At 37.7% G+C, this 71126-nt stretch overlaps 9 protein-coding genes, 1 long non-coding RNA gene and 1 pseudogene across 15 annotated transcripts in view; 8 read left to right on the top strand and 3 right to left on the bottom strand.

Moving 5' to 3' along the window:
* Positions 1-2432, bottom strand: part of Gnf1 (germ line transcription factor 1) — a 4139-nt gene extending 1707 nt beyond the window's left edge. The window contains exons 1-5 of the mRNA XM_065316401.1: positions 2083-2432; positions 1479-2024; positions 1302-1425; positions 173-1245; positions 1-113 (exon numbers count right to left, since the gene is read on the bottom strand). The exon at positions 1-113 is cut by the window's left edge and continues 222 nt beyond it. Coding sequence (XP_065172473.1) covers positions 1-113; positions 173-1245; positions 1302-1425; positions 1479-2024; positions 2083-2091 — 1865 coding nt within the window. The 5' untranslated portion in view covers positions 2092-2432. The remainder of the gene's footprint in view (positions 114-172; positions 1246-1301; positions 1426-1478; positions 2025-2082) is intronic.
* A 380-nt stretch (positions 2433-2812) lies between these two features.
* Positions 2813-4881, top strand: LOC135802775 (DEAD-box helicase Dbp80-like). Of its 2 annotated transcripts, XM_065316407.1 has the most exons (6): positions 2813-3077; positions 3139-3362; positions 3418-3906; positions 3963-4366; positions 4436-4690; positions 4824-4881. In XM_065316407.1, the coding sequence occupies exons 1-5, from the start codon at positions 3015-3017 to the stop codon at positions 4687-4689; spliced, it is 1434 nt and encodes a 477-aa protein (XP_065172479.1). In that variant the 5' UTR covers positions 2813-3014; the 3' UTR covers position 4690; positions 4824-4881. The 2 variants fall into 2 exon arrangements, with proteins under 2 accessions (XP_065172479.1, XP_065172478.1); XM_065316406.1 differs by lacking the exon at positions 4824-4881 and having other exon boundaries at positions 4436-4822.
* Positions 4882-5002: 121 nt separating this feature from the next.
* Positions 5003-7334, bottom strand: LOC135802776 (protein DDI1 homolog 2-like). Of its 4 annotated transcripts, none has more exons than XM_065316409.1 (6): positions 6804-7323; positions 6467-6682; positions 6156-6410; positions 5870-6102; positions 5621-5813; positions 5003-5376 (listed from the first exon to the last, which is right to left on the bottom strand). In XM_065316409.1, the coding sequence occupies exons 1-6, from the start codon at positions 7054-7056 to the stop codon at positions 5189-5191; spliced, it is 1338 nt and encodes a 445-aa protein (XP_065172481.1). In that variant the 5' UTR covers positions 7057-7323; the 3' UTR covers positions 5003-5188. The 4 variants fall into 4 exon arrangements, with proteins under 4 accessions (XP_065172481.1, XP_065172480.1, XP_065172482.1 ...); XM_065316408.1 differs by having other exon boundaries at positions 5004-5376; positions 6467-6694; positions 6804-7314; XM_065316410.1 differs by lacking the exon at positions 5003-5376 and adding an exon at positions 5432-5576 and having other exon boundaries at positions 5678-5813; positions 6467-6694; positions 6804-7334.
* An 810-nt stretch (positions 7335-8144) lies between these two features.
* LOC135802768 (protein D3-like) lies at positions 8145-9363 on the top strand. The gene is given in 3 exon segments (XM_065316397.1): positions 8145-8250; positions 8670-8786; positions 8789-9363. Coding segments are annotated over 3 exon segments (612 nt in total). The 3' UTR covers positions 9178-9363.
* Positions 9361-10148, top strand: LOC135802778 (protein D2-like). The gene is made up of 2 exons (XM_065316414.1): positions 9361-9985; positions 10035-10148. Exon 1 carries the CDS (start codon positions 9361-9363, stop codon positions 9925-9927), a length of 567 nt encoding a protein of 188 aa, XP_065172486.1. The 3' UTR covers positions 9928-9985; positions 10035-10148.
* Positions 10149-13708: 3560 nt separating this feature from the next.
* LOC135802770 (eukaryotic translation initiation factor 4E-1A-like) lies at positions 13709-15915 on the top strand. Of its 2 annotated transcripts, none has more exons than XM_065316400.1 (5): positions 13709-13858; positions 14435-14607; positions 14675-14852; positions 14934-15021; positions 15095-15915. In XM_065316400.1, the coding sequence occupies exons 1-5, from the start codon at positions 13853-13855 to the stop codon at positions 15256-15258; spliced, it is 609 nt and encodes a 202-aa protein (XP_065172472.1). In that variant the 5' UTR covers positions 13709-13852; the 3' UTR covers positions 15259-15915. The 2 variants fall into 2 exon arrangements, with proteins under 2 accessions (XP_065172472.1, XP_065172471.1); XM_065316399.1 differs by lacking the exon at positions 13709-13858 and adding an exon at positions 13960-14118.
* A 732-nt stretch (positions 15916-16647) lies between these two features.
* LOC135802769 (uncharacterized) lies at positions 16648-17765 on the bottom strand. The gene is made up of 2 exons (XM_065316398.1): positions 17273-17765; positions 16648-17051 (listed from the first exon to the last, which is right to left on the bottom strand). The coding sequence occupies exons 1-2, from the start codon at positions 17643-17645 to the stop codon at positions 16756-16758; spliced, it is 669 nt and encodes a 222-aa protein (XP_065172470.1). The 5' UTR covers positions 17646-17765; the 3' UTR covers positions 16648-16755.
* A 36349-nt stretch (positions 17766-54114) lies between these two features.
* On the top strand, positions 54115-54435 carry LOC135802767 (protein dj-1beta-like). Its single transcript, XM_065316396.1, has one exon. The coding sequence runs from the start codon at positions 54115-54117 to the stop codon at positions 54433-54435; it is 321 nt and encodes a 106-aa protein (XP_065172468.1).
* LOC135802766 (DNA (cytosine-5)-methyltransferase 1-like) lies at positions 54432-58181 on the top strand (annotated as a pseudogene).
* Positions 58182-58744: 563 nt separating this feature from the next.
* LOC135802772 (uncharacterized) lies at positions 58745-59769 on the top strand. Its single transcript, XR_010550620.1, has 2 exons — positions 58745-59413; positions 59480-59769. It is a non-coding gene; the product is annotated as an uncharacterized lncRNA (long non-coding RNA).
* A 4345-nt stretch (positions 59770-64114) lies between these two features.
* Positions 64115-65925, top strand: LOC135802765 (uncharacterized). The gene is made up of 4 exons (XM_065316395.1): positions 64115-64877; positions 64968-65330; positions 65421-65745; positions 65808-65925. The coding sequence occupies exons 1-4, from the start codon at positions 64115-64117 to the stop codon at positions 65923-65925; spliced, it is 1569 nt and encodes a 522-aa protein (XP_065172467.1).
* Positions 65926-71126: the final 5201 nt, after the last annotated feature.

Below are 71126 nucleotides of genomic sequence, written 5' to 3'. Positions count from 1 at the left end.
GATAAATGATTCAAAGTTTGTCGGATGTCGCTTCCGGTGGATACAATCATTTGCAATAATGCATCCGATTTAATTTTTACACCTTCTTTAAAACAAACGCTCATCAAATTTCCCTAACAAATATATTATTAGGTAGATATAGTTATATGTTTTGTTTAATATAATAACTTACTCTAATAACTTCAGGTCTGATTTTGTTAAATCTCAAATCAAAACAGTAATTCGCCAAAGATCGAATTTTTGGATGTTGGCGATCGTTGCAAATGCAAATAATAGGTATATTCGAGTTTTTGATCAATACAATCAGTTCCTGAATGCCTCCTCTATCCTGATTTCCGGACATACCATCAACTTCGTCCATCAATAAAACATGTTTATTGGTTGGTGCACTACCATCTTGAAAATATGTAATCAATGATTTTGTGCTCAGAAGAGCTGTGACTTCCTCCTGCAAAAGTTTCTTGCTCCGTGTGTCCGAAGCGTTAAACTCCACAACATCATAGCCAAGTTCCTTTGCAACAAGGGTCGCGGTTGTAGTTTTTCCTACACCAGGAGCTCCACTCAAAAGAGCGGCTTTGAAATATGAACCGTTATTGTTCTTCTCCCAAGGGGACGGTTTAGTCAGTTTTAACATTTTACCGGCGCCATGACATTGGTTCCAATGCGACAACCAATACATTAATTTATTCATATTGCTATCTTTATCTTGTTGACCAATAATTTCCTTTATATTTGCTGGTTTATACTTCTCAGTCCATGATTTGTTATCTTCTGATATTTTAACCACATTCACACTAGGTGTAGACATAATTTTAGTAACGGTATTAACTGTGGGGGTGATAGGTGCTTGTTTAACTTCAGAATCTAATAGTTTATTAGACTTCCTGGGTGATGTTCGCGGCAATAAAGTTTTTCTTTCGCTTGAATCATGTTCAATTACTATTTTACTTGGCGTTTCTTTTGCCTTCTTTGGTGTGACATTAATCATAGGTAATTCAGCTTTACGTTTTTTAGGTGAATCATCCACAGCTATTTTCCGTTTTTTATTTGGTGCTTCTTGTTCCGGAGAATGTTTCATTCCATTGCCATTATTTGCAGCATTTTTGTATTTAGCTGATTTTCCAGACCTAACAAGAATCATGTCTAATAAATCATCTTCAGATATTTCTGGAATACCGAGGCTACGCGCTTTTTCTAGTTTGGAAGGGCCAGGCTCTTCACCTACCACTAAGTAATTGACTTTCTCTAAAATAAATAATGTTATTGAAAACATGATTGAATAATAATCATTCCAAACATACTAGATACTGCTTTCACAGTTCTTCCACCACATTTCATCACCAGTGTATTTAATTCTTCAGAATCTAGTGAATCTAAAACTCCAGTTTTAAGAAAACATAAACCTGCCAAGCATGTAAATGAACCCTAAAATACATTCAATATAAATATACCTGTATTATTTAAAATTTTATACATACCTCAGGTAATTCTTTTTTCCCTTTATTTGGTGGATCACCCCTATTAATATACCTCATATAGTTGCTTTGCTTGATTTCAAATTTTTCCTGATCACTAAGAATGGAAGATTCATTAAGATCCTCAGCCTTTCGCTTTTTAGCATTTGCCTTAACCTTGGGGGTAATTGGTGTTTTAGTACAATTTGCATTTGGATTCACTTTAAGTGTCTCTTCAACTGTTTTATCCAAGTCATTCCAATCAAAATCCATTTCATCATCCAGATCTTGTACAGTTTTATTAAAATCACTTTTTCTTTTCAATTCTTTGTCACCTTTGACTTTACCTTCCAATTTACTTTGTTTCACAGGAGATTTGCCAAACAAATCCATTGCATTCACAGGCTTCAATTTATCATGGGTTGGTGAAATTGGTACAAGTTTTGATTTGCCTCTGGGGGTTTTGTTTTTCTTGTTATTTGCTGCAGGACTATCTTCTATGATTTCATCATCAGATAAAACTGGTGCTTTCTTTTTATGTTGTAGAGGTTTGAAGAAAGATCTTATATCCTGTATATTACAAAACATTAATTACCTTTAATTCAAATTTATTTAACATCATTCTTACCCTTGACATGTTTGCAAGTAATCAAATTTCCTTGAAATTGCGTAGTATGGAAATTGATATTCGCAACAATTACTTTTAAGAAATCTATTATTATGTATAAAGAAACGATATATGGACAGATAAACGTAGTCTATAAACTTCTCTTCGGACCGCCAGAAAACTAAAGAATGTATAATCGGTGACAAATATTTTACAAGCTTATATTAGGTTATGAACATAGCTAGACCTTGAGGTATGACAATAGTTTAGCGCGCTTCGAAACGACAGTGCGCCACCTGCAGTTTTATTTTGGGTATACGTATTTCGCGGCAAGACGATTCTCCGCGGCACATATTCGTCCCGAGTCGATTCGCTGTCACATAAATTTTAAAAATGACCTATGTTTCTAGCTTACTGCGTCATTGGAGTGCGCAATATTTGTTGAAACAGTTGCTAAAAATTCACAAATGTATGATGTATGTTGTATGATATTAAAGTATTAATATAAATTGAGTTTATTGCATATTGGATTTTAATTGAATGCATGCCTGATGATCACTGGTAAACAATTTTCATGAAACCAAAGGTAAAACAAGAACGATATACTGAATATATTCTAATTTGCGTTTTTAAATTTCGTGTCGTGATACAAATTTAATTTTTAACATGTTTCGTGCAGTCTTATAATCAATTTAACGTTCTTCAAAATTTCCGAGGGACTGTTTTGCAGGGAAACGTCCGTTATTTATTTATTTGTGTGGCGGCGAATCGACTCGCCGGAAAAGACTCGAGAAGAAACGATTCACGACGAATCGACGGGAACGAAACGACGTATACCCATGTAGTGAACATACATACTACATGCAAATTTCGAGATTCGAGCGGTTTTATGCATTTTTTCGTTAATTATCTGTGAGCAGTCCAAAGTTATAATACATACATTAACAAGCATCATGTCAGAGAATGTCGATTGGTCCAAATATGTTTCCGAGCAGGAAAAACTTGTCACAAACAAGGTACAATTCAATATTTAATAAGAATTTACATAAACTAAAAAAGCATAACCTACATCTCTAGTTAGCGACGGTTAACATTGATCAAAATGCTCAACCTAGCACTGGTGCGTCTGGGCATAAACCGAAATTGGGCAATGATGAAGAACAGTTCAGCCCGGCTGAAGTGAGCCTCCTACAAAAAATTATTCGTAATGGACTGGTAGAAAACAAGAATGACTTAGAAGTTCAGAGAAGAGATCCAACATCTCCATTATATTCAGTCAAAAACTTTGAAGCACTTAACTTGTATGTAGTTAAACTAATATAAAATCAGGTATCCTAATTCATTAATTTGTAATAGACGCCAAGAATTATTAAAAGGTGTATATGGTATGGGATTCAATGCTCCGTCCAAAATCCAAGAAGCAGCACTCCCAACACTACTAGCTGAGCCGCCACAAAACTTAATTGCTCAGTCTCAATCTGGCACTGGCAAAACAGCAGCATTTGTCTTGGCAATGTTGAGTAGAGTCAATCCAAATGATAAATATCCTCAAGTGTTATGTCTCTCTCCAACGTATGAGCTTGCAATACAAACTGGGGAAGTTGCAGCCAAGATGGGAAAATTCTGTCCTGATATTGAGCTGCGTTATGCCGTTAGGGGTGAGGAACTCGCTCGAGGTTCACGAGTTGAAGAACAAGTCATCATTGGCACTCCAGGAAAAGTGTTAGATTGGGCAACTAAACTGAAAGTATTTGATTTACGAAAAATACGAGTGTTTGTGCTTGATGAAGCTGATGTCATGATTGCAACACAAGGACATCAGGATCAGTGTATTCGAATTCACAAGTAAATAATTAATTCACGGTTTCAACTCAGTAAAATAATTAATTTTTATTTTATAGAAATATTAATAAGGATATTTGCCAAATGATGTTCTTCTCTGCCACCTACGATCAAGAAGTAATGGAATTCGCGGAAGTCATCGTAACTAACCCGGTCATTATCCGTCTAAAACGCGAGGAAGAAAGCCTGGATAATATTAAGCAATATTATGTTAAGTGTGCAAACGAGCAGCAGAAATATAACGCAGTGATAAATATCTACGGCACGGTGGGTGCTGGTCAGGTGATTATCTTTTGCCACACGCGTAGAACGGCCACCTGGCTTTCCGAGAAGATGTCTAAGGAAGGTCATGCTGTCGCGTTGTTAACTGGTGATCAGACTGTCGAACAACGTATTAGCGTTTTGGATCGTTACAGAAATGGCCAAGAAAAGGTTCTCATAACAACGAATGTTCTCTCTAGAGGTAAAAATTTCGAAACTTGAAAAATTTTTCATACTATATCACTTAATATGTCGTCAATCATTATTACAGGCATTGATGTTGAACAAGTAACAATCGTGGTGAACTTCGACTTACCTGTGGACGTTAGAGGGCAAGCAGATTGTGAAACATATCTACACAGAATCGGTCGCACTGGTCGCTTCGGTAAGCATGGGATTGCTATTAATCTCGTTGATGGCCCTAATACTGAAGCTATATGTCGTGCCATCGAGACACATTTCAATAAGAAAATTCAATTCTTAAACGCCGAGGATGCCGATGAAATCGACAAAATTGGTGCTTAAGGTGCGTTTATACAAATTTTTTTAAATAATGGAATATTTTGTTTTTGTATTTCATGGATTGCTCTTGCGTATATGTGGGTACGCTTTATAGGTTCTTTTATAAAACACATGTTAAAGTAAATATTTATTTTTAGTGTGTGTGTTTTCTGTATTGAGCATTATGCGATAACACAACCTTAATATTACCAAAAATCTGACGAATTAGTTGCAACTAGTGATGAAATTGTCAACAATTCAAGTTTAGACTCCATAATGTTCGTCGTGCGTACAAAACTACATTGTTTATAAAAGTGTATAAAGCTAAGCTCAATCCCTAATTATTAACGAAAGAAGAAAAAACCGCAAAAGAAAGAAAACCTGACAGACATCACGGGCCATACTCCCATCACCTTGAGGAAATCTAAGGTGACAAAATGAAACAGAAAGGCAACATTCGTCCAAATGCAAGAGGTAGTAAGACGATTTGCTTTGCGCAACTAGCGGCTGATTAAATCTCCTGTTAAAACTGCAATGATTTGGCGAAGAGCGCTGCTGTGGCCTTCGTTTTGTCGCCATCGAAACGCCTGAGTTCCTCAACAACCTGTTCGCGAGGAAAACCCATCGTCATAAGGTCGGCAACGTCATTTTCCGAGATTGGTGCGGCAGATGTTACTGGAGTTGCTATCGCGCTTGATCCTGCCCCGTCATCTAAAAATATATCGTTTATACATCACTAAGTAAAAAAAAAAAAGACAAGGCAGAAGACTGCTGAGGAATTGTTATTTTTGTGGAATCATGGAGTAGGATAAGAAGTAGTTCGTCTATGGATTTCAAACGTCAGTGGCGTTTTCTTTCTGATGATCGGTTTCGGGGCGAGCTTTCTTTGCGCTTGGAATTGCGCACCGCTTCTATAAGCAAACCTTGTTTTAACAAAACCCTGAGTGATACGTACTTTCTCTGATACTCTGTTTGATTGCTTTTTGCAGGTCTAATTCTTCCGCAGTCTTACGTGATTCTTTCATAATCTCATCCTCTGAGTTCGAACTGAGTCGAGCGCACTCTGGCAGTTCCGCTTCCGACAAGAACTTTGTTTCTGTACCCGTTGTTCCTATCCTTAGTACATTTGTCTTGAGATCTATTGAACACTAAAAAAAATACGTTCTGATTGGTATATTATTAAAGTAAGAATAACAATCATTACTTGATGTCTTTTAAGCATATCAAGCCCTAATAACATATCCATCGGTTGTTCTTCTAGCACCGAAAAACTAGTGGTCAGATAGTCTTTTTCGATTTGAATTTGCACCATGTGAATACGGCCGATTATACGTTGTACGCCAACGCCTTTTGCAATACCGGCCCATCGGGTGTCAACAAGTCGCATAATGTTGCATCGTTCAGCGCATGAACTAGACATAATCGTAGTCTGTGCACCTATAATACAACGGCTTTGTATAAAGTTTAATTTCCTACTCTTTTTTATATACCTGAATCAATGAATGCTTTGACAGGATGCCCATTCACACGACAATGAATGTACAACATTACAACTGTACCGAATGACTCCGGATTGTACTCCATCGCTGCCTCCATGTTGGCTTCAATATTCTTCTGACGAATTTCTTCTGCAATTAGCCGTTGCGCCTCTGTGTCGAAGGGGTGTGCATTTAGTAAACGTAGACGTTGCCTTTCCCGTTCCTGTCGCGCGGCTACTTGCTCCTTTAGGACGTTTGCAAACAATTCTAACATGAAAATAAGACTAGTGACTTCAGGAACATCTACAATTGGGATAATTTACCAAGATTTCCAGATAGTAAAGCATCTGCAAGCCTGGGATTATTCTGTTTGAGCAAAGCCATCTGATCTGGATTCGCCAAAAACATATCCCTAATCATAACAGGATCATCTTCATTGGCGGTTCTGCCAGCTAGAGAAACCACTGGTGGCGTTGATGGCGCTGGTGGAACTGCACGATTGTTTCTCATAAAGTTGGGCACTTGTATTGCACTGAAGTCTAAATTAGGTGCTGTTTATAAAAACATGTGCATATAAACCAAATGCTACCCAAAAAGATGATATTGCAGTTGTTGTTACAAATTGTAACTGGAATATCTTAAGTTTTCGAATTTGAATACCTTGTAAGTCAGTCTGCGAGGCTGGTTGTTGTAACATGTGTTGTAAGATGACCGCGTCGCCATCCTTGATGCCATGGTCCCTCAGCGTCATCTTATTATCCATCAAGGGACGGCCATTGAAGGCGATGACGATTTCCGACGAAGGAAAACCGCTTTCTACCTCGCAGAAAGCTTTGAAGTTCTCTAGCTCCAAGTCGTCGGCAACGTCCAAGACGAATATGTAATCCGTTAGTGTCGTGACGGTCACTTTCATTGTCGCTTTGTTATGTTGGGCACCAAAACACTCGATAAAGATGCTCTCAAGAACACAATTTTCAAAAGAAACACGGGGAAGGATTCTTTTCGTGTTGGTCTCGCACGGCGCAGACTTACTTCTAATAAAACATTTCCGTTTTTACGTGAAATTTTCGGCTCGAAATAACCTAGAAGCAACAATCACAACACAGCTCAGCAGAAATGTCAAGCGGTGAATGATGACAGGATCTGCCATAAAGCTTGAACCGAAGCAAAAATATAAAACCGACGCGTGTGTAAACACGTATAACGTAAGTACACAGTGTACATAAAGTGGATGCGAATCTTTGGTGAAAACCAATGCGGCATCAATCTACCTAAACGCTTATGTGAGATCCGGATCGAAAAGGGATCTTTGAGATATATTGTATGGATAATAAAGAAGACTGTACCGATGATTGCCATTAATGCAAATATATACTTAGCTTAATTTAATCGTGCATACCCCAACTAAAAATTATGATTATTTTGTATCTAGGTATGCATCATGACTAGCAAAAATCAGTGCTGAAAATAAAAGTTGTTAGTAAACATTGAACGCACGACGTAGCCAAAAAAAGAGACAAAAGTTTTTTTCTTCTATTAATATAACACACCAGGTGCTTGCAGCCATGTGCCACTTTTAAGGAATTGTTTTCAATATTTTGTTCATGTTTTATATTTGTAGTGCAATTCAACACCTTGATCCTCTTATTTGATCATTTAATGCACTGTTGCTTCAAAAGGACGCCAGCTTCAACGATGCAATAAATTAATCGAGATACATTGTTGCTACTGTTTTTTCGTATCTTATTACTCGATCAAATTATTTATCTATTGTAACTAGTATAAATAGCTTGATTACTGATTAATAACAGTTGCAAGCAACAACCAGGTACTTCTTAACGTCACGTAATATTCAAATCATAGTATTTTATTATGCATATTGAATAAGTATAACAAGTTAAACAACTTTTACCTCCCCACACGGCTTCCGTACGCTGAAACCAATTTATTTAAACAACTTGATAGGATTAACATTCATTCTCGAAAATTCTTCCGCCAATGATGGCGGTCAATATATTCAAAGTGCTTGTCATTTCAATTATATTCGGATTTGCAATTGGAAATCCACAAGAGCATCATGGACATCACGATCAGAAAGAAGAAAACAGTGTGCTAAAAGTAAGTATTTATACATTAAAAACAATCGAAAATCGCTCATTCATAACTGGTTATTTAAAGTAGGGAACTGTGCTTTGTTATATGTTACGCTTTTGACATATTCTATGCAGTTTGACGATATATTTTATTAACCGTTAACCTATTCGCAACGATGGCTTTTCAGCATGAAAAATCCAAATTGTTTTCTGCTGTTTTGGTAATTATAACCATTGGGCATAATAATGCATTGTTTGTATCATTTGAAACATGAATGAAAAACATGAAAACGTGAATATGCTTAAATTTTACAAATGATCACGTTTTGCTTCAGTTTTTTATTTGATTTCCTTTTAATATTCCGCTTTATAGACATTAAATAATTTTTTTCATTATTGTGTGCAGAAAATGCAAGCTGAAGGAATAGTTCAGATGTTATTGACCATTTGCCCGCCTCTCAACTATCTGTGACTTTTGGGGAGCACAAAGTCGAGTTGGGTAACGAATTAACACCTACTCAAGTAAAGAATGCACCGACAGTGCAGTGGGAAGGGAGAAAAACACTTATTACACGTTAGCGATGGTTGATCCTGATGCCCCAAGCAGGAAGGAACCAAAATTTAGGGAAGTTAATCATTGGTTGGTTGTGAACATTGAAGGATCTAAACTTGCTGAAGGCGAGGTTATTACAGCTTACTTGGGTTCCGGGCCTCCAAAAGGTACAGAGAAACATCGATATGTCTTTCTACTATTCAAGCAACCCAAGAAGCTGATTTTTGATCATCCAAAGACTGGCCCCCTTTCAAGAGAACATCGTTTGAACTTTAACATTCGAAAATTCGCCGTGAAGTACGAGCTGGGAACGCCAATCGCTGGGAACTTTTATCAGGCTGAATGGGATACCTATGTTGACGAACGTAACAAGAAGATTATAAGTTAAATATAGATTATGATCTCTTTTATAAAAGTTTGGAATTAATCATTTTTATCTAGAGAATACGTTGGCGTAATAGTTCTAAAATGAACCCAAAGTTGGCTTTTTTTTTTTAAATTAATGACAAAAACAATCTACTATTTAACATTTTGTTAATATTCTGACATTTGAAATACAGCTCTTTTAAACATGGATCGAGATTCGATTTCACCAGACGTAATTGATTCTGTTCCCAAAGAAATATTAGAAATTATCTATCCCAGTAAAGCGAAGGTGGACTTGGGTAACATTTTAACACCCACGCAGGTGAAAGATATTCCCACGGTAAATTGGAGTCTACGACGTAGCGTTGGCACTAGTGCACCCAATATAACCCCTTATTATACTCTGGTCATGGTTGATCCGGACGCGCCAAGTCGTCAAGACCCTAAGTTTCGGGAATGGCATCATTGGTTGGTTGTTAATATTCCTGGGAATGACGTCAATGACGGGGAGGTGTTGAGTGCATATATCGGAGCTGGACCACCGGAGGGAACCGATCTGCATCGTTATATCTTTTTATTGTACAAACAACAACAGAAAATAAAGTGCGACGAGCCTATTTTGGGGAATAATTCTGGAAAGAGGCGAGGTAATTTTAAGATACGCAATTTTGCACAGAAGTACTCTCTTGGGGAACCGATTGCAGGGAATTACTTTCGAGCTAAGTTCGATAATTACGTGCCGGAATTATACAAACAATTATCTGGGAAGTGACTATTTTGGTGTCACATATTTGTGTTTGTTTGGTGTACAAATTTATTAAAAATGTTATGTACGTATTGCAAGCGGCTATGAATTCATATTCATGTAATTTTTTTTAGTTTCTCAAATAATCTTAGCGCTAAACTACCGAATTAAAATAATTCCACAGTTGTAAATTAAAGAATACTTTACACGGATTATAAGTGAGTCTAAAATATACTGATTGGCACATGCTTATGCCCAAGAGTTGCCTTAATGTCGTGAATCGTACTGCGTGCAATTTTCACCTGACATGTGGTGCGAATAGAATGACACCTAAGTTTAAATTTCAAATTTATTTGTGTATGTAGTGACGACATCTCAACAACTGACGACATTGGGCAACTTCTGATTTGGCGCAATGCGATGAACGGCGCCGTTTAAGAGGTAAGGTCCGACCGAAACTGATTTTTTCGACCGAAACCGAAATGCGGCCGTGATTTCAGTTTCGGCTTTTACATATGGTTATGTTTTTGTAATGGAAATTAGTGTAAAACAAATTATATAGAAAATTATTATAAATATATTTGTTTGTAATAATAGTGGTGTAGTGCAACATTTAAAAAATACTTTAGAATAGTGAGCAGTTTTGATAACTAAATAAACGAAAGATCACAAACAAACAGTAAATAAATTGAATTCACAATAGTTTTATATTATAATTACATATACATCATTGCACCGCATGACAAGCCCGTTCAAAAGGGCAAAAACTACCGCCCATACCTTCAACTGTTCAAACTCCACTAATAGCCCCTCCCCACCTAACCCAACCATTACACGCATCCTCTTGTATACCATACAGACAGAATGAGTGAAGGTTGCGCCTGGCGTTCGAGGTATGAGCCTCTATCTAGGTAAAAACGTAAAACCGGATGCGATGCAAGAGAAATTCTAGCCCCGTCGAACAAAAACCCCAACATGTTGGCGCGTCGGCAAAAATCACCCTCAATACTGGTTCGAGGGTTGGTGCCAACAACCCGACAAAACTTGCACCTGGCAATGAATTATTCTACTACGCTTTCACACTAATACTAATACTATAAATCCCAATGCAAACGTGTCCGTATGCATGTCCACTGAAATCCCACAATTTACAATTTTACACCGAAAAAAAAAACACCACTCCTACTGCAATAATTCAATCGGAATTAAGATTAAACAATGGCGCGATAAGAATCAACACAGAAATGGCACGTTCGTAATATACCACAGAGAATAAAATAAAAAAAAAACACATCGAGAAGTGCATGGTGTGCAACTTATGCATTGCCATTATTATTTCAAGGCTATCTTTGTTAACCTACTATTGTATATTGTATTAAATAACATTAATGGAGAAACAAACATTATGGCAGCAAAGTTGACCGACAATTCTTGCCGGTTCACCTCGTCTGGCTGATTAATAATGTGAATTTCAATTAGAAAGATGTTTGCAAGGATACAACTTAACTCCAATGACTAATCATTCATTAATGGTAAGAATTAACACAAAATTGCACAATTTTACACTTAAAACACCTGAAATTAACATTAAACAATGGTTTTTTAATGTTTGATGCGACTTTCAATTGTTTTGTTTGTATAACTCAAGAATAACTTAGTTTAAGTAAAGTCAATGGACTGAATGAGAAGAAGTGGTAATGTATGACATGGTTGAAAGTAATTTGCCTTTGCCTACCTTGAGTTGTAGGTGCGACGATGCAGACTGTAACGATGAAAACTCCCAATCCAAAACCAATCCGACGCACGAATGTTTCCATTTTTCCTGCAATGCCCATAGCCACACTAACAACACTCTGTTTGTTCCTCTTGTTCTTGTTCTTCATTGTCGCCGCTGGTGCGCCGAAGGAGTCATCACGAGCACCAAGATGTCCTCCCGTCCTGCCGCGATAACAATTCTCGTGTTTTCTTCACCTATGCCAACATAACTATCACCAACCAACGATTGATAAACAATCAATTCACGCCCGAAACTATCTCGACGAGGACACCTGTGGATGCACCGTAAACCGTTACATTCTCATGTTTTGGATGCGGACTCGTTCGATAGAATTCACACCGCTGAAGAACGGTACACTGTTAAACTGATTTTCAAGTCTGGTAACACTTTATTTATGTGGATCTCTGCGATGTGAGAGGTGAATGCTTACGTATTTTGGGGGATAACATGCACTTGCACCCGAATTTGACGAACACACACAGGAGACGCGCAACAACACAAACACGAGACGAGATGTGCGACCGTGCAACGCGGATTCGCATGTACAAACCGGTAGAAGCGCTAGAAGTTGAGAGCCGATCGGCCGACGGTTCGTAAAGTTGCGGCGCATGCGCATTTCGGCCGCATTCCACGCGTATATTTTATTCTTACCACAATACATATAGCGCCATCTGGTATGAATAAGCTACACTGTGTAATATCACGTAAATAATGCAATAACGTGAATAAATATTAAAAGATTACATATTGTAATAAATAATTTAGATTAAATCTACTGGTTTAATATGCTTTAATTAATTATTAAGTTTTGTAGAACACAGAGAGCGCAATGTTTTAAATATTTGATAAAGGTAATTTTGTAATTAGAAATTTCGAATTAAATTTTAAAGTAAGTGAAATTATAATACAATTTCTGTGCTGTAAATGCTAAGTAAACTTATTATCCTTTGCAAATCAAGAGAATTAAGCGTAATTTGATGTTATTACAATGATTATTCTGCAAATTTGCACAACAAATATAAAAATCTATAAAATCACGCATTGTGCAAAGAAATCAAACATTTTCGCTCGCAAAATGAACGAAAAAACAATTCTACTGCTATTTCTAGTTGCTGCAAGTATTAATGGGGAGTCTTTAATCATTTTTGAAGAAGGTGAACTTGTTTTGAGTCTTTTACGAACAAATCATTATGATTCTGTTTCAATGGTAACGTTTTACTCTTGTCGTTCGGCAGACAAAGGTAATTATTGCAATTTAACTCGTTTTAAACATATTCTAACAAATAAATTTACAGATATTACATCAATGATAAAAAGACTATCATTATATGGTATATCTACATTGATTTTGAAAGATTTTGATGGATTTTACATTGAATATAAAGCAGTTGAACATGCTTTAATCATTGTCGATGTTTCGTGTAATTTTACTGACTTTTTAATTGAGAAAGCGAATGAATATGAAATGTTTGGTGTACCTTATAAATGGCTACTACTTCACGATACAAATTTAACCATTTTTGATGTCGAGGAAACATTTAAACACGCTGAAATTTACGTTGACAGTGATGTGACTTTTGCACAAAAAGTTGGGAATGATGAAAATGTTTTCGAATACAATTTGATGAAAATCTACACGGACGACAGGAGAGGATGGAAACTTGGTACCGGAAGGCGGCGAACGCTATAACACCGGCTTATATATATATATATAAAATACAAAAGTTGAAATACAAAAACTTAAACGTAAAAGTAGAGTGGAAGTATAAAAAATATCGTAAGCATCACGTCGGAAAACGTTGTTAAACACTATTGATTAACATAGCGATCGCTTCTAATCAATCTTATGCAAAAACACCTATTTAGCCCACTTGATACTATTTTATATACTATTATATAAACTTTGCTATATGGAAAAAGTACGGGTATTCTTTGTAATTAAAATGGTAAGTAATAAAAAACCGAAAAGTTTTGTCATATATTTTATAATTTTTTATTTTAGTTGGCAATATCGGAGTTTTGGAAATTAGGAATATTAGGAAAATAATAATATGTAATTATAATAATGAAAAGCAAGCTGTGCAAATATATTAGATATATTTGTTTTCGGGACCGTCCGTCATTCGTGCATGTTAGAATTTCAGTGTTTATGTCTTTTAATCATAAATCATAATTATGTGGGTAAGAATTATTTTTTTCTTGATATATTGTTAATAAATTTTGTTTGTTTTCTGAAGATGAAGTATTAGGAAAATTAAATTTTTAAACTACATAGTTTGTTCCGATACGTACAGTACGCACAAACGATTCAGTAGGGAATTTATTATGTTGGCAATAGTGAACGGAGGACTCTGAAATCTGTACATTTTATAACCTATACGTTCGTTTTTGTGCTGCGATCGGTCTTCATCAAAATGTCTACGAACAATATTGAAACCGAGGTAAAGCAATAGTGTCAAATCTTTGACCATCGTACGCCACGTGTTTACAGATAAGATTGCAAAATTTAACTTTATTCCTATTGTGATTCAAAAGCCTATGTTGTCACCAACGTACAATATAGGGTACCATATTGGGTCTTTTTCTACCGCCACTACGTTCGGGCACGTTTTATCACTGTTTAACACACGTTGGCATTGCACACGGGGTGCAATTGTGCTTCGACTAATTTTGATCTTTCATTCTTGGTCGTGAGCTGACGGCGTTCGGCATAGGTTCAGTAGGGAAAGTGATAAAATGCGTTCTTTGATATTGCAGAATGAAAGAAATGAAGATAAGGAGCAGGACATTGTTGACCCTGTTGACTTTTCCATTAAGCATCCCTTGCAGAACAAGTGGACACTTTGGTATTTTGAAAATGATCGTACCAATACCTGGGAGAAGAACCAGAAAGTGATTGCTTCCTTTGACACAGTGGAAGATTTTTGGAGGTAAATTCTTTAAATTTAAGTCTTTAATAAGCAGGGATTACTAATGTTATTATTTCTTTTTCTATAGTTTATACAATCACATTAAATTGGCAAGTGAGCTGAGGCAGGGATGTGATTACTCCTTATTCAAGCATGGTGTCAGACCAATGTGGGAGGATGAGACTAATAAACGAGGTGGCAGATGGCTTATTAGCCTAGATAGAAAACAGCGCGGAAATGATTTAGACCGATTTTGGTTAGATATTGTGAGTATTTATTACTGGTGTTTGTGTTATGAGTATTATGTGCTTTATATATATACTGTCTTACATTTTTTTTTCAAAAAGATTTTATGCTTAATTGGTGAAGCATTTGAGAATTCTGATGATGTATGTGGTGCTGTAGTCAATATTAGGTCAAAGGGTGATAAAATTGGTAAGTAAAAATGTATATAAATCTATTTAATTCATTATTCTGTTAAACAATATGTTAACGAATAAATGTATAGGGATATGGACTAAGAATGCCACTCGTTCCGAAGCAGTGCTAGAAATCGGGCGTAAGCTGAAGGAGCGCCTCCGTATAAAACCCAAGGATCAAATTGGTTATCAAGCCCACAAGGACACGATCGATAAGGCCAGCTCAATGACCAAAACATCGTACAATATATAAAAAGTGAACTCAGCGACGCCCTCAGATCAACCCAGAGCAATCGTATGCGAGATTATTGAAAAGCACGAAGTTTAATTTGCGGCCCATTATGATTTTTAAGTTACTATCCCGCAACGAATATGTTTCCATCCATAGGTTGATCGATGCGTAGTTACAATTTGCTACTTATATTTTCCGGCACGCCGAGTCCGAAAACTGATGTTGTGTACTTGTTAGGTACCGTATATAGTTCTTGTCTGTCAGCCTGTCTTTAACCACAATAGTAATGTCAACTTGCTAATAACTGTTTTGTCGGTCGGTTGCCTTCGAGATATTATTTTTTTGCCCCAGTATTGATTTTATTTTTCAGTTTTGGCAGTATACATACAGATTTTTTGTTTATTATGCTTGGGAACCGAACTGAGAAAATCACGTTTATGATCATGCAACTTTCCTTGTGGTGTAAATGATTATATTATAAAAAATAACATGTTTTAATTTTTATTTATATAAATATAACTACAAACTTTCACATGACATGAGTATGCACTTACGCATATGAATATAATTAAAAATATTTAAAATGCATTTATTCATGTAATCTTTGGGATTTTATTAAAAGTTGAGATTTCAACTTTCAAATGGGACTGCGGAACAAATATAACTTTCAAACGATAATTTACAGACATTAATTTCGCTTGGGCTCGCTTTATTTGCCAATACAGTGCAGTGCGATATTATTGTGTGATTGGACGCATTAACCTGAACCAATTAATTTAAAAGCTATCCCATCGAATCTGTCTTATCAAGGACAAGAGGTATATTTACATTTATGTTGTTAAACTGCTGGCTGAATTATTACGAAGAAACTCAATATATTTATAATTCATTTTACTGTTAGGTTTTTAAAACAGGTACTACATTTAATTATTTTTTGGTCATCATTGGTGTGGTATTACCTAAGTAAAGTTAAGTAAACACTTACTGTACGCTATACCCTCACAATATCGCTGTAAAACGATATATTACTAAATATTTAGTAATAGTAGTAGTAGTTTAGTAATAGTAGTAGTAAATATTTAGTAATATATCGTTATACAGCGATATTGTGAGGGTATAGCGTACAGTAAGTGTTTACTTAACTTTACTTAGCTTATACTCACCCTCTCATACTACCACCATTGTATTTCATTGGTGTGGTATTATATGATCCCCAGGAGTAGTGTTTGTTAAATAATTAAACACAGTTTACTAAAAAAAGGCCTCTGAAACGCCTCTTGAAGAGTCCAGTAAAAACTAATCTTCCACAATTGCTGCATCAATGTATACAGGCCCAATGAGAATCTAATTGTCTATGTTATTAGCATAGTGGTTTTAAAATATCTCTAATACTTTTAGGATACTCATAGATTGCTCTGAACAAAAAGGTTAATTGTTTCCTTTAACAAAATTACATCATCTTCTTAATGTAAATAGAAATTCTCATTAAATAGTTAATTCTATAATTGCATCATCACATTACAATTTATAAGGCCTTGTTATGTCCAAGTCGTCGAGTTTTCTTTCAACCATTTTTCGAACGTCTTCTCGTTTTGCACCATCTAAGGCATTCAAAAGAGATTGCCTCCATGTTTTTGGGTCACAGTTTTCTTCATGCATCTGTAACACCTTCTTTATACACTCATGTGTGCTGGTAGAACATAAAAACAGTTCATCAATGTGGCATTCCTTAATGCACAATTTCCTTGCCATATCTTTACAATGTTGGGGACTCAATTCACCACAAATAATCCTGTAAATTTTATCCAGATTACCTGCAATAAAAGCCATAACATCAGCTATTTAATAACATGTTAGATTGATTCCATTGTCAAGAGCTCCTCACTTCAAACTAGTTAAATATTTATTAAGTAATAATTTATTTTACTTAACAAAATTTGGTGTACACAATCTTATATTGAAAAATAGAAAGGATTGATTGCATTAAAGAAATAAAAGTAAATACTAATAATTGCATAAAAAGTTATCAACATACCATTCAAATTAATTGAATCTCTTTCCTCTGAAGTAGAACCTATGATATTGGATATATTTGATCTGTGATTATTACTTGACATGTGAGGGTGTATTGTGACTTGATGTGCACCTTTTATTTTACTGTATTCTTGGTATAAATCAGGAGGTAACATGTATGCAATAGAATCCAAACATGATGTTGTTAATAAGTCCCTCTTTTTCAGTAATTTCGCCAATTCTTTGACGTTGGTAATTCGTTGCAATGACCTGATTGAGGCTATTTGACTTTGAAACATATCTTTCACATTGTTTAAGAAAACTGGCTGATTATTGATATGTGAAGTAAGATAGGCCAGTCTCACATGTAAGGTCTCATTTAATTTATCACTCATCGTTGATTATATTCTCGACCATATTGCACATATACAATTTCTATAATGTTATCCATCCCAGATATTCATGTGGTTGTGCCACTGATCAGTGTTGCGACATCTAGTGTGAGCTTTAGCAAGATAAAGCAAATGTCAAGGTACTCGTTTATCATCGTCGATGTTCGCGCATGCAAAAGGTGGGAGCGACAAGCACAAATTTGTATCCTCCCCTGCACGAAGTATTGATACACAGGAGACCGAACGTCATGTTAAAATAATGGTCTCGATCCAGGACAGAACATTCGCCGGTAGAGCGCGCCACTATTCCTTAGTGTACTCGTTTAAATAATTACTATGCTATGGACACCTCCGGAAAAAATTCCAAGAAACATGAAACAATAAATAAATAATCGCGAAATATAGAAACATAGGAACGTCATGTAAATGAATTGTCTCAGTTGCTATGGACACGAACCAACGTACATCGGTTCACTCCATGCGCAGCCAGTGGCAGAAAAGAGAAGTATTAGCTGTGTTTATAATCATGTACCATGACTACTACGGAGAACGCCTATACCGTTCGGACTCCTTATATCTATACTTCATGCTCTCCAGGATTGAGTATATGTCTAATAACCTCTCCAAAATTAGAAACAAGAAGTATAGATGGTATAGATACACATGAGCCCGAACGTCATTCGCCGGTAGAGCGTGCCACTTTTTCAGAATTACTCGTTTAAATCCCAACGTGGCAAGGGACACGAACCAGCGTGTGTTCACGTGTAATATTAATATTAAAAACAATAGTTTTACGAGAGGGTGTGTACATATTATTAACAAGCTAAGTAAAGTAAACACTTACTGTACACTATACCCTCACAATATCAACAATAATACAAAACTATATTCATTTGACATAACAAACCTATACACAAACATACCCACAACAGAAACAATAAACACAATACAACAAAAATGATAGTATCAAACACAGACATAACACACATAAAATACTACACAGACACAATAACACAACTATTAAAACAAAATTACTGCACATTTAATAATACAATATACACCACACACACAGGGGTTGCAATGGGATCCCCAATCTCAGGATTCATTAGCGAAATATTTTTACAAACAATAGAAGAAACAATAATCAGAAACATAAAACAAAAATATACACAAATTTACTGGTACAGATACGTAGAAGACATTTTATTTATAATACATGAACAACACAACATAAAAGAAATATAACACATAATTAACAACACCCACAACAACTTAAAATTCACCACCGAAACAGAAACACATAACAGTATAACTTTCTAGACATAATCATCACAAAAAACAAAACAGAATTCATTTTTAACATTTACCGAAACCCAGCAGACACAAACAACATAATTCACGCCACATCAAATCAACCACAACAACACAAAAACACATATTTCTGATTTAGTTTCAACCGATTAACAAACACACCACTAAACAAAACAAATTACAACAATAAATACAATAAAATAATCAAAATAGGAATAGAAAACGGATACACACAAACATCCATAAACAAAATATACAGTGGAATCCCGGTAATCCGACAATCACTTTGCAGGGCAGTGTCGGATGAGCGAATTTGTCGGATTATAGAAAAGTGCCTAAGACCCCTTACAGTCCGGATTTTTTTACAAAAAAGTACCTTGTAATCCGACAAATTACAAATCCTAAAGTAGGTACAAACATATGACATATGACCATGTCGGATTACATGGTGTGTATATAATTAGGGCCAGGATTATAGCAAAAATATTAGTTTTATGAAAAAACATTTGAAGCAAAAGTTGTAAAAAATTGAATTTTACTACAAAATTACTTTGTCATAATTATATAAAAAAAAGTATACTTACAACAAAAAAGCCGTTGTTGGGGGGAGCTCGTGACACGTGTTGAGTACTTTTAAGGTTATGTAAATCACTTGTTTAACTAAAACTTGATTAACTGAACTAATCGTGCCAAATACACTTAAAATAAATAATTTTATTATTATGAATATGAGAGTTACCCTAAGATAGCATTATAATAATTGAAAACGTTACAACTACACTTGATACGTAAACAATAATGATGGCCGAAAACTGTGTAGGGAGTGAGAGAAGTCTTATTGTGTGAGTGAAACAGGAGATCGGCTTCAGTCTCATCCCTTTGAGCGGGATGAGAAATGAATAAATTACTAAAATGACTATAAAAAAATAGGGGTTGGTGATAAAAAAGTAAAAATTTACGGTTGTAAGTATTTTTTATTGCCACAGTATAAAAAAAATAAAAACAAATAATTTAGACAAAAAAAGGGGTTTGAAAAAGAAATACAGTAGAATCCTTTTATTATGACTCCGCCTATATTGACCAACCGGTTATTATGACGTACCTACACTACGAAGTTTGGTTTGCATATAAAATCTAGATATAATATATGTTGGATTCGAATACGAACAAGGACGCCATCTAGACATAAGAAGTTGAATCAGCTAATGGAGGTGCAGTCTTGCATCGATGTGGTCTGGGTGTGTGTCTCGAGTAAGAGCGACAAGCGCAGAAGGGATTCGAAGGTTTCGAGGGAAAGGCGAATCATGTATGAAGACACTCACTCTGAGAGCACCGTTGAGCGCGCACCCAGAACTCATCCCGTTACGCCGATTCAATTCGTATTGTTTAAGCTAAGACATACTTTGTTTTGTAATAAATGGCGCGTAATTTAAATTGGAATGTTGTTAATGTAGTTGAGTAGGAGGTGTATCCGACATTCGTTTAGTATCTTCCAAAGAAGTTTTCACCTCAAAAAGTATTAAAAAGTATCCTACACTTACTAAGTCTCATTCAAACAAACACTTCAACCGGACAACTTCAACCAACACGTACAAACACACGCACGTCTATGTTTAGGGGAAGTTACGAATCGCACAAAGAGGAGAGGGAGATAATAGAAAACATTAAATTTGTGTGCTCTTTTTTCTCCCGTAGGCTAAACCATATAAGCGAATATGTTTGTTTCCTTTTAGTGTCGTTTAGTGTTCTCTAAAGGAGTTTTCACTTCAAAAGTATCCTAGTAACCTTCTCCAAACAAAAACATTAACCGGTCAACTTCAACACACACGTACACACATACACACGTCTATGCTTAGGGGAAGCTACGGAGCATCGCACAAAGAGGAGACGGGGATAATAGAAAACTTTGTATTTGCGATCTCTTATTCTCCCGCAAGATAATCCATATATGCAAATATGTTTGTCTCTTTTTGTCGTTTAGTGTCGTTTATTACCTTCTCCTGGTCCTGCTACCTTTTTTTAGTGCCGTTCTTCAGTTATAAAGGAGTTAACTAACACGACTTTCTTTTATATATATAGATATATATATATATATATATATATATGTAGAATAGGTGTGGCGCGGTTGCCATGGAAAACAAAAGAAACAAACAAACAATACAAAAGCAACGGATATCATGCCAGCGCCTACTATAGCATAAAACTTAGAAAATATCGAATTCAACTATTACTAAACATAACTTCAACACTTTCCCTTGTTTATCTTAGTTGAATTTACAAGTCCTATCTTCTCCAAAAGAATCTTCAGGGTGTTCTCTGTAAAGGCTTGGTCATGATGTCCGCCAATTGATCTTCAGTGGAGATTTGTTAAACACCAAGTTTTCTTTCTGTCACTTTTTCTCTTATAAAAAGTGTTTGATGGGAATGTGTTTGGTTCTGCGATGAAACTCCGGATTTTGTGCTAGTCTCACCGCTGCAGAGTTGTCAACTTGAATGATAGGAATATTCCAGAGTTTGACAATGCCTTGAAAAGTCTGCTTCACCAAACTGCTTCTTTGGCTCCTTCGTTTGCCGCAATAATCTCTGCTTCGATGGTTGAGGTTGTAACAACTGCCTGTCGTTGACTCATCCAGGAAATTGCACCTCCTGCATACTTTACGAGAACTCCAGATGCGGAGCGCCCTGTTTTACAGCAACCGACCGCCAAAGTCTGCGTCACTGTAAACTTCTAAAATTCCAACTTCTTCATTTCTTCAATAGGTTATTCCAAAGTCTAGAGTATCTGCTATGTACCGAAAAATCCTCTTGGCTCATACAACATTATCTTGAGTTGGATTTTCGAGTGTCCTCGAAATAAATCCTACACTGTGGGCCAAGGCTGGTTTTGTTTCAAGCATCAGGTACATCAGGGCTCCAACTGTCTGTCTATAGGGAAATTTGATTGACTCATCAACTTTCCCAGATGCTAAAGTCTCTGTCTCTTTGGACATAGGAGTTGGCACTGGTTTGCAATCTGAGAAATTGAATCTCTGTAAAATTTTCTTTGCATAAGACTTCTGGCTAATCTTAATGCACTTTTCTTCTTGGGCAATTTCTCGACCCAGGAAAAAATTAGCTCTTCTCGAAACAATCTTGAATTCCGACTTTAATTTTTTATGAAGTTGTCCGAATCTTGCTGATCAGTCGTTGCTAGAAGACCATCATCAACATAGATCACAAGTAGAAGCTTCTTACAATTTCTTTCCCTAATATACAAACACGGATCAGCTTCGCTGGCCTTGAATCCATGTTATTGAAGAAAAACTCCAAAACGCTTGTTCCAACATCTAGGTGCTTGCTTAAGTCCATATAAACTCTTTTTCAGTAAGCAAACCTTGTTGGTTCCATCCTCATATCCTTCTGGTTTCCTCATGTAGACTCTTTCATCAGGGTCTCCGTACAAGAAGGCTGTTGGTACGTCAAATTGGGTCAGACACATTTTCTCACTTGCAGCAATACTGAGAACCGAACGAATGGTTTCCAACTTTGCCACTGGACTAAAAGTCTCACTATAATCAATCCCGTAACGCTGATTGAATTCCTAGATTACAAGTCTTGCTTTGAACTTGTCAATGCTCCCATCTGGATGATTTTTCAGCGGAAGACCCACTTACATGGAATTGCCTTTGCACCTGGTGGAAGGTCTATCAAAATCCAGGTCTTATTTTCTTTTAAAGAAGCGATTTCACAATCCATGGCTCTCTCCCATTGAGCTGAGTTCTCACTCCTCAAGGCATCTTCAAAGGTCTCAGGATCTTCAGTCACTTGATTCACGAACTGATCTATTGTCATGGCGTTAGCATAAAAATGTTTGGGCTTCTTCAGAGTCGAACGATCTCTTAATATTCTCCTGTTATTGGTCTCGATCTTATCTTCAATGTCAACTGATGACTCATAATCCTTTTCTTCTTCTTCGATCACTTTCTCATCACTATCGTCATGTTTTTGATCTCACCTTGACTTTCATACTTGATGTCTCTCAATGGTAAATCAACTTTACGGTCACATTCTTTCAGTCTCTCTTCGAACTAGACATCTCTTGACGTAATGACATGATGATTACTTTGAAGATAAATTCTGTAACGCTCATCACCATCATATCCGACCAGGATTTCTTTCACTGCTTTCTTGTACATTTTCTTCCTCTTCTCAGGCGGTACATGGACATAGCAGAATGAACCAACGATACGCAGATGTTTAATTCTAGGTTTCTTCCTGTACCTCAATTCGTAAGGACTAACTTCCTTCTTTGACGATTAACCTGTCCTATTTAGTACGTAAATCGCCGTAGTTACCAGCTCTGCCCATATTGCATCTGGAAACTCAACTTCCCGATTTGAGTACTTAAACGTTCTTGCCATCTCAACAACCGTGCGATTTTCACGTTCACTCCCACCATTCTGCTCTGGGGTGTATGGCGCTGTCAGTTTCTGCACGATTCCACTCTCTAGAATCCTCCTGACCTCTACACAGTCAAATTCCCGCCCATTGTCCATGAGTAGCTCTCAAATATTGTGTCCAAGTGTCTTCGACTGTGCTAAAAACTGTTTTAACACAACCGTAACATCTGATTTGTGTTTAATCACATATCCGTTGCGAAACTTTATAAAACTGTCTTTAAACATAACTAAAAACCGTTTTTTGCTAAAAGATTCGCAAAAAGGACCTACAACATCAGCTGAAACCAATTCTCCAGGTTTCATTGCTTTTACTCTGGTGCCAAAAGGTAGACGATGTGTTTTGCCAAAATGCAGGGTACACAAATCTCTTTAACTAGTTTCACATTGATGTCCAACTCTCTTTTGAGCATCTCCCTTATGTGTCGCTTATCCTGGTGACCCCATCTTTCGTGATACAATTGCAGTGTAGAACTTTCTGCTTCTGAGATATTTAACCTTTCTTCTCTTCCAAAAACTACAGGTTCAATGGCTGCCTTGAACAGAGTTCTACCCTATTCACGATTTCCGCACAGCACTACTTTGCTATTTACTTCTAACCAGCACTCAGTTGCTGTTGAATGAAATCTGATATTTTCATTTTTATCTTGGTCAGCTAGAACGGAAAATAAGTTTTTAGAAATTCCTGAAACATACCAAACATCAGTCAAGGATAATTTCAAGGTGACAACTTTAGTAAAGGATAAAATTTCAATGGTCCCTTTGCCAATGGCCTTAAGGGTTTCTTTTCCAGCAGCTTTGATGATGCGAGGACCTTCAAACTCTTGGAACTCAACGTACTGATCCGGACAGCTTCGTCGTTCTATTGTCGATCCACCATCCTATATCTGCCGATGAATCACGATCCAGATTTCATAATTGGGGATTGTTCTTACCTGTGTTGGAGAGACACATACACAAAATTTCATCTTTCCTAAAATGACGAAAGTCTGGCCATCACGGGCTCTTGCTCTAATAGAACTATACAAATAAATTAATTTATCATTTTTATATATATAGATATAAATAGCGCCGTGCTACCATTTACCGTACAATTACTTTGTTTATTGCTATTTTAATACTATTTCGTGCCATCCCGTGTTACCCCCCTAGAATCTCCGTTTTACCCCTGCGGGGGTAATTACTCCCAGGTTAGGAACCACTGGTCTAGAGTATCTGCTATATACGCTCTCTTGAGTTGGATTTTCGAGTGTCCTCGAAATAAATCCTACACTGTAGGCCAAGTCTGGTCTTGTTCCAAGCATCAGGTACCTTAGGGATCCAACTGCCTCTTTATAAGGAAATGTGATGGACTCATCAACTTTCCCTGATCCTAAAGTCTCTGTCCCTTTGGACATAGGGGTTGACACTGGTTTGCAATCTGAGAAATTTAATCTCTGTAGAATTTTCTTTGCATAAGCCTTTTGGCTAATCCTAATGCACTTCTCTTCTTGAGCAATTTCTAGACCCAAGAAAAAATTAGCTCTTCTCGAAACAATTTTGAATTCCGACTTTAATTCTTTAATGAAGTCGTCCGAATTTCTTCCCCTAATATACAAACATGGATCAGCTTCGCTGGCCTTGAATCCATGTTGTTGAAGAAAAACACCAATACGCTTGTTCCAACATCTAGGTGCTTGTTTAAGTCCATATAAACTCTTTTTCAGTAAGCAAACCTTGTTGGAACCATCCTCATATCCTTCTGGTTGCTTCATGTAGACTGTTTCCTCAAGGTCTCCGTACAAGAAGGCTGTCGACACGTCAAATTGTGTCAGACACATTTTCTCACTTGCTGCAATACTGAGAACCGAACGAATGGTTTCCAACTTTGCCACTGGACTAAAAGTCTCACTATAATCAATCCCGTAACGCTGACTGAATCCCTTGATTACAAGTCTTGCTTTGAACTTGTCAATGCTCCCGTCTGGATGATTTTTCAGCCGGAAAACCCACTTACCCGGAATTGCCTTTGCACCTGGTGGAAGATCTATCAAAATCCAGGTTTCATTTTCTTTCTAAGAAGCAATTTCACAATCCATGGCTTTCTCCCACTGAGCTGAGTTCTCACTCCTCAAGGCATCTTCAAAGGTCTCATGATCTTTAGTCATTAGATTCACTACTGATCTATTGTCATGGCGTTAGTATCAAAATGCTGGGGCTTCTTCAGAGTCGAACGATCTCTTAGTATTTTCCTGTTACTGGTCTCAATCTTACCTTCAATGTCAACTGATGACTCATAATCCTTTTCTTCTTCTTCTCACCTTGACTTTGATATTCAATGTCTCTCAATGGTAAATCAACTTTACTGTCACATTCTTTTAGTCTCTCTTCGAACTGAACATCTCTTGACGTAATAACATGGTGATTACTTTGAAGATAAATTCTGCAACGCTCATCACCATCATATCCGACCAGGATTCCTTTCACTGCCTTCTTGTCCGTTTTCTTCCTCTTCTCAGTCGGTATATGAACATAGCAGAATGAACCAACAATACGCAGATGTTTAATTCTAGCTTTCTTCCCGAACCACAACTCGTAAGGACTAACTAACTTCTTTGATGATTTACCTGTCCGATTTAGTACGTAAATCGCCGTAGTTACCAGCTCTGCCCATATTGGATCTGGAAACTCAACTTCGCGATTTGAGTACTTAAATGTTCTTGCCATCTCAACAATCGTGTGATTATCACGTTCACTACCACAATTCTGCTCTGGGGTGCAGTTGCGCTGTCAGTTTCTGCACGATTCCACTCTCTGCTAGAATCCTCCTGACTTCTACACAGTCAAATTTTCCTCCATTGTCACTGAGTAGCTCTCGAATATTGTGCCCAAGTGTCTTCGACTGTGCCAAAAACTGTTTTAACACAACCTTAACATCTGATTTGTGTTTAATCACTTATCCGCTGCGAAACTTTGTAAAACTGTCTTTAAACATAACTAAAAAACGTTTTTTGCTAAAAGATTCGCAAAATGGACCTACAATATCATTTTCCAGGTTTCGTTGCTTTCACTCTGGTGCCAAAAGGTAGACGATGTGTTTTGCCAAAAATACAGGGTTCACAAATCTCTTTGACTAGCTTCATATTGATGTCCAACTCTCTTTTGCGCATCTCCTTTATGTGTCGCTTATCCTGGTGACCCCATCTCTCGTGATACAATTGCAGTGTCGAGCTTTCGGCTTTTGAGATATTTACCCTTTCTTCTCTTCCCAAAACTACTGGTTCAATGGCTGCCTTGAACAGAGTTCCACCCTTTTCTCGATTTCCGCACAGCACTACTTTGTTATTTACTTCTAGCCAGCACTCAGTTGCTGTTGAATGAAATCTGCTATTTTCATATTTATCTTGGGCAGCTAGAACGGAAAATAAGTTTCTAGAAATTCCTGGCATATACCAAACATCAGTCAAGGATAATTTCAAGGTGGCAACTTCAGTAAAGGATAAAATTTCTACGGTTCCTTTGCCAACGGCCTTAAGGGTTTCTTTTCCAGCAGCCTTGATGGAGGACCCGAGGACCTACAAACTCTTGGAACTCAACGAACTGATCCGCTCAGCTAGACACGTGCTTCATCGCTCCATTGTCGATCCACCATCCTAAATTTGCCAATGAACTGGGATCCATTTGAAGCATATCTTCATCGGTGACACCCAAGACTACATTGGTACTCACAGTGTTGTTCTGAGGAATACTCTTCTTCGGTCGTCCATCAGAAATCCACTTCTGACACTGGGTCATCCAATGCCCTTTTTGCTTGCAATAGTGACAACTGTCATTTTTCCTGGACTTCCTAATTGTATAAAATGTATTTAGGAAGTTGCTATGAATTTAATTTACAGTGCAAGTTATCAAAAAAATGTAATGGAGCGTTGGCGGCTCTCGTCTGCTTCGTATAAATGGCCTCTCGTCTGCTCGTTCAAAATATATATATATATATGTCGGATACACCTCCTCCTCAACTACATTAACAACATTCCAATTTAAATTACGCGCCATTTATTACAAAACAAAGTATGTCTTAGCTTAAACAATACGAATTGAATCGGCGTAACGGGATGAGTTCTGGGTGCGCGCTCAACGGTGCTCTCAGAGTGAGTGTCTTCATACATGATTCTCCTTTCCCTCGAAACCTTCGAATCCCTTCTGCGCTTGTCGCTCTTACTCACACAGACCACATCGATGCAAGACTGCACCTCCATTAGCTGATTCATCTTCTTATGTCTAGATGGCGTCCTTGTTTGTATTCGAATCCGACATATATATATATATATACCTTGGGAGCGAAATAAACATTGTAGATTATTGGTTGTATGCTTTGTATATGGAATAGTGGCCATATCTGTTAATTATCTCATTGATCACAAGTAGTTGCTTTAACACCAACTTAAACACCAGTTCAGCACTAGGGGCTGAACGTACAAGGAATGTTATCGGCTTAACCCGGGGGCGGTTCAGTACGAGCGTCCGAACGAAAACCTTACCGGACAGTTAAGCCGAAGGAGTTAAAGGAGACCACGGGCAGTTCAACACTAGGGGCTGAACGTACCAAGAATGTTATCGGCTTAACCCGGGGGCGGTTCAGTACGAGCGTCGGAACGAAAACCTTACCGGGCAGTTAAGCCGAAGACCCAAAAAAACACTATGTACCCAGTACGGAGTTTTTGAACCCCAGGGGGCAGCTCAGTACGAGGGGCTGAACTACCCGAACAGTGGAGGCCTAACCTCGGGGGCGGTTTAGAACGAGGGTCTGAACGTTGACCGATTCGGGGTCAGGACTAAGATGGCAGAAACCGAATGAGCTAGGCGTGTACGGTCTGAGTTGGTGCAGGTATCGAGTGAGTATAGCGTGTTCGACCTGAGATGGTGCAGGTATCGAATAAGCATAGCGTGTTCGACCTGAGATGGTGCAGGTATCGAATGAGCATAGCGTGTTCGACCTGAGATGGTGCAGGTATCGAATGAGCGTAGCGTCTCGACCTGAGATGTGCGTATATCGAATGAGCGTAGCGTGTTCGATCAAATGAGCGTAGCGTGTTCGATTAAGGTTAGATATGAGTCGCATGATGGCTGTAAGTATCAAGTGGAGTTCATAATGTAATGTGTTTACTATACCTTGTAGCAATAGTTTTGGGTGAACGATGTAGTTCGTCGTTCCTTGTAGCAGTAATTTTGGGTGAACAATGTAGTTCGTCGTACCTTGTAGCAGTAATTTTGGGTAAAATGGAATACTGTACCGATGTAGTGTTCGTGTGATGCTGGCACAAAACGGAATGAGATGAGTTCGTGAAAAATGTTAGTTGGTACCCCAATCATTCATCCTTGCGAGGGGAGTCCGTATTGTGTCCCTAGTAGTTTGTCGTAGCGAGGGGAGCCCGTGACTCCACCTCTAACGGTGACTTTGTGAGTCATTTAGTGGTCTGATCGCGTCAAAAATTGGCGGAGGGTGATTCTGCTAGGATTTCATACTTATAGTATTTGTTTGCTAAAAGGCTTATATGTATTCAAGAGAGAGAGATGATTATTTTTTAATGTAAAAGTTTTAACATTAATCGGTTTAATTTTTGCACTTCTTGCAAATAACGCATCTCCGGTAGCATCATCTGTGACCGTTTTGAAATTTCGTTCGTACATGCATAGTTGTGCGATTAACTCTTCAACCGTCTTATCGTCGTCTTTTGATAATAGCAACCAGTTAGACTTGAAATTTTCAAAGTTACTTGGTAAAATATGGAAAATTTTACACCCTAGTATTAAATCTGGTAATGCAGCTAAATTCTTGGACTTTAAACCATTATTCAGCTCATTCCACAGACTTTTTAACTTTGCCACCTGAAGTGAAACATCCTCTCCATTGACCCAACAAAATGCAAACAAATCAGTACATTTCTTGTAGAGCTCATCTTTGCATGACGCTTCAAAATTTAGTTTTAATGCCTTCCATGCTTCAAACGCTGTCTCCTTGTCCATAATTTTCTGGTAAACTGCGTCCGTCACCGAACTAGAAATCATTGATTTTGCATAACTATTTGCCTTCCGAAAAAGGTCACACGCTTTCTTATGCGTTTTGACTTCCTCCTCCGAAGCCATAGCTGATATGGGCTCAGGTTTGCTTAACCTCCCCTTAATGACGTCAACGGCACCTTCATGATAGTCCAACATATCACGCAATTTTCTTTTCCAAATGGGCCAATTCACTTCTCCAGCCAGGGGTTTTATGTGTTTCGCCAAATCCATTTTTTTAAATGCTGTGTTGACGACACTTTACACAAAACAGAAAAATTCAGCAACAATTGCACGAGAAAAAAAACTTTTTTTCTTTGCACACTCTTGTCTTTACTATATCCTTGAGCTACTAGCGTTATCTGGGCCCATAACCTATTGAGGTTTTTCTAAACCTATTGAGTTTTTCTAGTTAAAGAAAAACACAAGCTCAAGTTTTAATAACGACGATCTATTGCCACAATGACTGTAAATGAAAATAACCCTGATATCGCTGTTTATATGTGTAAGGTTAGCATCGAATTCAACTTAACTAAATATAACTTTAACAGTTCCAGAGAACACAACTTTTACATTAGAGAATTTAGACACACATATTTCAGCTTGTCAAAAAGCAAAACTCGAAGGCGTGATAAATAGTTTCTCTGAATACTTTGTGATCAAAATGCCATTACCGCGCGTAAACACGGGCACACTTGAGATCAGACTTATAGACTGAACAAAAACAGTACAAAGACGCCCTTATCGTCTCTCATTCGAAGAGAATCAATGCGTGGGAAAGTCAAAGAACTTTTAGACGCAAGTCCAGACGGTAATGGAGGAATTTTAATGCAGATAAAAGAACAGAAGAAACATGTAGTCGCGTTTCAGAGCAAGCGAACAACACCGACAGAATTTAAGTACCATTCGTATGAATTAGAGACACTCGCAATAGTGAACGTCATAAAACATTTTCGTCAATACCTAAGCGGACGCAAATTTACAATTTTTACGGATTGTAATTCCATAAAAAGTGCACAAAAGAAACAAAAGAAAACTAACACCACGAGTGCATCGATGGTGGGCGTATTTGCAAGCGTTTGAATTTAACATTGATTATAGGGAAGGAAAGCGAATGGCACATGTAGATTTTTTATCGCGTAATCACCTAGGCGAAAATAAAAACCCACCGCGAATGGAGAATAGAAAAGAACATAAAATTGTTAACCTAGCAGAAATACAAGACTACTGGCTACTTACAGAACAGTTGAAAGATGAAGACGAAATTAAAATTAGACTTAGCGAATAACACATTAGACGAAAACATAGCGGTGGCATACGAGTTAAGATCGGGCATTCTTCACCGACATGTCCAAAGAAACGGAAAGTCTGTATGCCTACCAATAGTTCCTCACTCGATGAAATGGTCGGTCATAAATAATATCCATGAGTCAATAATGCATTTAGGATCGGATAAGACGCTCGAAAAGATTTACGAACACTATTGGTTTCAAGGAATGGCACGACTTGTCAAGCGTTTTGTAGATAACTGCATCACTTGTAAACTCAGCAAACCACATTCAAGCAAAATTCAGGCAGAATTACACCCTATTCCAAAGACTACTACCCCATGGAATACGATACAAATTGACGCGACAGGCAACCTAAATAGAAAAAATGATACCAAAGAATATGTTTTCGTATTAAAAGACTCTTTCACAAAATTTGTTTTTCTACATCACATCACATCAGCTGTATCGACGCATTAAATAAGGCTGTCTGCTTGTTTGGCGCCCCAACAAGAGTAATAGCCGACCAAGGTAGATGTTTTACCAGTAATGATTTTAAAACTTATTGCAGTTTAAAAAATATTAACCTGTATCTTATTGCAACGGGAGCATCGCGCGCAAACGACCAAGTGGAAAGAGTGATGAGCGTTTTAAAAGCAATGTTAACGGCGATTGAAATTATACCAGATAAGTCATGGCAGAATGAGTTAGGAAATATACAATTAGCAATTAATTGCACGATTAATAAAACTACAAAGATGTCCCCTTTAGAGCTATTAATAGGGAAAGTAGCGAGATCGTTGACAATGATGATAACGCGGAACATGACGTAGATCTTAACTTAATTCGACAAGTGGCAATAGATCGAATTCAAAAATCGGCAAAATACGAGAAGGCAAGATTTCACAAGACAAAAGCAAAAATAAAACGTTTCTCAGTAGAGGAATTGTTAGACAATACTACGTAGGAGTATTGGAAAGGTTGCACGGGGAGTGTAATAGCTAAAGTAACGGTATGTCAGTTTTTCTCGAGCATGAGATGGTTTGTAGTTTGATGTATAATAATGTGTACCATTTATGACTAAATTGTTTTTCTTTTTGTTTAGTTGTGTAATGTGTGACCTAATCATTGGTATGATTAGTTGTGAACTGTCAACCATTGTAGTGGTTGAGGAGGCTGCCAACTATTCATAAGGTTGTGTGACATTAGACCTAATCATTGGTGTGATTAGTTGTAAACTGCCCACCATTGTAGTGGTTGAGTAGGCTGCCAACCATTAGTATGGTTGTGTGACATGAGACCTTATCATTGGTGTGATTAGTTGTATACTGCCCACCATTGTAGTGGTTGAGTAGGCTGCCAACCATTAGTATGGTTCTGTGACATGAAACCTAATCATTTGTGTGATTAGTTGTAAACTGCCAACCATTGTAGTGGTTGAGTAGGCTGCCAACCATTGGTGTGGTTGTGTGACATGAGACCTTATCATTGGTGTGATTAGTTGTATACTGCCCACCATTGTAGTGGTTGAGTAGGCTGCCAACCATTAGTATGGTTGTGTGACATGAAACCTAGTCATTGGTGTGATTAGTTGTAAACTGCCCACCATTGTAGTGGTTGAGTAGGCTGCCAACCATTGGTGTGGTTGTGTGACATGAGACCTAATCATTGGTGTGATTAGTTGTAAACTGCCCACCATTGTAGTGGCTGAGTAGAATTTCCAACCATTGTAGTGGTTGTGAAATTGTTAGAAGTCAATCATTCTAGTGATTGTGCTTGATGCTGCAAATCATTGTAGTGATTGTGCAGGGTTGAAAACCATTGTAGTGGTTTTGTAACATATTATTTCAAGTTTATGATTCAAATCTATTAGTTGCTTCAATTTCAATTCGTTTTGTTTAATCTAAGACATACTTTGTAATAAATGGCGCGTAATTTAAATTGGAATGTTTTTAATGTAGTTGAGGAGGAGGTTTATCCGACATATCGATAAAAAATTAACTTTCCTAATATGACGTATGTACAATTTAAAAATATTATAATTTAAGGGTGTCTGGCTGGGGTTGGAACCATACCAAGTGTCTGGCAATAAGCAGCGCATGTTATTATAATGTTATGAATAAAATATGCAAAAATGGAGTTTGCTAAAATAACGAAACTTAGGTTATCATGTGTACACCTTTGTTGGCTGTTAACTACCAAAGGAACCACGATCCTGGTTTCATAATTGGGGATCGTTCTTACCTGCGTTTGAGACACCCATAGATAAAATTTCATCTTTCCTAAAATGACGAAAGTCTGGCCGTCACGGGCTCGTAGTCTATTACTGTTGTCAAATAAAATAAATTTTTTCGTTTTCAAATATAAAAAAAAATTTTTTCTGCATCTTTTGATCACCAATCGAAATATTACAACAAACAAGGCCATCTGGTGGTGAAACGGAGTTCGCCGGGTTTGCTAGTATAATATAAATGTATTATAGCCCAGTCATTTGCTAGTTTTGCCTAGAAAATAGTGCGGGATTGTTAAAAATTGGTATTCATATAGATTTCGATGTGCTCTTTACGAAATCTATATGAATACCAATTTTCAACAATCCCGCACTATTTTCGAAGCAACCACGTTTTTTAGCACCAAATGACTGTACTATTATGCTTTAAGCTTATTCATACAACGTGCGTCTCGAACTGTCAAATTACGATTTCTTCGATTTTGTACAGATGCCAGGATTCTTCACAGTTTGCACTCGGCGCGTACGAGTAATTTCTCACACCCTATCATCAATCATAACATGACACTTTGTCAATTTATTTGCAAACATCACATGCCGCCTATGAACACAGTCTCTCCTTATCAAGAAGCAAGTGAATCGGACAACCCTATAGTTAACCACACTTTTAACATTTTCGAATCACACATATTTTCGTGCAGTTCGGTGGTGTTTTACAACTCTTTCTACAAATATTTCCATGCGAAAAGCTGCGTCTCATCTCGAAACCAAAAACATCAATATTGATTGATTCAATTTAATCGTTTGTTAACCTTTTAATTATAATGGAATTTTGCTCTTACTGTGTTTACTGTTATAAAATGTTTAGTGGTGATGTTGAACCCAGAACGATACATTTATATTGTGTTGATCACTCGAAAATGAGGAAATTGGGTTATGATTCTCTTCGGGGTAAAGTATCACTATATCTTAATTTTATTTAATTATTATATAATTAACGTAATACCATTATTATAGTATAGTATAGTGCCAGCTGCTTCGTCTGCACAGGATTAGTATTTCGACACAATATTTCGGGCGCATTTGAAAAATATAACAGCTAGACAATATTGAGATGTTACATTCGCAATGTAATTACGTAACAATATTGTCAACATAACAGATACAGTAACTAAGCAAAATATATAGTGGTCTCATATATGTCACATACAGTGGAATCCCGGTAATCCGAACCCGGCTTAATCCGACACCTTTTGTAATCCGACCACACGTACGTGCATACCACTACTAATGTGCTCGAGGCGTAGGGTATAGTTTTAAATCTGATTGCTCAGTTTGAATTTAAAATTCGCTCAAGATACATATTGGTGCGGCCTAACGTGTGTTCATTTTTTTACTTTTTAATCGATGTGTATTACCTATTCGCACCTATAAACCTTATAGAATTTGTAATTTGTCGGATTTCAAGGTATTTTTTTGTGAACTGTTCCGGATTGTAGAGGGTCCTAGGCAACACCCTATAATCCGAAAATGCCCTGCAAACTGTTTGTCAGATAACCGGGATTCCACTGTATATCCAAATATATGTAGTAGAATTATCCTTTTTGTTTAATACGTGCACATTCATTATCTTTATAAATTGTAGCCTATGTGATATTCTAACGTATAAGCTATATTATTGTAAAGTTTCATTAAAATCCATTTAGTAGTTTTTACGTTAAAGAATAACATCAACATTCACCCATACTCACAAACATACATTAATTAATCGAGTGTTTAACAACGATTAGCCACGTGATGCTTACGCTATTTTTTTACTTTCACTCTATTTCTACGTTAAGGTTTTTGTATTTTAAAACTTCGAAATTTGCTTGCACACTATTGTACAATGTACACCCGGCTGCATCGCACCGCTTCGACACAAGTAGCAGCAGAGCGCATAATGGAAGGTTTGGCTCGCGGCGTACGGAATTTTATGTGGTCTTGTGCTGCTCCATAGGCAAATGCTCAGGCTCAACCTCAACCACTTGATTAAAGCTCGTGAATAAAATACTCTAGTTATGGCTTTGTCAATCTGTGTTTAATGTACCACTTATTGCTTTTCAAAAACCGTCGTTAAACTGGCGCTTTAGATATGAAAATAGAAAAATATTAATTATACGCCAAAGTTGTTAATTCTTATTCCAGATTTGGCATCGATTTTTGCTGGAGAATCAATCAAAACTTCTTGTCCAATGCCAGAAAAATGGTTTGAAAACTATGTACAGAAAAAAAATACCCAAAATGAAAGTTTGCATAAAACATTTTGGTCATACCCTCAACAACTAGAAAGAAGATATAACTTACCACCATCTATAAAGAAATTTCAGCCTGAATACTTTCAAGATTCAGATTTTCCTGAATGGGGAAAGCTTTCTAAATAAATGTTCATAAATTTGTTAAAACAAAAAACGCAATAAGTCATTCTTCTCTTCTCTATATATAAAAGAAAGTCGTATTAGATACACTATTTATAACTAAGGAACTGCTAATCCGATTTAGCCTAAAGTTGGTGGAGAGGTAGTTTAGAGCCAGGACAAGGTTATAGGAATATGCAAATTAGATATAAGAAATACACAAATGCAATAAAAAATCCACACACGCACTACTCATTCTTTGCAAAACACATTTTACAACACAACCACCAACACAATACAATAGATAATACATTAACAATACTAATTATCTTCCGACAAATACTTACCCTTCAAAGAAAACATTCAAATTTACAAACACAAAACCAAACACGAACTACTAAACAAACAAATAAACTCTATACACGACACTATTTTTAAGACACTTAACAAACTCCACATACCCACAACACACAATAACACTCAATAACATAAACACTTAACATGTAGGGCACCCCCTAATACACAAAACAAATCAGTTTATGAAAATGCCCTCAGGGCGAAACATGTCAACTCAAATATATAAAATTAAATTCACAAAAATCACGTATAACTTTTAATAAATAAATATTTTTCAACTAATTAAAATTTCGTCGCTTTTATACTGTTTTACGCGTTAAAACGCAGATTTAAAGTCGAAACGTGCTGTTTTGCCATAATATTAATTTTTAAGCAATTTAGATGGTAAAAATCGTACAAATTGACGCAATTTTATTAAAAAACCAACAATTAAAATTTTGTCGTTTTTATGCTGTTTTACGCGTTAAAGCACAGATTTAAGCTCAAAACGTGCTGTTTTGCTTTAATAACAATTTTCAAGCATTTGAAATCGTTGAAATCGTTCAATTAGTAGCAATTTTGTTAAAAAACCAACAATAAAACTTTGATCTTTTTTATGCCGTTTTAAGCGTTAAAACACGGAATTCAGCTGAAAACGTGCTGTTTTGCTATAGTAATAATTTTCAAGCATTTAAATCAGTAAAATCGTTTAAATAGAAGCTATTTTATTAAAAAACGAACAATAAAAATTTTGTTGTTTTTATGCTGTTTAACATGTTAGAACGCAGATTTATGCTCAAAACGTGCTGTTTTGCTATAGTAATAATTTTTAAGCATTTTAAATCGTTGAAATCGTTCAAATAGATCCAATTTTATTAAAAAACCAACAATAAAAATTTCGTTGTCTTTATGCTGTTTTACGCGTTAAAACACAGATTTTAGCTCAAAACTTGTTGTTTCACTATAATAATAATTTTCAAGCAATTTAGATCAAGTGCCTTTCATTTCAAAAAGTATCCTATTACCATCTCCTGGCCCTAAGCTACCTCTCCACCAATTTTTAGCTAAATTGGATTAGCTATTCTTTAGTTGTATTTATTAAATTGTTTTGTGATTTATATAGATTTTACAATTTTGTATGAGTTTTACATGTTTCGCCCTGTAGGCATCGTCAGAAACTGATTTAAAATTTTGTGTTTTAGGGTGTTCTGAGTGTCAAGTGTTTTTGTGTTGTTTTAATGAGTGTTATCGTGGGTTGTAGGCATGTGGAGTTTTTTGAGGGGTTTGAAGATAGTGTCGTGTATTGAGTTTATTTGTTCGTTTAAGAGTGTGTGTTTGATTTTGTGCTTGTAAATTTGAATATTATCTTTTATGTTTAGGTATTTGTCATTAGAAGTTTTTAATATGGTTAGTATGTTTTCTATTGTGTTGTGTTGGTGGCTGTATTTTAAGATGTGTTTTGCGTAGTGTGAGTGGTATGTGTGTGGATTTTTTATTGCATTGGTGTGTTCGTTATATCTTATTAGCATGTTTCTATTTGTTAAAATTCATAATTCACGCTACATCACATCATCCACAACAACACAAAAACGCATACTTCAGATTTAGCTTCAACCGATTAATAAACACACCTTTAGACAATACAAATTACAACAATGAATACAATCAAATAATAAAAATAGGAATAGAAAATGGATACACACAAATACACATAAACAAAATATACAATAAAATCATAAAACAAAATCACAACAAATAAACCACAAAACACAACCCAAACACAACCATAGACAACACAAACACAACCACCAAATTCCATACATTCCACTACATAGACAAAGATACATATAACATCACAAAAATATTCAAAAACCATAGAATTGCCTACAAAACAAATTAAAAACTATTCAACAAACTACAAACGCACACAACACTAAACACAAACAAATACAAAAACAGCGGCATCTATAAAATTACCTGTAACACATGCAATAGAATATATATAGGAAAAACTAACAAAAACATGCTAATCAGATACCAAGAACACACAAACGAAATCAAAAATCCACATACATACCACTCACACTATGCATAACACATCTTACAACACAATCACAAACACAACACAATAGATAAAACACTAACAATATTAAAATCATCCACAGATAAATACTTAAATATTAAAGAACAATAAAAATTTTGGCGTTTTTATGCTGTTTTACGCGTTAAAACGCAGATTTAAGCTCAAAACGTGCTGTTTTACTATAATAATAATTTTCAAAGATTTTAAATCGTGAAATCGTTCAAATAGAAGCAATTTTATTAAAAACAAATAATAAAAATATCGTCGTCTTTATTCTGTTTTACGCGTTAATACGCAGATTTATGCTCAAAATGTGCTGTTTTGCTAAAATAATAATTTTCAAGCATTTTAGATTGTTGAAATCGTTTAAATAGAAGCAATTTTATTAAAAAACGAATAATAAAAATTTCGTCGTTTTTATGCTGTTTTACGCGTTAAAACGCAGATTTAAGCTCAAAACGTGCTGTTTTGCTATAATAATAATTTTCAAGCATTTTAGATCGTTGAAATCGTTCAAATAGAAGCAATTTTATTAAAAACCAACAATAAAAATTTCGTCGTTTTTATGCTGTTTTACGCGTTAAAACGCAGATTTAAGCTCAAAGCGTGCTGTTTTGCTATAATAATAAATTTCAAGCATTTTAGATTGCTGAAATTGTTCAAATAGACGCAATTTTATTAAAAACCATCAATAAAAATTTCTTCGTTTTTATGCTGTTTTACTCGTTAAAACGCAGATTTAAACTTAAAACGTGCTGTTTTGCTATAATAATAATTTTCAAGCATTTTAGATCCTTGAAATCGTTCAAATAGAAGCAATTTTATTTTAAATCTAACAAAAAAAATTTCCTCGTTTTTATGCGGATTTACGCGTTAAAATGCAGATTAAAGCTCAAAACGTGTTGTTTTGCTATAATAATAATTTTCAAGCATTATAGATCGTTGAAATCATTCAAACAGAAGCAATTTTATTTAAAAAAAAAAACAACAATAAAAATTTCGTCATTTTTATGCTGTTTTTCTCGTTAAAACACAGATTTAACCTCAAAATTTGCTGTTTTGCCAAAATAATAATTTTCAAGTAGTTTAGATCGTTAAAATCCTTCAAATAGAAGCAATTTTATTAAAAAACATCAATAAAAATTACGGTGTTAAAACGCAGATTTAAGCTCAAAACATGCTGTTTTGCTATAATAATAATTTTCTAGCATTTGGGAATGTTGAAGTCGTAAGAAGAGAAGCAGTTTTATATAAAAAAACAACAATTAAAATTTCGTCGCTTTTATGCCGTTTTTCGGGTTAAAACGCCTATTTATACTAAAAACGTACTGTTTTGCTATTATAATTTTCAAGCATTTTAGATTGTTGTAATTTTTCAAATAGAAGTGTGGGATCAGTGAGTGAGTTCAGTTAGAGATGATTGTTATATTTGGACTGTATTTTATTAATGCAACGACACTTGGTTTATTTATCACGATGTAAGTTTATTAAGAAGTCTTGAAGAAGGGTAGAGTAAGAAATATTGTAGAGAAGTGTAGAGTAAGAAGAGTTGTGAAGAACTGGTCTTCCTACACCCTTGTCACTCACCAGCAACCCTTCAGGTTGATGGGTGGTGACAAGAAATTTGGAAATCAGAAGAAAGCGATAGATTTGATTGGTAGAAGAGAGTGTGTGACATTGAAGAGAGGGAAAGTTGACAATCGGATTTTGGGAATCCGAGCCGGACCATCTGCTATTGACCGCACGCTAGATGCAGCGTGCCAGACCGTCCGACTCGGGGATTAGGTTTTTCAAGGGTAATAAAAGTAATTAGGAATTTTGGGAAATTTTATACGAAGAATTATGGCATGCAATATAGACGAAGAAAGTTATAGCGTTTGGAAATATAGAAATTAGCGTTGGGTAAAGATCCCCACAGAAGCAATTTTATTAGAAAACCTGGAATAAAAATTTCATAATTTTTATGCTGTTTTACGCGTGAAAACGCAAATTTAAACTCAAACCGTGCTGTGTTGCTATAATGATAATTTTCATGCATTTTAGTTCGTTGAAATCATTCAAATAGAAGCAATTTTATTTAAAAAACCAAGAATAGAAATTTCGTAGTTTTTATGCTGTTTTTCGCGTTGAAACCCAGATTTAAGCTCAAAACGTGCTGTTTTGCTATAATAATAGTTTTCAAGCATTTTAGATTGTTGAAATCGTTCAAATAAAAGCAATTTTATTAAAAAAAACCAACAATAAAAATTGCGTCGTTTTTATGCTGTTTTTTGCGTTAAAACGTAGATTTAAGCTCAAAACGTACTGTTTTGATATAATAATAGTTTTCAAGCATTTTAAATCGTTGAAATCGTTCAAATTGAAGCCATTTTATTCAAAAACCAACATTTGTGTGAACCATGACATAACGACGATTCAACAACGCTGTGTGAGCGAAACAAAGACGGGAAGAAGCAAAAGCAGAGGTCTTGAGCAAAAAGTGCGCAAGTTTTTGACCAGCTGGAACAAGTCGACAATATTAGAAGTGCCAGCTGACAACGTTAGTCTTTTTACATAAAAATTCACGTGCCGCAAAACAGATTGATAATTGCACTCGAGAGTTCACTGAAATTAATGCATGAGATAATATTTGATATTGTTTCACCACAAATCAACCGTAGATTTGTAAGCGCTTTTTAGGTTTTGGATGCAGCAAAACCAAAAAAGAGTATGAGCAATTACAAAAACGAATTAATGAAAAATTCTCAGTAAAACTGTTAAAAACAGCGTGCATTATTTTAGCCATTGACGACAGCGGTACTAAAGCCCACTCGTGTCCCACGCGTGTGTAAAGATGACATGAATGATGTCGAGGAAGACGAAATATGTTTCATTTTTTGTGATCGTAAAAGGTTGGGTAGCCATATCAAACTTGAAGACGAAGAAATGCCAAGAAGAAGCCAAAGACGTAAGTATTGTAGCACCAAACTGCGATAACAAAAAAAGTCTACAAGACGTTTCAAGGACGATTGCCTTTGAACCACGAGCATCCACATCAAATTCAAAATTCACAGTATCCTTTCGAGACTATGAGGATATGGTTAAATCTTCTTCGGGCAAAGACGCTGATTGTATTGAGATATGGACCAAAGTGTACGAAAAAAATTGTCTAAACAGTTGGTAAACTTCAGCCTAATATGAGTCACAAAATACATACATAACACGGCTCAACAAAAAAAATTTTATTTTTTGCCTAAAGTTTATTTTATGATTTTTGGGTTAATTATGCGCAACAACTACCAGCGAATACCTCATTTTGGTATAAAGTTTGCTTTTGTGATATCTGTAGTAATAATACTAATTTTCAATTTTTTTTTATAAATGTTCGGGTCAAGTCCGACAAACGTATTGATAACGCGGCGAAGTGTTGTTCAAAGTTAAAACATTGAACAGGGCAAAGCGACAGTCACACGGTCTCAGCAATTTTAATTATTCAATATATGTAAACACACCACCTCAAACCTACCACTTATCAGTTTCAGACTAAACATATTTTGGGCGTCTAGCGCACAGCAAGGAATTTCTGCCCTAGACTAAACACAAACATTAGAATTGTACAGTTAGCTATGTGACCAGAGGTGTTCTCACGATCTATGATTTTGTGCAGTAATATAAAAGGGACACCTCTGGCTCTGCGCCTCAGTTAATACTATCAACTCCGCATTCACGTCTACATATACGTTTACAGCAGTCGAGTGACAAACTTCGATCAAATCGTTTAAAGTTAAAATGTCATCGCGAACGTGTAAACATGATGCTGATGCATTTGGTTATATATGTGGTCAGTTTATAAAAGTTCGAGACACAAAATTTAAACTGAAGACATCTCAGGTTCTCTGTGAAGCGTACGAAGCTTATTTTAATTTTCCTGTTCGCAATCAAGACAAGTCATGGGTCCCACATGTGGCTTGTAGTAGTTGTAAAAGATCTTTGGAAGGTAAGCAATTTTTAATTAAACAGTAATTCAAATGTAATAAAGATATCATTTGTTACTTCTACATGTTAGGTTGGTATCGAGGAGAGAAAAGATTTATGAAATTTGCAGTACCAAGAATCTGGCGAGAACCGAAAGACCACGTTCATGACTGCTACTTTTGCGTTGTAAATCCAAATAAAAGACGTAGCGGAAACAATGCAAAACCTCTTGAATATCCTAATCTTGAGTCTTCTTCTGCTCCAATTGCACACGACCTGACACGACCAATTCCTTCACCACCAAAAAAATTATCTCCGAAAAGTAGCTCATCTCTTAGTTCCATTGAAACACAATGTAATTCCGATAAAGAATTTTTACATACTCCAGAACAACCAAGCTACCATCTAATTACAACGGAAGATTTTCACGACTTGATAAGAGATTTAAATTTGCCGAAAAGTAAAGCAGAGCTTTTGGGCTCTCGTTTAAAACAGTGGAATTTGCTTGCTGATGTTAAGATTACGGATCAACGAACTAGACATGAAACATTTTCTACGTTTTTCACAAAACAAGATGGACTTTGTTTTTGTAACGACATAAAAGGTTTGTTTGCAGAAATTGGCATACCTTTTGATCCTAGAGAATGGCGTTTATTCATTGACAGCTCTACGAAAAGCTTAAAAGCTGTTTTGTTACACAATGGAAACGAATTTCCATCTCTTCCTATTGCCCACTCAGTTCATCTTAAAGAAAATTATGAAAGTGTTAGAATCGTTCTTACATCGGTTAAGTATCACGAATATAACTGGCAACTGATTGGAGACTTTAAAATGGTCGGTCTATTAATGGGATTACAGAGCGGATATACGAAATATCCATGTTATCTGTGCTTATGAGATAGCAGAGCAGATGCGAAGCATTATGTAGAGCGATCATGGCCTGTAAGGACGGAATTTTGCGTCGGAAAACAAAACGTGAAATTCGATGCAGTTGTTGACGTGGAAAAAATATTAATGCCGCCTCTGCACATTAAGTTGGGGTTGATGAAACAATTCGTTAATCAGCTTGACAATACCTCAGAAGCTTTTACTTATTTGAAAATTTTTTTTCCCAAGTTATCCGAAGCAAAAGTTAAAGCTGGTATTTTTGTTGGTCCGCAAATTAGGCAAATTTTCGCCGATGAAAAATTTCCAAAATTGCTGAATCACACCCAAAAAGCAAGTTGGATCAGTTTTAAAGCAGTAGTAACTGGATTCTTAGGAAATAACAAAACTAAAAACTACGAAAAATTAGTTGAAGACATGTTGAAAAATTTTCAGGCCATGGGTTGCAGGATGTCATTGAAAGTACATATGCTACATGCGCACATAGATAAGTTTAAAAATAACATGGGGGCATATTCCGAAGAGCAAGGAGAACGTTTTCATCAGGACATCAAAAACTTCGAACAACGATATCAAGGCCAATATAACGAAAATATGATGGGAGATTATATCTGGGGTTTATTGAGAGAAAGCACTTATGATCACAAAAGAAAGAGCAAAAATGTACACTTTTAAACTATATTTCACTTTTTTATAAGTTATTTTAATAATAAAATTTCATGAAAATGATAAATTAGGTTATTTGTATAGTTCTATCCTTAATTAAACATAAAAATCCCAAATTTTGAAAAATATTGTTAAATCTGAATTCTGAGTACAGAAGCAAACTGATTGATCAATTATAATTGATTCCCCAGTCCAAAAATACTTGTGTTAGCGAAATGCGTAACGTAGGCAACCAACAACACAACATACATTACATTATTTTCCTCCAGTAATATCATAATTGCGTAAGCTCCTGCGTGCAGTAGCTATACAAGCGCAGAGCGCAGCAGACGCAGATTATAAGTGCATTTCGCGTTGACGCTTACGCGCTGTGAGCGCTCACGCTTATAAGCACAAATTTTAGTGTTCGAGATGGCCTGCAGGCGCTTAGAATCAATAAATAAATTTCCCGTTCGTTTTCACATTGTGAGTTTCAATAATCAATGTAACATGGCAACTGTTTAATACTCAATAAATAATTTATTAGAAATTATCGATGATGCCTGATAGATTGAAAGATGAAATTTTGTCCATGTGTTTCTCCGGCACAGGTGGGAACGATCCCAATTATGAAACCTGGATCGTGGTTCTTTGGCAGTTAACAGCCAACAAAGATGTACACATGATGACCTATGTTTCCAGCTATTTTAGCAAACCCATTTTTTGCATATTTCCACTGTAACATTATTATAACATGCTGCTCATTGCCAGTCACCTGGTATGGTTCCAACCCTACCAGACACCCCTAAAGTATATTTTTTTAACTTTTTTTACCGTTATATTAAGAAAGCTTTTGAATTTGATACACATTATACAGAGAGCTATGAAACTGTGTTTTCCAGCATGCCAGACAGTTTGGTTTGTCTTCATCATCCTGCCAGACGTATTGAAAGTGTATGTTGCAAAAATTGAATTGTTTATACATGAAATTTCGCATAATAGTAATTTTATTTGAAACAAATATTTAATACACAATCATCACTGTCGTCGATAACTGTTTTCCCGTGAAAATTTCATGTTTAAACAATTTAACTTTGCAACTTTTAACACTTTCAATGCGTCTGGCAGGATGATAGGAAATCCCGGACCAACTGTCTACTATGTGCTGGAAAAACATAGCCTATGTAGCTCTGTATAATGTGTACTGTAAATTCAGCTTCCCCTAATATAACAACGAAAGTAAAAAAAGTTAAAAAAATATACTTTTAGGGTGTCTGGCTAGGGTTGGAACCATACCAGGTGACTGGCAAATGAGCAGCGCATGTTATAATAATGCAAACAACAAAAATATGCAAAAATGGAGTTTGCTAAAATAACGAAAACATAGGTCATCATGTGTACATCTTTGTTGGCTGTTAAGCCAAAGGAACCACGATCCAGGTTTCCTCATAATTGGGATCGTTCTCAATTCGTGCTGGAGGAAACACATGGACAAAATTTCATCTTCCTAAAATGACGAAAGTCTGGCCGTCACTGGCTCCCTTCTTGGTCTATGATGATAGTGATGAGTTTGATATGATTGAAGAGCAGTGATAATGATACATAAATGGGAGCATTGTGTAATACCCATTTGAACTACAATTTAGAAATAAAACAAATTTTGGTTAGCTTAAGTTCCAAGTTGCATCTGTTTTGACAGATAATAAAAATTGGCGCTCACGCTTCGCTGCCCCACCCCGTGGCGGAGTACAAATGAGCGCGAAGTCTGTGCTACGAACTCAGCCATGAGCGTACCATGTGACACCACAGCGCCAAGTCGAACGACATTTAGTAAAATGATACGTGAAAGCACGCTCACAGCGCGTGTTGTCCAACGCGAATGCAACTCAAGACTTTTCCAATTCAACAAACGCTATTCAACATTCTTTACAAATTACAAGGCGCGCTCATTGTTTCCATGCTATCTTTATCACCCGCCCCTCACAAGCGCCACACCTAACATCCTTCAGAAGTGGATGAATACAGGTGGGCACGCGAGACTTTGAGCATTATTGAGAGCATCCCAAGTGCGAGGCAGTCGGGGTTTTCCGCGCCAACGGAAATCTTGAGGTTAGAACACGCCGAAGTAAAGGACAAACGGAACGCATCGAGTAACGGCCAACGTCCGGCCACAACGACGATTCAAGCGCGAGTATCCCTGAGTAGTTGAAAGACGTTCTACATCCACGATGGCGCATGATGGAACGAAGCTGGTGCGTCGCAAACAACCGATGCCACCACACAACCCACGGACGCCGCCAACCTGGCCGGCGTGATGCAAACTACAATACGTTAATGCAGTCGATGGTAATGGCGCGGAAGCGCCCATCGCCACCGGCCACCACCCACCACCATAATGCACCGGGTGCACAGTCCGGACTTACGACGTCTGACGCGGGCTATATGCTCAGGAGTGGTTGGCATCGCTACGCCGCCAATGCCAACTACATCAGTGGAACGACGCGCAATGGGCGCTAGAGGTTAAAAGGAACGTGGGCATCTCGCTGGAGGACCCGCCGTATGGTTCCAGGATCTGCAGGCGTGCACATCGCTAGTCGATTTTGAAGCCGCCTTCAACACCTTCATCCACAAGACAGTTTTGCTACCTGTTGGAAGTGGATGGAAAGTTATGTACAATCCAAAGACCCTGGATACATTACTGATTACTTTTACAACAAACTCTATGTGCAGGTTGAATTGAGCCTGAGTGAGTAAAGAAGCGAACAACTGCTTCATTGGGTTGTATGATAAGCAGCTGTGCACAGCCATGATGGCACAACGTCACGCGGACACCAACAGCCTGTTCATACCTGCTGAATTATCGGTGCGTGCACAAGCCCGTGAGGAGCGCCGCTTGCTCTCCCAGGAGTCAATCAACCCATAACCACGTGTGTGATGGATCTCATATGGTGCGCCCATGAAGAAAACTATCAGAAGCGCAGGGCGGTCCGCAACCCCAGCACCGCTAATACAGCCGACTACAAGTCGAGTCATGAAATGCTTCCAACTGCAACAAGGAGGGACACCCCGCCAGATTGCCCTATCCCACCAAACCACGCGACCATCCAGCCCGAAACCCGTCCAGCGAGACAACAGCCGCAAAGAGTAATGGGATAAGTAAAGATCATTACTTCGCAAGACAACAATGATGGTGTGCCTGGGCCTAGAAGCCAATCACACGCAAACGGAAATGGCGTCCAGAGCTTGATTGATCCAGGAAGTTCGAGGCACCTGGAAGGCGTCGTAAAGCCATCGCCCGCAGGTTTTACTCATTCAGCGCAAGGAGACCTTTAAGCTGAAGGCATTTGGTCCTGCAAACCATGTTGTCGTAAATCTCCTGATTTGTCACGGCGGATGCTGCCACGATGGCGTGTAGTTCCCCTTAGAAATAGTCTCTAGCATCGTTCCTTGACGCGATCAGCGTAGTTCAGAGCGTGGACGCCATCAATGGTCGACCATTCACCGAGAACCCGGCTCATCGTCCACATGCGTACTGATGACGACCTGATATTTACGTGTACCGGAGTGATGATCCGTTCTCTGCTTTTGGAAGTCGAGGCGAAGAAGAAGCGCGCGTCAAATCGAGTGACGACGGAAGCGAACATTCCACCACGTTCCGTAAAACCTGGTAGAGGTTGTCTCCAGGTACGGAAACGCAGCATGCTTTACTGATCATTGTTGAGCCCACCTACGTATCTCTGGTAGAACACGAGAGTCTGTTTCGGGGGTGAGGTACTGAATTTGAGCAAGCTGAGCCCTGCCAGCAACCCATTCCACTCGAGGTCACCAACGTGGACGACAATTTGATGACACAGTGAACGAGCTGCATGGCCTCCTCAACGAGTTCCGCGATACCATTGCATCGATTCCTCCGGAGTTAGGATGCACAACGGTCCCACAAATGGACATCACCGAGGTTGGCAGTCACAAACCCTGCGCGCCAGAAGCCTGCCAGGCGCCGATGAGCGCGAGGCGCTCTTTCAACACCATCATCAACGAATACCTGTACCCGTTGGTGAAGAAGAAGACTGGGGAGTACCGAATGGTTGTCGACTAATGACGGTTGAACAACCAGACCGAACCATTGCCATTTCCGCTGCCCGGACATGGATGAACATCTGACACAGATTCGCGATGCAAGGTAATCGACACTTGATTTGGCTCATGGTTACCTCCAGGTACCATTGTCGGAAGAAGCACGCAGAAAGACAGCGCTTTATTACTCCGACCCAAACGCGGGTGAGTTTACCAGAATGGTATTTGGCTTCACCAATGCCCCCCTCGTACTCTCAAAACTAATGCAAAAGGTTTTGGGACCCTTCCGTAATGACACACGGTGATGTACTCACCTTGACGACATCCTCACCTGGTGCGTGATTGGAAGGACATGCGAGTCAGGTTAACTAAGACCCTGATGGCGTTGAGTAAGTTTAATTAACGCTGAGGATCGAAAATGCCACAATGTATGCAGAGCGTGTGAGTATTTAGTTCATTCTGAGTGCCGATGGCATCGAGCCTGGCCCCGCGAAACCATTACGAGCGATTTCTTTGAGTATCCTGCGTCATAGATATCCACCAGCTACGTGCGTTCTGGAATGGCTGGGGTTTCTTCGCCGTTTTATAGCCAATTTTGGTTCCAGGGCCGCTATTTTGAACAAATTGTTCGCAAACGAATCTTACATTTGACGTCTGCCCATGATGCTGCCTTTAAGGATTTGAAGACCGCTCTGACGCAGAGCCCTGGTAATTCAAATTCCTTTCGACGCGAAACACCTGACCCACGGTATTACAGACGCGAAAGCAGCCAAGCGTCTGGCGCTATGCTGTTACAGAAACACGATGACAAACTTCACTTGGTCTATGCAGTAAGTCGCGGTGACTGAAGGGATGTTGAATGTATTACCACCCGAGTAAACCCTGAACTGCTGACCGTGGTATGGGCCGTCGAGAAACTCCGACATTATCTCATCAATATTCCGTTTACTGTGGTCACCGACTGTCAGGCGATTGTGTTTCTGAATACTGCCAAAACAAAGTATCCACAAGTAGCAAGGTGGTTCAACATGTTGTGTGAATACAACTTCAAGGTAGAACATCGTCCTGGCGAAAAGATGATACATGTTGATGCGCTGAGTCGCGCACCAGTGTCAAACGAGGGTGAGACTCCCGTCGAGAATCTGATCACCCGAAACGTGTTCACGATACTTTCCTTGGAGGAGGAAATAGTACTGTACCAACGATCTGACGAGCTACTCAAACGCAAAATCGAGTTACTCAACAGGCAGGTACGTACCGCAAGCGAGAGTTCGGAAGTAAATGGTTACGTACTTCAGCAAGGCATTCTCTATAAGCAAATTCAAGAGGATGAGACTCAAAGGTTGATCTTTGTCGCCCCAAAGGCAATGCGAAAGAGCCTAGTAACAAAGTATCATGACCTACAAGGACATTTTGGCGTCGAGCGCACAGTAGCCAAGATCCGACGCCACTACTTCTTTCCGAAGATGACACAGTATGTCAAACAGCACATAGCCAGTTGTATTGAATGCATCATCCTGAAAAACAAAAGTGGGAAGAAGGCCGGCGAACTTCACCCTATTCCCTCGGGGCGCCGCCCTTTTGCTGTCATCCATATTGACCACGTTGGTCCTTTTGTTGAGAGTACGTCTCACAAACGCTATGTACTAGTAATCGTCGACAATTTAACCAAATTCGTCCGATTACACGCTACCAAAACGACGAAAACTCCGGAGGTTATCAAGGCCCTCTCAGCGTTCGTGCAGGACTTTGGAGCCCCAGAGCGTATCATCAGCGATCGTGGTACTTGTTTCACCTCGTCCACCTTCGCCGAGTTCTGCAATCAGCATGGAATAAATCACACGCTCAATTCACCACGACATCCGCAGGCTAACGGTCAAGTAGAACGCGTGAACCGTACGCTTCTACCACTGCTAAGAAATTGCAGCGAAGATAACAAATGGGATAAGGAACTAAAATCCACGGAACGAGATTTAAACACCGCAGTTAACAAGACTACAGGAAAAACGCCCTTTGAGGTAGTGTTTGGGTACGCACCAAGATTAAACGATGGTGTAACACGTTGCCTCACCGTCAACGAGGAAACGTACGAGTCCCCTAGCGATTTACAAAGAAAAGTCAGAACTCGACTGGAAAAGGAAAAGCAAAATTACAAGCGCCAGTTCGACGCCAAAAGATTATTAAATGTCCACTATGACATAGGCGATATTGTATTTATGAAGACAAATAGTGTTGCAACGGGTGACTCTACTAAACTGCAACCCCGTTACAGAGGACCGCTCAAGGTGTATGAAGTGCTCCCCAATGACACATACCGCGTAATCAATCTGAACGAAGAGGAGCCTGGGAAGCTGTACGCGACAACAGCACACGTCAGCCAGCTCAAAATCTGGCGACCCAATCAAGCTGACGACGTTGCAGGAGAAGAAGTTCCGGCAAGTGGAAACATATGACAGCAAATTATGCTTAGAAATTGCAAGAAAATGAACTTTATTCACTTGTGCGACGTAGCTTGCTTATAAATTTCAACATTTATAACAACTCACATTTTGCAAGAGTCGTACTAACGCTGTGCCAACATTACTACCGCGCTAATATTTTCCCATCACGCGATTATGGCTGAAACAGCGTCCGGCCAATGGAAAACTAGTTATGTTTCCGCTCACGTTCGCATTCACGTCCACCAAAGCAACAAGCTAAGATGGTGACTTGTGTCCTGCGACTTGTGTTCATAAGAACCCCCGAGTGACCCGAGACTGCGGACTCTTTGTCCCTAGCACGTACTTGCAGGATAATGTAAACTAACAATGTGGGTGCGAAGAAAACAAGTCACAGAATAAAAAATACGAATAAATTATTAATAAAAATGAGTAAAAACACGAAAAATATGAATTTTATAAATAATTCAGAATTAATTATGGTATAGACGAAGTTCTGTTTGTGTTTTAGTTGCAACACAAATGTAGAACTAAAAATTGGCATAGATAATTAATTATAAAACAAAGTTTTGAAGGTTTCTACCAAACTTTTGAGAAATGATCACAAAACACCCAAATTATTAACTACAGCGTGGAACATAAAATTATTGTTATTATACTCGTAACAATACAAATAATTTTCTGTCGTCAAATTCAATTCTAATCTTTTTATTTTAATAAAACAATGCTTACCACATAATAAAAGTTTGGTTAATGTGACATAGTACAATGCGCTTGCGCAGTCCCAACTAAAATTAACCTTTAACTCCCTGACGCATTTGATTAACAACTGTTTAATCACAGTTGCAGTTCTATATAAACACCTTGAATACCTGTGGGAAGTTAATTTCCCGCTACGCGTAACTTCCTTGATTTTCCAGCTAAAACAATCCCCCGAGTAGTTCAACAAGTGCGCCGACATTGATCTGCATCACATCCATCTATGTTATGAATTTGTGTCACGCCGATATTGCGAAGGCTTTACGCTGGCTTCACTGTGCTTATCAACTTTCGGTTTGTTGTGGGAGTCGCCTGTTGCTGCTCACGAGGGAATAGTTTCAAAATTTCCACGAATGGTCGTATTCATGTGAAAAGCTGCCAATATTCAAGGATTTTCTCTGCGCGTGCATTTCGATGGTGTTTGAACAAAGTTTAAACAATAATAAAACCAACACTTTTAAAAAGCTTTAACGGATTAAAAATGTAGAATTGCTGTATTCTATAAGAGAATATTTTTATATGCAACCATTCGTACATTCACATTTATAACCTCAAACGTATTTTACTACTGATTCCAGATATTCTATCAAAACATTCAACATTAATTGTTGTTTTATACTTTTAGTTTAGTTTAAAACTATTATTTTAACGTTTCCAAAGTTCAATACAAAGCTGTAATATTCTGTAATAGTATTATTCTAACCTCAATTACTTAATTAAAACCATTTTATGTTCAATATTTTAGTACTTATGAAGTTACCAGAAGAATATGATGTCATTTTGTGAATGGCACTTGATTGTACCTACTTGGCGTACTTGTGCTGGTCGCAGGATAGCTTCACTATAAATATCAAACAATAGCGCCGGCGACCGTTACGGCAATAACTCCTTTTTGCGCCCGCTTTTCATTCTGCTTACGTCCGCACAATGTCAGCCATTTCATTTCTACGCCGCGCACTTTCATTTGTTCTTTTTGGCGAGTTATCCGCAAACGTAATCCGTATTTATTGTTTATCGCATTATATTTTCTTCAACTCATCTTTACATAATATTGTTTTAAACAAAATCAAAATTCATGTTATCACCTTATAGCCAGGTGACATTACATCGAGAAACAACAAAAAATAAGGCATATTTAATCTTTTGGCAAGCTGATTATAAACTCAATTACTCTAGTAAAAATGCCGGTAAATATTTCCTGAAGTCTAAGTATGAATTCAAGTCGCGATGTTGTATTCACTTGTGTATTATGTTTGAATGATTTTGTAGTAACATGATGTGCCCTTCAACAAATTAGCTGAAAAATCATGCTTATGTTCTAGAAATTTGCATTGCAATTTGTAGACATGTTGGGATCATAATTACAACAATATTTCAAATGTCAAATCAATGTCAAATCGGTGTCATGTCGACAAAATAGATATTGAAGGTCATAATTGCTACGATGGGAAATTAATATACAGCTTAAAAGGCAAACCATTCAAGTTGTGCATATATAACCTTTAAATTTGAGGTTAATTCAGGATTCTACATCTAAAAAATGTTGAAAAAGACAATTTGTGCATATATAACCTAGCATAACCTATAATAACTTTAACTAACCTAACTTTACGACGCAATTAATCAAAATAAATCCATCACAAATAAAAAGCTTCTTGTTTCATGTGTGATTTTATATGGAATTCGTACTTGTTGGACGTTCAACAGGCTGCCGGCAGCGAAAAGACGAAGGGCGGCGCGCAACAGGCGCGTAATTATATCCACGCACATTCATAAATTAATAGAACGCGCTGCTTATCTGCTCGGCGCGAACGCGTGACACATTAGACTGCTTATTATCGCTGCTCATTAACTTAGAGGGTTAATTATTTATGTAACATGCGAAACATCCCTACTACTCAACTTTTCATACTGATTGTAACTAATAAACAACAACAACTTCTTACTTTCAAACTTAAAACTATTGCATTACAAATAAATTAAATTATTATCTCTTTTACTTAACTTTTTCATAATTTTTCTTACATATTACTCTGTATAATTTTTAATTTTTATAAGAATACGCAAAATACGTTGCGTTGTTATCTTTATTTTCTCGTCTGCATGTTATAAGATGTTATCTCTTTTCGTTTGTCGTCTGTTTCATTTTCACTGTACCTAATTAGGAACAGTCGGCGCAGCAAGGGCAGCGTCGGTGACATGATACTTTTGCGACGACATCTGATCGTTTAATTATCGCGAACTAAGCAGGCGAATTTCATTATTTCATAGTGTGAACGAACAGGGTAGAGTAAAGTACAGTACAGTAATGCGTGGTTGTGGATGCGGACAGCGACTGATATTTAGTTGATGATTTATGGAACTCGTTTAGTATCTTCAAGGAAGTTTTTCACTTCAAAAGTATTAAAAAAAGTATCCTACACTTACTAAGTCTTATTCAAACAAACACATCAACCGGGCACCTTCAACGAACACGTACAAACACACGCACGTCTAGCTTAGGGGGAAGCTACGAATCGCACAAAGAGGAGACAGAAATAATAGAAAACATTATATTTGTGTGCTCTTTTTCTCCCGTAGGCTAAACCATATAAGCGAATATGTTTGTTTCCTTTTAGTGTCGTTTAGTGTTCTCTAAAGGAGTTTTCACTTCAAAAAGTATCCTAGTAACCTTCTCCAAACAAAAACATCAACGAGAACGCAAATACAAAGTTTTCTATTATGCCAGTCTCCTCCAGTTTCCCCCTAAGCATAGACGTGTGTATAAAAAGCGGGAAGCACAGATTTTCCTCTCGCCTGTCTTCGAAGAGATTGAAGTGGTCACACCAGCGGATGTACTTCGACGTGGTGGCGTAAGTATCATATTCATAGCTGACAATTGAAGTTATAATAATTTTCCTGCATTATTTCTTAGGTTGAATTCACAATCACTGGGTTAGAAGGCAAGAAAGCTATGCACGGCTTGAACTGTGTGAAGATCAAACCGGATAAAGATTTAGACGACATTTGTGACGATTTTGATGCTCTAATTCTCACCGGAGATGACAAAGCCAGTAATGCGGTTGCAAGCGTGTTGAAAAATTGCTGAAGACACAAGAAAAGGAATGTAAAATGATTGCAGCGATTTGCAGCGCGCCGACCGTACTCATGAACTTTGGTATTGCCAAGAAGAAGTGCTTCACCTCTCATTCGGACCACGAAGAAAAGATTCGGAAATGCGACGACTATAAATATAAATGCGCCGATGTAGTCGTTGATGATTTCCTGATCACTGCCAAAGGAGAAGCGCAAGCCTTGCAATGGGCGCTTACTATCTTGATGCATCTTACTGATAAGCGAAATGCCTGTTGTATTGCTAAAACAATGCTCGTTAAATAAAACCATCTATGCCTAGCTAAATATAACCTGTTTTTGAAGTTTTGATTACTAACTACTAAGGACACACTGTGTTTTACATTTATATTTTAGTTCATGTAGCTCTTAATGGTGGCAGCACCAGATTCTATTAATCATAAGATCAATTCAAATGTAAATATTTATAAATTGGAACAATTATATTTTATACAACAAATAAATTTCGAATTATCTATATAACATAGTATTCTATTCTGTGCAACTGCAATGGCTAAATCTGCTGAGGTTGGGGAGATGCTTAGAGAGCAAGAAAAGAAGTTTAAAATTATCGCTGCCATTAGTGCTCCAACTGTACTAAAGGCGCATGGTGTTGGAAAAGGCAAAAATGTCACTTCATATCCAGCCATGGAGAAAGAAATGTCTGAGTGTGGAGATTATAAATATAAAAATGATGATGTAGTTGTGGATGAATATTTAATTACAAGTCGTGGACCTGGTACATCATTTAAATTTGCTTTCACTGTTTTGAAGCAGTTAACAGATGATATGAAGGCATCTGAAATTGCAAAACGCACGCTGTGCTTGTAAAAAATTAAATAAAAATAAAAAACAAAGGAGGAAATAAATCAATATTATAACTTGTATACCTAATTGCAATTTTGAAAACATTTTTTGAATGTCTAGTGTCAAATTGTTACGCGCGCATTGGTAAACCACCTGTGAATTTTTGGGGCGAAAAATAGTTATTTTTTTACATCATCAGGATTCGTATACACATTGTGTTTCTTTGTGCTGACAATCATTGTATATACTAAAAAGTACCTGAAACAACTTTCTGATATATCAGCCATTTGTTACATTCATTCCCGCAAGTAATTTTAACATATTCTTTTCGTAATCATAATAGTTTTAAAATTATAGGTTAACCGTTACATGTATTCAGTTCAACTTTTGGCGTTTTTAAAGTCTTATACTCTGTTTTAAACATGTCACTATGATATAAATAGTTTATTAACAATAAAAAGTGGTTATTAAACAATTGTGCATCATGAAGGATGTATCAGCCTCTGATGAGTTGGATGACAATGGAAACAAAACAGAAAGTGCCAGCAAAAAACTTAAACCTCTCAATACTGCAGAAATTACCGTGAATAATGTTGAGTTTAAAGTGGAAAACGCACCCAAGGCTCAAAAATGTCCAATTTGCAAGCATTATGATGATCAAGTTGTTTTATACAATGGACATCCAACCAACTCAGTTGCTGAGTACATTGCATTAACTGATGAGAAGTTAATGTTATTTACTGGAGATGAAGAGTGTATTGATCAGCAGGATGAACGGCCTAGTCATAAGGTAATACTTTTAATTAAAACAACTTAATACAAACAAAAAGTAATTTTTCTTTGTTTCAGATATCATTATTTAATATTGATGATAAACCAGGCCATTTGGTGCCAATTGACTCTGGTTTAATTGAACAGGATACCTTGTGGTATGTGTCTGGTTATGTCTGGTTATGTATTTTTGATGAAGATGAATCTGCTGACAGTGGCATACCACCACATGACATTGGTCCAATCAATGCATGGTTCATTTCAGGCTAAGATGGTGGTGAGAAAGCAATTGTATTCTTTTCCACACCATGAAACTTCTGAATGAAAAAATCAAACTAGTCAAGATTGTGATTGAATTCTTAATGGATGAATCATGGCAACAACCAACCTATGAAGATATTCTACAGAAACTTTACAGTTACAAAGACGAAGAGTGTCTGCCGCGTCATGCACTTTTTGTGTGTGATCAAATATTAAGCATTGATCAAGCTGCTGAGGATGGCGACACGCCACTCTTGACTTCGCCATGTATTCGCAGTCTCGTCAAGATGGCGGGTGTTACTTTTGCGAAACGCAAATGGAAAACTAAATTAGCTAAAAGCATGCCAAGAGGTGTTAAAAAGTCACCGCAGTGGTCAAAAGCAACCACAAAGAATATAGTCCAGGAAGTAATGGAGAGTTTCTTCACTGATCAGATTGCTAATAATAATGTTGAAAGATGAAAGGACAAAAGAAACGACTGTGTGGGATTTGCGAGGCTTGCCAACAGTCTGATTGTGGTGATTGTAATCATTGTCGCGATATGCTTAAGTTTGGCGGGACGGGGCGGTCGAAACAAGCGTGCAAATTGAGAAGATGTCCAAATATGGCAATTCAAGCAGCAGAAGATTCCGATAACGATGATGAGAACGACGATTCGGAAACAGTCATTGTGGACGCGGTGGAGATTCCTTGTTCGAAACGCATTGTTAACAAAGTTAAATGGATTGGGGATATTGCAAGTGAACAGGGTAACAGGACATAGTATACACATGCCGAAGTTGGTAAGTGCCTGTGCAAATCAAAAATCCCATACTTTTATATATTTTTGGCTTAAATGTGTTTATTTATAGGAAATGCTGAAATAAGAACATGGATTATGTAATTCTCAATCCAGCGATTCCAAAACACCCTCTATTGGTAGCTGAAGTAGTCTACATGTGGGATGATGTCGAAAAAGGTCCAATGTTTCACGCGCATTTTTTCATCCGCTGGTCGGACACTGTTTTGGGCGAAACCTCGGACCCCAGAGAGATTTTCATTCATGACAGTTGTGATAAATGTCCTTTGGGTACAAACGTTCGTAAAGCTGTCGTTGAAATACGTTTGCCATCCCTTGATTGGGCCATGAGTGGAGGTATTGATAATTTGCCACCTGTATTGTATATCCTGAATTTTATCGCAAGAACTACGAAAATATTAAAGGATCTAATACAGCCACAGGTTGTATCGCGTTAATAGAACAAGTCTTAGAGGAACACACCGCTAAAAGCCAATCCAATAAAAAACTCAAATTTATTACTTTCTTTTGCGAATACGTAATCCATTGTATATTTGAAATATTTATTTATAAACTTTACGTGAATATTGGATTTACAATTTTTATATGTTGAGTTATCATGGTTCGCCCAGAGGGCATCTTCATAAACTGACTTTGGTAGGTATGTTAGGGGTGTGACACACAAATCACCTAAGAGCCCCCGCAGACCCCAAATTTTTTATCGGCCGATAGTTTGATCGCGTTGGTCTGTTAGCGCGCACACTACGCCAACTAAACGGTTGGGTTTGTGGTGAGTGCGCAGACTAGACAACAGTCGGCCGACTATTTTCACTTTGTAAGCTACCGTTGAAGAGAGCGGTCGCATAATGAAAGTTACTAGTAGTAGAATATTGATAGTTTGCGGATAGTTTAGTTTGAATGCAGTTGAGTAGCCCATCAAACTTATTTATCGGCCGATACAAAATCGTTGTAGTATGCGGACTTGCATACATCTTCATACTGATTATAAGCCCGACCTAACTATCAGCCGATAAAAAGTTTGTGGCCTGCGTGGGCTCTTAATCCTTACGCGGGAAGTTTTGTTGCAATAAATTAGTGTTTTTTTATTTTTATTTTATTTACTAATTCGTTGGAAAGGTCTCGGGCTCAGCAAGGTTTATAGCAAAGAAAATTGAGGAAAAATTTCAACAGAAAAGCGCAAAAATTTTTAAATGAAAAATTTCAACAGAAAAGTGGAAAAATTTATAAAAATGAGCTGCATTTTCAGGCGTATGAATAAATAAAAATCTAAGCGCAAATAATTACTATGCGTATCGTATGATGATTCGTACACATGGGGAGAATATCATTCTGAAGTGCCGTCGGCTATTCCAGCAATTCGCTGTCGACATGTATGTCAAAGTTGAGACCGAACGTTTTGCGTTCATCCGATTCAATCAGGCAAAGCTACGATCTGAGGACTATATCCACTTGCGTGATGCAATTCATTCAGATGGTGATGTTCAGCAAAGTTTTTGAAATAAAAATCTTGGGAGAACCAAAGAATTTTCTCGGAATGAAAATTCACCGCAATAGAAGTAAATGTGAAATGTCTATAACACAGCCTGAGTACACAGAAAAAATTCTAGAACGGTTAAATTTGAAATTATGCAGTACTCATGATACACCTATGATAACTAGACAAGTCAAAAATAGAAATAAAATAACACAAGCATAGCCTACGGTTAATCCCGAAATAGAAGAAGAAGATAAGGTGGCATGTACTTTTTGGGTTTATGCTGGATTCTGGGGTAGATATGGATTGGGGTATCTTGAATTGGTTAAGACACCTCTGCACGCTCCGGTGGTGACTGATGGGTCCTACACCTTTGCGATCGGCTAGCAACCACCCAAGAAGGAATGCTTATATGTTCATAGTTTCCAATACGACTAGAGAAAATAAAAGAGAATTTGTTAATTATGTTGTAGCCTCAGTTCACTTTCTAGTTCAAGCTTTCTAAGTGCTGCTTGATTACTTCTGGATCTACTTGATCGGTCGATATTCTTAATTACAACGCGGAGTCCTTTATATGTTGGTAGGTGTAGCACTGTTTATTATTGACGTCAAACCATATGGGTACAACCATGTAATCGCTTTTGTCCAATGTTTGGAAGTTGTGTTTGGTTTTTAAAAATGTTTTCAGCAATTGTGCTAGCGGTTTATTATTTCTTTGTCAAATGAAAATTGATGATTACTTGGATTTTGGTACTGACTCGGTTATTGTTGTTCATCCATCTTCAATTATATCGTCTAATATTTTCTTGTCAAATTCTGGAAGTCTTCTATGATTCGAATATACTGTTTCCTCTTAGTTTAGAATAATCTTTATTTCAAAGAGTCGTTTCTATGTCGCTATCATCTTTTGTCTCAATCAGCACTGTTTCTTCTTGTTCCTTTACTTTGATTAGCAAAATTGCCAATGGATCGTCATCTAACGTGTCAAACATAATCCTTCCTTGTTTAAGCGCCATGTTTACGTTATTTAAGAATTCTCTCCATAAAGTCGTAGTATTATCATCTATCATCATCTTGAATGTGATATGATCACCATCTGTTCAGTCGTCAAACCTCCATATCATCTTAATATCTTTGTAGAGCCGTTTAGTTCCGTACTGCCTACCTTCTCATAAATAGATTACCCTAGTATCCCATTTCTTTCATCATAATCAAGTATTTTTGCACTGGGGAATCAATTATGTATGTATTTTGTGACTCATATTGGGCTAAAGCTTAATTTTCACCGCTCAACGCGTTTTTCAAAACAATTGTGCAATTCTTACGTCTTTGGCTTCTTTTTGATTTTTCTTCGATTTCAGGTTTGGCACGGCTACCCATACTTGTACGATCACAAAAATGAAACATTTTTTGTCTTCCTCATCGCCGACGTTTACGAGTATGTCATCTTCTCACACGCGATTGTAATGTACTCATACTCTATCTTGTCATTTAATCATATTTTATGTCACTTATTGTTTATTAGTATTTCGTCTAAAAACTTTCCGGCACAGGCTTGGAATGCGTGATTGATTTAACTATTGAACCGTCTTTGTGTTAGAACAGTATATATGTCGGATTCGAATACGAACAAGGACGCCATCTAGACATAAGACGAATCAGCATAATGGTGGTGCAGTTTATAATAGGGAAGAGAGGTGGAAAACAAGAGGAATTAATTTAGAGATATACCTAATTGTTAAAGCTTTTGGTTGTTTTTATAGAACGCACGGATAGGCAAGGATGATTTAATATGTTTTCTGTAACGGTTGGAAGTGTTCAGGCAAAAACTGACAAATCAAACGTATTGATATCACCTCGAAGTGTTATCATACGCATATGGTAAAACACCTGCAAGGAAACAGCTGCAACTACTTGCTTTGATTCCTAAATTTACCCAAGCCTGCAGCTGCATCATTCTTACAACGTTAGCAAGAATATTTCAAAGTCTTGGAAATATTTCGTTCTTGAATTCTTGTGCAAGTTACACGTGAATAAATTGTTAAATCAGCAAGAGTTTCGTTTATTGCATACCTCATCCGCCACAAAACTATTTTACCTTAACACAAGCTAAGCTACGCAGGTTTTGCCCCAACTTTGGTCCTTCAAACCGGATGAAGCGTATTTACAAGAGGAATCCGTCGAGGTTAGCCAACGTCAATTTCTACGAAATTTACCCAGTCTGCCAGCATCGTGTGCATCAACGCAGCTCGTCCACGATGACATCTACCACTAAAGAGTGAGTCAATTCATTTTATCCTTTTCGTTATACATTTTTCAATTGCCGATCTACTTGTATCAAAATGGCTAAAAGAGATAACTTAAAAACGCGTACAGCTCAAAAAACTCAAATTAAAGCCGCGCTTACTCGTGCAAATACATTCTACAATAATTGCAATTTAGAAGTAATTGACTTGACACAATTTTGCCATTACTTGACAAATTTAATGATATCATGGATAAAATTGAGTTGATGACGAAAACACAGATATGCACAACAATGAGCATGAGACTTTTGAATATTCATATTTTGATGTAATTGCAATTAAGTACAAAAGTCTGCTTAAGGACTCTGTATTAGGAGCAAGCTCAACGTCGAACATAACTCAATCCTCATAACTCATAACGTCAATATGACGCATGGACGTCATTCTCAGAGATTTTTCAATCGTTAATTCACAACCATTCTGACCTGAACAACGTCTACAAAATTCAATATTTGCGCTCTTGCCTAACTGGGGAAGCAGCAAATACTATTTCATCTCTTGCATCAACATCTGACAATTACGATATTGCCTGGAACTTATTAATTGAAAGGATCCAAAGCAAAAGATTAATTGTTCACAAGTTATTGCAAGCAATATCGGACATGCCTTTAGACACGCGTCAATGCGATACCTTCTCGATACTGCGAAGGGCAACATGAGAACCCTTATGAACATTGTACCTGCAAAAGATATGTGGGATATTACGATGTGTTTCATTATTAAAAAAAAAATTGGTTTTAACACTAGAAGATTGGACTGGTAGCATTTTCCATATGCTATCAGCTCTACAAAGACTACCACAGAGGTCTAAGAAAGAGGTATCGCAACCAACTCAGCAATCCAATCTAAGCGAATCATGAAGCCATAAGACTGGGACCCGTACAAAACCAACGAGATAACGCAAGGCTGTAGTCGCGTAAATTTTATGTCACTTCATTTTCATTATTATCTTATTATTTCTTTTATTTTATTTTATTTTATTTTTATTTTATTATCTTTCATTCTATTTTACTTATATTAATGAGCCAAAACCATTATGTAAACGCACTTCTAATAACGCTACCACTCAGGCTAAATTCAGCGCCTGCACACAATGCAATAAAAACTATTTTAATTGCTTATATCCCCAATTCAATGATTTGCCATCAGCCGAAAGGCTTACGAAGGTCAAAGATCTACTATGTGCACGAATTGTTTGGGTAGCGGTCGTAAGCGCAGCCAATGTAGAAGCAATTGTGTCTGCAAGATCTGGCAAAAAAATGGTTGTTTGTAAAGTAGGTTTACGATCGAGATGTTTAGGTGATAACGTCTTATTGGTGATATAAGTTTAGGAGATATAAGTAAGGAATTAATGAAGATAACAATTTTTTCAAATTTTAGACCAGGTAGGTTGTTCTTGCACTGTGCACTCTGCACTGCTGCTTGATTCGATGAAGTACTGGGTTGTGCAGCACTCCTAACTCGTTCGGCTTGACGCTGTCGAGATGCACGTTTTCGCTGAGCGCTGGTTTGTACAATTGTAGTTGTCTCCACCGTGCCGCTGGCGAGAGCTAAATTTGCAGCTCTACGTAGATGGTACGCTTTGCGTTGTCTTTCAGCGGCTTTTCTTGCAAACCCCGCGGCCTGTTCTGGGGTTCTAATAGCTGCTACACGTTTTTTGTACTCACGATTTCGCAGGGCATTCTTTTCGGCAGTGGTGGGTATTGCAGACGTTGACGGCAAAGCATCGTCGGTCTCCATCGGTGTACTGGATGTTGAAGGAATGTGCGCACAGGGATCTATCATGTTGAGCGTGGTGATACTAGGATACTTTTTGAAGTGAAAACTCCTTTAGAGAGCACTAAACGACACTAAAAGGAAACAAACATATTCGCTTATATGGTTTAGCCTACGGGAGAAAAAGAGCACACAAATATAATGTTTTCTATTATCTCCGTCTGCCCTTTGTGCGATTCGTAGCGTCCCCCTAAGCATAGACGTGTGTATGTGTGTACGTGTGGGTTGATGTTGACCGGTTGATGTTTTTGTTTGGAGAAGGTTACTAGGATACACTGAGAACGAAATTTCAAAGAGGTCACAGAGAGGGTACTCCCGGAGATGCGTTGTTTGCAAGAAGTGCAAAAATCAAACCTAATATTAGGAACTCCAGGAAAATGACAGTTGTCATTATTACAGCAAAAGGGCATTGGATGACACGGTAATGAAGTGGATTTCTGATGGACGACCGAAGAAGAAGAGTATTCACTCAGAACAACACTATGTGTGTACCAATGTAGCCTTGAGTATACCGATGAAGATACTTCAGTTCATTGGCGATACAGGATGGTGGATTGACAATGGAGCGACAAAGCACGTGACTAGCTATTCGGATCAGTTCGTTGAGTTCCAAGAGTTTGAAGATGCATCATCAAGGCTGCTGGAAAGAAACCCTTAGGCCGTTGGCAGGGGCCATAGAAATTTTATCCTTTACTGAAGGGTGCCACCTTGAAAATTATCGCAGCTGATGTGTAGCGGTATGTTCCAGGGTTTCTAAAACGCTAATTTCCATTACTAATACCCAAGATAAAAATGAAAATAGCAGATTTCATTCAACAGTAACTAAGTGCTGGCTAGAAGTAAATAGCAAATGACCAAGCCTTTACAGAGAACACGAGAACAAGATTCTTTTGAACAAGATAGGACTTGTAAATTCAACTTAGATAAACAAGGGAAAGTGTTGAAGTTATGTTTAGATAAGTTAAATTCGATGTTTTCTAAGTTTTACCCTATAGTAGGCGCTGGCATGTTATCTTATGTTTGTTGTATTGTTTGTTTGTTGTTTTGTTTTTCCATGGCAACCGCGTCAACCCTACACATAGGTATATAAAATGCTGTGTCATTGTTCCTTTCACTTTTCCTGTTAGTGTTGCAATAAATCGTCGTTATTAAAACTTGAGCTTGTGTTTTTCCTTAACTAGAAAAACCCAATAGGTTTAGAAAAACCTCAATAATCCGCTGTTTAAAACAACTGGCTCTGGATAACAAACAAATTCACTCATACGGAGCGTGCATTTATGCGAAAACCATTAATAAGGCAGGTAAAGTCAACGTCAAAAACTGGGTAGCCAAAATTTGAAATAAGCAAATGATCACACGTCATTGATACATTGCATTGCTGGCAATAATCTCTATATCTATTATCACTAGTGATATATATCTACTATATAAAAATTTCCTTTCTGACGTTATAACTCCGGAACGCATGAACCGCGTTCACATCTTAATATATATAAATCTCGTATCACAATGTTTGTCCTCAATGGACTCCTAAACCACTTAACCGATTATAATAAAATTCGCACACCATGTGCAGTTCGATCCAACTTGAAAGATAGGATAGTTTAAATCTCAAATTATAGTCGCAATTTTAATTTATTGCTAATTATTTGTGATATCGTAAATACAAAGTTTTCTATTATCCCCGACACACGCATAGACGTGTGTATGTGTGTACGTGTGGGTTGAAGTTGATCGGTTGATGTTTTTGTTTGGAGAAGGTTACTAGGATACTTTTTGAAGTGAAAACTTTTTTAGAGAACACTAAACGACACTAAAAGGAAACAAACATATTCGCTTATATGGTTTAGCCTACGCGAGAAAAAGAGCACACAAATATAATGTTTTCTATTATCTCTGTCTCCTCTTTGTGCGTGGCTTCGTAGCTTCCCCCCTAAGCATAGACGTGTGTATGTGTGTACGTGTGAGTTGCAGTTGACCTGTTGATGTTTTTGTTTGGAGAAGATTAAATTATTATTTTCAATTAAATGCCACCGAAAAAATCAAACCTTAACAAAGCGAGCAGCAAAGGGTCACGACGCAAACGTGTTGAAAGAGCTCAGCAATTACCAGAACAAATCGAAACAAGAAATGCAGCTCAAAGAATCAGGACTGCAGGAAGTAGTGCACAGGAATCTCAAGGAGAGCGTGACAAACGTCTGCAACAGAATATTACGAGTACAAGAGCGGCACGAGAACGAAACATAGCTACAGTACGAGTACTAGATCGCACCAGATATTAACTACTCAGCGCATTCAAAAATTGCTATCGGTGGAATGGATAAAGCATGTCAATATTGTCAGGCATTGAAATTTCGGAATGAAGCAGCCGGCATGTGCTGCGCATCAGGAAAAGTTGTGCTGTCACCTCTACCCATACCTTTATTATCCCTTCTTACTGGCAATTCAGATGATTCCAAATTATTTTTGCGTAAGATACGCAAATTTAATTCTTGCTTCCAAATGACGTCATTTGGAGCAACTAAAATTTGCGATCGTGCATCCGATGGACGTAATTGTGAAACTACATTCAAAATTCAAGGCCAGGTGTACCATAAAATCGGATCACTGATGCCAATGCCTGATAACAATCCGAAATTTCTTCAAATTTATTTTATGGGCGATTGTGAAGAGCGCGTGACGACTCGGTGCCTGTATAATTTTATTGAACAAGCAGAGGAAAGAGCAATTGTGATATTATTGGAAAATTTTTTTAGTAGACCACAAACAACTAATTCAATTGTTCAAAAGAGTTTCGCCACGCTGCAAAATGACAATTATCAAATCGTCATAAAAGCCGACAAAGTACCATTAGGTGAACATGCTGGTAGATTCAACGCTCCAACTGTTGATGAGGTTGCTGTTATCATGGTTGGTGATCCAGTTGACAAAAGATCTATAAAAATTACACGGCGAGACAACAATGCCAGTACGATTTCGGATCTACACCGTTCATATGACGCACTACAATATCCATTGATATTTTGGCAAGGACAAGATGAATATCACCTTAATATCAAACAATATGATCCTAATACCGGTAAATTTGACAATTATCTATTTACTTTCTTACTGTATGTACGAGTATAGATTTTAATTTCGTATTGCATTTTATTTTTTATTTTGTTAGGTGATTACAGAAATAAAAAAGTTAGCTCAATGAACTACTACGCACACCGAATAATGGTTAGACAACATCAAAACAATTATATACTACGATCGGAAGAATATATTCACTTACGAGATGCTGTTGCTGGAAACATCGATGGAAATTTAAATCCCAATGACATCGGTAATGCTTTCATTTTACCTTCAAGCTACATCGGTAGTCCATGGGACATGCAGGAATACATACAAGATGCGATGACTTACGTACGTCATTGCGGCCGACCGGATTTATTTATTACATTCACATGTAATCCAAATTGGGAAGAGATACAAACTTTACTATTGCCAGGACAACAAGCCATTCATCGTCATGATTTAACTGCACGTGCGTTTAAACAAAAATTGAAATCCTTAATTGATTTTATTGTTAAATATTCAATTTTTGTTATCACACGTTGTTGGCTGTATACGATAGAGCGGCAAAAGCGAGGTTTGCCTCATGCCCACATTTTGGTTTGGCTTAAAGATAGAATCCGTCCTGAAGAAATCGATCAAATAATTTCAGCCGAAATTCCAGACCCATTAATTGATCAAGAATTATTTGATATTGCCACCAAACATATGATCCATGGGCCATGCGGTGCTTTCAACATGACGTCACCGTGCATGGAAAATGGAAAATGTAAAAAAAACTTCCCAAAGCCGCATACGAATGATACGATCACGGATATTGATGGTTATCCAATGTATCGCCGCAGAAGTACTGAGAATGGTGGCCATAGTTTGATAATCAGTGGGTGGTACCATACTCACCACTACTTTCAAAAACTTACAAAGCTCATATCAATGTTGAGCTTTGCAGTTCTGTTAAATCAATTAAGTATATTTGCAAATATGTAAACAAAGGCAGTGATTTGGCCATATTTGAAGCTTTCTCAGCTTTCCCATCCACGAAAGAGATCCTGCTGTTCAACATCTGACAATACATCTTGAAAACGGTCAACGTGTATACTCCACAGAAGAAAATGTTCTCCAAAGAGCGTTCGAAGCTCCGACTCCGACGACTCTAACTGAATTTTTTACATTGTGTCAAAAACCTGATGTTTTTGGCCAATTCCCGAAGACATTGGTGTATGGTGATTGTTGCGCAGAGTGAATTTTAATAAGAATAGAGTTTATTATTTAACGCCAATAACAATCCAGTGTTGCTTGATATTACATAGAACATAACTACCCTTGACAACGTAACGAACTTAACTAACTACTGACTAACACACAAGGTGGCTAGAAAGCCCCTAAGTCACTTGGGGTGAACCCTCCCGTGGCACAACGCCACTTGTGAAAGAGCGCAAAACTCAACACTCCCACTCGCACTTTCACTAATTAATCTACACCGAGATCACGCACATTTTTCACAAATTTGTCCTTAACCAAAGGTTTCGTTAAACAGTCCGCCAGTTGCCCGGAACTGGCCACTTGGTAAATCACTATTTCATCATTTTTTACGATTTCCCGCGTGTAGTGGTATTTTACATCTATGTGTTTTGTCCTCCGATGATAAACTGGATTGTTGATCAACTTATTGGCTGCTGCGTTGTCGACATGCAAAGGAGTTGCACTGTCTTGTCCGCAGCCAATGTCGCCTAACAATCTTCTCATCCACACGATGTCCTTCGCTGCATCATGCGCCGCAATGTACTCCGCATCAATTGTTGATGTGGCCACGCATCCTTGCTTCCGCGATGACCAAACCACTGGTCCGCCATTGAGTAGAAGAACAACACCGCTGATACTTTTTCTACTCTCTGTGCAAGTTGCAAAATCAGCGTCGGAGTATGCCGTGAGCTTCATGGATGCATCACGCCCGTACACAATGCCAACGTTGGTACTCTCAACTAGGTAACGTAAAATACGTTTTCCTGCTTTCCAATGATCGCTGGTGGGATTCTCCAGAAATTTGGATAACTGCGCTACTGCAAACGCAAGATCAGGTCGAGTAGCTACCGCCAAATACATTAATGAGCCATCCAACTGTCTATATGGCACTTCAACTGGCTCACCTCCGGCTTCCAAAACAACACCTGCCTCGGCCGGTGTCGCGACAGAATTAGAATCTTTCATCCCAAATTTATCTAAAATCGACTTCGCATATGCTGATTGCGATAATCTAATCGTTTTAGCCAAACGATCTCGCTCGATTTCAATGCCTAGGTAACATGATACTTCGGCTCTGGTGATTTCGAACCGCTCTCGTAATGCTAGCAGCATTTGCTCGATATCAACTTTTGTCTTCCCAATAACCAGGCCATCATCTACATATAGTGCCACTATAAGTTCATGATTCTTCGACGTGTACACGCAAGGATCCGGTGTAGTGGCACCTAGTCCAAACTGAATCATGAACTCATCAAATTTAGAGTTCCATTGTCGTGGTGCCTGCTTTAATCCATAAAGACTGCGGTTAAGCCGACAAACCTGACCGCTGCCATCGTCGAACCCATCCGGTTGTTTCATATAAATAGGCCTGTCAATATCACCATACAGAAACGCAGTTTTCACGTCTAACTGATAGACTTCAAAGTCCTTTGCTGCTGCAACCGCTAACAACGTCCTCACCGACTCAAATCTTGCCACTGGTGAGAATGTTTCAGCAAAATCAATGCCTGGTTTCTGCGAGCAACCTTTAACTACTAATCGCGCCTTGTACCGATCCACACTGCCGTCTGGTTTCATTTTTATTCGATATACCCACTTGTTCCGAATTATATTCACCCCATCAGGGCGATCCACGTTTGATTTTGTTGCAGAGACGTCAATTCGTCATTCATTGCCGCCTCCCACTCGTCTGCAACATCGGAACTTCTGGCTTCAGCGACAGTCAGAGGAGTAATTGTATTACTCAATAAAGCTTCGGCACACATTGATATGGTTGCCTTTGAACGCGTTCTGTCCGCAATTCTTGACTCTACCTTGACACAATCGGTATCAGGTAGCACAGCGTTTTCTTCCCGAGCCAAATCAATTACGGCTGAAGATTTCGGTACCACTTCGTTTATTACCACATTGCGGCTTGTTATTACCCGCATTGTTCCGCGTTTCCACAAACGATAGCCCTCCGAAGAATACCCGACGAGCACCATCGGATCAGATTTCAAATCTAGCTTCGATTTCTTTGGATCGTTTGACAAAACATATGCCGTACTGCCATATATTCGAAGATGACCAACCTTTGGCTTACTGCCATAAAACGCCTCGTGAGGCGTTCGACCTCTCAACCGTTTTAACGGGATGGTACTTCGAAGAAGTGCCGCTGTTGTACATGCTTCCGCCCATAGACTTTGAGGAAGCCCGGCGCCGTTTATCATGGCGCGACTCATCTCAACAATGGTTCGATTCTGTCTTTCGACTCGACCCATTTGTTGTGGTGTATAAGGTGCGCTGTACTCAATTTTAATTCCGTGGTGTCGCATAATCTTTTGCATCTCACCACCCTTAAATTCACAGGCATTAGCCGCCAGATTTCGACACCACTTCGATATCGCCCCGACTCCTCGCATAAATTATTTCATCGTTTCCAACTTTGACGGGAAGATGCCCATCCGCCAGTTCGTTAAACGTAATAAACAACGCACGTTGAAACGTCATGTGGTGCGTGGCCCCGCTGTCGCCAATCCATGTGTTTTCTCTCTCCGAAGAGTTGCACACTGCGTTTACAGCATCTTCATGCGCCAACATTAACGCTGCACCCCGTGACGATTCAACTCCCGACACTTGATTTGACTGCGCCAAATCATTTCGTCGAATTGAACACTTATCTGCATAGTGGCCGACTTTCTTGCACTTAAAACATCGCACAGTGCGTTTCTTTCCCTTTTTGCCTCTCTGCCCATCTTCCCTCAAATTCAATTTTGAGAACAGAGCATCACCTACATCGTGATCTTGGCCTACTGCATAGCCACAAGAGAAGCAACTGTTCCCGCAGCTTATCGAAATTTAAAACTTGGCCTGATGCCGTTAAGAGATAGTATTGTTCACGGAAAGAACTAAATCTCGACGGAAGATCATTAATAAGTTTTGAAACTAGCAGCGAGTCCGCTACTATTTCCCCGGCCGTTTTCAAGTTTTGAACGATAATTGACAATTGTGCACAATAACTGGAAATTGACTGATCTTCGCTAAACTTCAATGCATGTAATGCCTGACCCAACAAATATTTGTTTGTTTCAGTTTTAGCTTCGTATAAAGATTTAATTGTGTCCCAAATTTCCTGTGAGAACTCACATTTGCGTATGCTGGCGTGATCGTCATCACTGAGGCCTCCAGTAAAATCCGTTTCGCCCTAGCGTCACCCTTCCGCCATTCCTTTGCTTCCTTGGCATGTGTCGTCGAATTTGGACATGGCTCAGCTCCCGACACTATATCGAAGACACCAACACTCTCCAAGCACGATGTGACTTCGTATTTCCATCGCTGGTAGTTTGACTTTGTCAAAACCGGAACGCGAATGTCTTCTGACGCCATTATATACCAAACCGAAATTAATACACACGCAAAGCAAAAGAATAATTCAAGAAGTCTGAGTAACCGTTTTTATGTCCACAACACACACTTTCTTTAAAAACACACACACAGCCAGTTGTATTTAAACTGGGCCCATAACCTGTTGCGCAGAGTGAATTTTAATAAGAATAGAGTTTATTATTTAACGCCAATAACAATCCAGTGTTGCTTGATATTACATAGAACAGAACTACCTTTGACAACGTAACGAACTTAACTAACTACTGACTAACACACACGGTGGCTAGAAAGCCCCTAAGTCACTTGGGGTGAACCCCCCGTGGCGCAACGCCACTTGTGAAAGAGCGCAAAACTCAACAGTGATGTTCCACGTTATTTCACATGGAACAATTCCAGTAAAAAATGGGAGCCACGGAAACAAGGAAAACCACATCCTTCCATTACAGGCATATTTAAAGCTAAGACATTGGGGAGACTTTACACGGTACATCCAAAGCAACGTGAGAGCTTCTATTTACGTTTGTTATTGGTGAATGTTCCCGAACCAACGTCTTTTGAATTTTTACAAACAGTTAATGGTCGAGAATTCAATACATACCAGGATGCATGTCGTGAACTGCAATTGCTAGATGACAATAACAATTGCAATTATTTTGACGACATTTTATCCCTCGCAAGCACAAACTTTGTGGGAAAAATATAAAAATTGTATGACAGAAGACATTTTGCACCGAATTAGACAAACAAATCAATGCCAAAACATAGATTATACACCAGAGATGTACAATGAAGCATTGATCTTGATCGAGGATTTATGTGTTCTTATTTCAAATTTACCACTTAATCATTATTGTATCCCATCACCTAATCGTCCAGCCACCGACTTAGTCAATACCGATTTACAACGAGAAAAGCAATATGACCATGGAAGTTTAGCAACAATTATCATGAACAGTGAACCATTACTGACAGCAGAACAAAAAATTATTTATGATCGGATTATGCTGGCTGTTGCTGCCGAACAAGGCGGTTTTTTTTTTCTTTGATGCACCCGGTGAAACCGGTAAGACATTTTTAATATCGTTGATTCTCGCCAAAATATGGTCGCAACAAAAAATCGCATTAGCAGTAGCATCGTCAGGCATTGCGGCTACTTTACTGGATGAAAAGAATAGTGGAATAGCTGCAGTGTTGCGGAAGAGTTCTATAATAATTTGGGATGAGTGCACAATGGCACACAAATATTCACTTGAAACATTAAACAGAACTATGCAAGGATTTAAACAGCAATAATAAACTTTTCGGTGCTGGCTGGATTCTAAAAATATTATAAACGTAAAACTTAAAACTTATAGGAAATATGAAGTAACTATAAATACCTCGGTTCCTTCTGGTTCCATGGGTCACTTGTTTACTATCGTTTTTAGCTGAATATTCCTTCCCATCCAAGACAACTTCTACTCTTCTGAGTTCAATAGAATCAAAATTGGTTTTTACATTTTTTAAATGCTCAGTCATGTTTTTAGTTATAAATTTTCAAGGTAAAAAACTGTTTGTTTTTAAAACGTTCTCCAAAACCCTGGAAAGTACCAAATTTCGTTTGTTAGTTGTTTGAGTAATAATCTTGAAAGGTTAAAGATCTAGGTAATTACTACTTTGG

This window comes from Atheta coriaria, unplaced genomic scaffold (genome assembly GCF_025399875.1).
Source record: "Atheta coriaria isolate IRGN ID8LTWV9N9 unplaced genomic scaffold, Caltech_Dcor_3.1 hic_scaffold_51_pilon, whole genome shotgun sequence".
In the NCBI taxonomy this organism is placed as follows: domain Eukaryota; kingdom Metazoa; phylum Arthropoda; class Insecta; order Coleoptera; family Staphylinidae; genus Dalotia; species Dalotia coriaria.
The sequence above is the reverse complement of the archived record's forward strand: the minus strand, read 5'-3'. Positions and strand labels throughout refer to the sequence as shown.

Coding starts and splice junctions, on each gene's coding strand:
- LOC135802775 (XM_065316407.1), top strand. CDS start 3,015: ATGTCAGAGAATGTCGATTGGTCCAAATATGTTTCCGAGCAGGAAAAA. Junction 3,907..3,962: donor CAGTGTATTCGAATTCACAA/GTAAATAATTAA, acceptor TTTATTTTATAG/AAATATTAATAAGGATATTT. Junction 4,367..4,435: donor AACGAATGTTCTCTCTAGAG/GTAAAAATTTCG, acceptor TCATTATTACAG/GCATTGATGTTGAACAAGTA.
- LOC135802776 (XM_065316408.1), bottom strand. CDS start 7,056: ATGAAAGTGACCGTCACGACACTAACGGATTACATATTCGTCTTGGAC. Junction 6,695..6,803: donor CTCGCAGACTGACTTACAAG/GTATTCAAATTC, acceptor TTTTATAAACAG/CACCTAATTTAGACTTCAGT. Junction 6,103..6,155: donor CAAAGCATTCATTGATTCAG/GTATATAAAAAA, acceptor GTTGTATTATAG/GTGCACAGACTACGATTATG.
- LOC135802778 (XM_065316414.1), top strand. CDS start 9,361: ATGGATCGAGATTCGATTTCACCAGACGTAATTGATTCTGTTCCCAAA.
- LOC135802770 (XM_065316399.1), top strand. CDS start 14,092: ATGTCTACGAACAATATTGAAACCGAG. Junction 14,119..14,434: donor CGAACAATATTGAAACCGAG/GTAAAGCAATAG, acceptor TTGATATTGCAG/AATGAAAGAAATGAAGATAA. Junction 14,608..14,674: donor ACAGTGGAAGATTTTTGGAG/GTAAATTCTTTA, acceptor CTTTTTCTATAG/TTTATACAATCACATTAAAT.
- LOC135802769 (XM_065316398.1), bottom strand. CDS start 17,645: ATGAGTGATAAATTAAATGAGACCTTACATGTGAGACTGGCCTATCTT. Junction 17,052..17,272: donor AGATTCAATTAATTTGAATG/GTATGTTGATAA, acceptor CTTTTATTGCAG/GTAATCTGGATAAAATTTAC.
- LOC135802767 (XM_065316396.1), top strand. CDS start 54,115: ATGGCTAAATCTGCTGAGGTTGGGGAGATGCTTAGAGAGCAAGAAAAG.
- LOC135802765 (XM_065316395.1), top strand. CDS start 64,115: ATGGATAAAGCATGTCAATATTGTCAGGCATTGAAATTTCGGAATGAA. Junction 64,878..64,967: donor ACAATATGATCCTAATACCG/GTAAATTTGACA, acceptor TTATTTTGTTAG/GTGATTACAGAAATAAAAAA. Junction 65,331..65,420: donor TCGTCATGATTTAACTGCAC/GTGCGTTTAAAC, acceptor TGTATACGATAG/AGCGGCAAAAGCGAGGTTTG.